This window comes from Triticum aestivum, chromosome 3B (genome assembly GCF_018294505.1).
Source record: "Triticum aestivum cultivar Chinese Spring chromosome 3B, IWGSC CS RefSeq v2.1, whole genome shotgun sequence".
Taxonomy (NCBI): Eukaryota; Viridiplantae; Streptophyta; class Magnoliopsida; order Poales; family Poaceae; genus Triticum; species Triticum aestivum.
This window is the reverse complement of record NC_057801.1, coordinates 17,031,817-17,103,452: the sequence shown is the minus strand read 5'-3', so window position 1 is coordinate 17,103,452 and position 71,636 is coordinate 17,031,817. Positions and strand designations below refer to the sequence as shown.

General features: G+C 45.8%; 5 protein-coding genes across 5 annotated transcripts; 2 read left to right on the top strand and 3 right to left on the bottom strand.

Moving 5' to 3' along the window:
* The first annotated feature begins 28,299 nt into the window (after nucleotides 1–28,299).
* LOC123067158 (putative E3 ubiquitin-protein ligase SINA-like 6) lies at nucleotides 28,300–29,488 on the top strand. The gene is made up of 2 exons (XM_044490078.1): nucleotides 28,300–28,527; nucleotides 28,594–29,488. The coding sequence occupies exons 1-2, from the start codon at nucleotides 28,300–28,302 to the stop codon at nucleotides 29,263–29,265; spliced, it is 900 nt and encodes a 299-aa protein (XP_044346013.1). The 3' UTR covers nucleotides 29,266–29,488.
* Nucleotides 29,489–33,639: 4,151 nt separating this feature from the next.
* Nucleotides 33,640–34,777, top strand: LOC123064382 (SKP1-like protein 1). The gene is made up of 2 exons (XM_044487868.1): nucleotides 33,640–33,963; nucleotides 34,604–34,777. The coding sequence occupies exons 1-2, from the start codon at nucleotides 33,640–33,642 to the stop codon at nucleotides 34,775–34,777; spliced, it is 498 nt and encodes a 165-aa protein (XP_044343803.1).
* A 13,915-nt stretch (nucleotides 34,778–48,692) lies between these two features.
* LOC123067157 (putative E3 ubiquitin-protein ligase SINA-like 6) lies at nucleotides 48,693–49,884 on the bottom strand. The gene is made up of 2 exons (XM_044490077.1): nucleotides 49,669–49,884; nucleotides 48,693–49,421 (listed from the first exon to the last, which is right to left on the bottom strand). Exons 1-2 carry the CDS (start codon nucleotides 49,882–49,884, stop codon nucleotides 48,693–48,695), a joined length of 945 nt encoding a protein of 314 aa, XP_044346012.1.
* A 2,106-nt stretch (nucleotides 49,885–51,990) lies between these two features.
* LOC123064380 (putative E3 ubiquitin-protein ligase SINA-like 6) lies at nucleotides 51,991–53,471 on the bottom strand. The gene is made up of 2 exons (XM_044487866.1): nucleotides 52,991–53,471; nucleotides 51,991–52,860 (listed from the first exon to the last, which is right to left on the bottom strand). The coding sequence occupies exons 1-2, from the start codon at nucleotides 53,225–53,227 to the stop codon at nucleotides 52,165–52,167; spliced, it is 933 nt and encodes a 310-aa protein (XP_044343801.1). The 5' UTR covers nucleotides 53,228–53,471; the 3' UTR covers nucleotides 51,991–52,164.
* Nucleotides 53,472–69,218: 15,747 nt separating this feature from the next.
* On the bottom strand, nucleotides 69,219–70,022 carry LOC123064381 (E3 ubiquitin-protein ligase SINA-like 5). The gene is made up of 2 exons (XM_044487867.1): nucleotides 69,726–70,022; nucleotides 69,219–69,604 (listed from the first exon to the last, which is right to left on the bottom strand). The coding sequence occupies exons 1-2, from the start codon at nucleotides 69,987–69,989 to the stop codon at nucleotides 69,338–69,340; spliced, it is 531 nt and encodes a 176-aa protein (XP_044343802.1). The 5' UTR covers nucleotides 69,990–70,022; the 3' UTR covers nucleotides 69,219–69,337.
* Nucleotides 70,023–71,636: the final 1,614 nt, after the last annotated feature.

Sequence of the window (71,636 nt, the reverse complement as noted above, 5' to 3'; positions counted from 1 at the left end):
GACAATGCTCTAATAATGATGATCATCACACTTTTATTTTTCTTACAACTGAACAATTACAACTCGATACTTAGAACAAGATATGACTATATGAATGCCTCCGGTGATGTACCGGGATATGCAATGAATCACAAGCGACATGTATGAAAATTATGAAGGTGGCCTTGCCACAAATACAATGTCAACTATATGTTCATGCAAAGAGCAATATGACATAAGTAATGTGTGTCATATGAACAGAACGGTGGAAAGTTGCATGGCAATATATCTCGGAATGGCTATGGAAATGCCATGATAGGTAGGTATGGTGGCTGTTTTGAGGAAGGTATATGGTGGGTACATGATACCGGCGAAAGGTGCGCGGTATTAGAGAGGCTAGCAATGGTGGAAGGGTGCGAGAGCGTATAATCCATGGACTCAACATTAATCAAAAGAACTCAAGCACTTATTGCAAAAATTTAGAAGTCATCAAAAACCAAAGCATTAAATGCATACTCCTAGGGGGGTAGATTGGTAGGAAAAGACCATCGCTCGTCCCCGACTGCCACTCATAAGGAAGACAATCAATAAATAAAATTGTGCTCCGACTTCATCACAAGCGGTTCACCATACGTGCATGATATGGGAATCACAAACTTCAACACAAGCATTATTTAAATTCATAATCACCCCAACTAGCATTGCTTCGATATTATCACCTCCATATCTCAAAACAATTATCAAGCATCAAACTTATCTTAGTATTAAACGCACTCAAAAGAAAGTTTCACATATCTTGAATACCAAGTATATTAACATTAAGCAAATTACCATGCTATCAATAGCTCTCAAAATAATCTAAGTGAAGCATGAGAGATCAATAGTTTCTTTAAAACAAATCCACCACCGTGCTCTAAAAGATCTAAGTGAAGCACTAGAGCAAAAATTATCACGCTCAAAAGATATAAGTGAAGCACTATGAGCAAAACTATCAAGCTCAAAAGATATAAGTGAAGCACATAGAGTATTCTAGCAAATTCCAAATCATATATGGATCTCTCAAAAGGTGTGTACAGCAAGGATGATTGTGGCAAACTAACAAGCAAAGACACAAATAATACAAGACGCTCCAAGCAAAACACATGACATGTAGTGAATAAAAATATAGCTCCAAGTAAATTACCGATGGAAGTAGACAAAAGAGGGGATGCCTTCCGAGGCATCCCCAAGCTTTGGCTTTTTGGTGTCCTTGGATTATCTTGGGGGTGCCATGGGTATCCCCAAGCTTAGGCTCTTGCCACTCTTTGTTCCATAATCCATCAAAAGAATTCACCCAAAACTTGAAAACTTCACAACACAAAACTCAATAGATATCTCGTGAGCTCCGTTAGTGAAAGAAAACAAAAGGCTACTTCAAGGTACTGTAATGAACTCATTCTTTATTTATATTGGTGTTAAAACTACTGTATTCCAACTTCCTTATGGCTTATAAACTAATTTATTAGCCATAGATGCATTGAAATAAGCAAACAACGCACAAAAAACAGAATCTGTCAAAAACAGAACAGTCTGTAGCAATCTGTAACTAACGCAAACTTATGGAACTCTACAAATTATACCAAAATAGGACGTACTGGAAATTTTTTTTATTGATCAGAATCAAAAAGAATCAATGCAAAAGAACGTTCCTGTGATTTATTGAATTTTTTTCTCGTGAGCGCAAAGTTTCTGTTTTTCAGCAGAATCAAATCAACTATTATCATAGCTTATCCTATAGGTTCTACTTGGCACAAACACTAATTAAAACATAAAACCACATCTAAACAGAAAGTAGAAACAAAATTTAACACTAAAAAGGAACAAAAACAAAGAACAAAAAATAAAATTGGGTTGCCTCCCAACAAGCGCTATTGTTTAACGCCTCTAGCTAGGCATGATAGCGAGGATAGATCTAAGTTTTGCCATCTTTGGTAGGCAATCCATAAGTGGCTCTCATGATAGATTCATATGGTAATTTTATTTCCTTTCTAGGGAAGTGTTCCATACCCGTTCTCAAGGGAAATTGGAATCTAATATTCCCTTCCTTCATATCAATGATCGCACCAATAGTTCTAAGGAAAGGTCTACCAAGAATAATAGGACATGAAGGATTGCAATCTATATCAAGAACGATAAAATCTACGGGCACATAATTCCTATTTGCAACAATAATAACATCATTAATTCTTCTCATAGGCTTTTTAATACAGGAATCCGCAAGATGCAAGTTTAGAGAGCAATCTTCAAAGTCACAGAAATCTAGCAAATCACATAAAGTTTTGGGAATAGTGGAGACACTAGCACCCAAATCACACAAGGCATGAAACTCATAATCTTTAATTCTAGTTTTTATAGTAGGTTCCCACTCATCATAGAGTTTTCTAGGGATAGAAACTTTCAACTCAAGTTTTTATTCATAAGATTGCATCAAGGCATCAACAATGTGTTCGGTAAAGGCCTTATTTTGACTATAAGCATGAGGAGAGTCTAGCACGGATTGCAACAAGGAAATACAACCAATCAAAGAGCAATTTTCATAATTAAATTCCTTGAGATCCAAAATAGTGGGTTTAGCGACATCAAGATTTTTATTTCTTTCAATCCCACTTTCATCAATTTCATCATCAAGATCTAGAAACTCAGAATTCTTAGGACGCCTTCTAGGTAAAGGAAGATCATATTCAGTTTCATCAAGATTCATGTTGCAAAACATAGATTTGATAGGGGACACATCAATAACTTTTAGATCTTCATCTTGATTTTCGTAGGAATCGGAAGAACACGCTTTAATAAAGGCATCTTTGGAAGCACGCATCCTAGCGGTTCTTTCCTTGCACTCATCAATGGAAATTCTCATAGATTTGAGAGACTCATTAATATCATGCTTAGGAGGAATAGATCTAAGCTTTAAAGAATCAATTTCAAGAGAAATTCTATCAACGTTCCTAGCCAAATCATCAACCTTAAGCAATTTTTCTTCAAGCAAAGCATTAAAATTCTTTTGTGAATTCATAAACTCTTTAACACTATTCTCAAATTCAGAGGGCATCTTACTAAAATTTCCATAAGAGTTGTTCTAGGAATTTCCATAATTATTAGAAGGATTACTAGGATAAGGCGTAGGATTAAAATTCCCTCTATACACGTTATTTCCAAAACTATTCCTTCCAACAAAATTCACATCCAGAGATTCATTATTAATCTCAATCAAAGTAGATAAAGGCAAATCATTAAGATCAAGAGAAGTATTTTTAGTAGCAAACATCTTCATAAGTTCATCCATCTTTTCACTCAAAACATTGATTTCTTCTATAGCATGTACCTTTTTACTAGAAGTTCTTTCGGTATGCCATTGAGAATAATTAGGCATAATATTGTCAAGCAATTTTGTAGCATCTCCTAACGTAATTTCATAAACGTGCCTCCTGCGGCTGAGTCTAAAAGATTTCTAGAAGCAAAATTTAATCCGGCATAAAAATTTTGTATGATCATCCATAAATTCAAACCATGAGTAGGGCAATTGCGAAGCATCAATTTCATTCTTTCCCAAGATTGCGCAACATGCTCATGATCAAGTTGTTTAAAATTCATAATATCATTCCTAAGAGTGATGATCTTAGCGGGAGAAAAATACTTAGAGATAAAAGCACCTTTGCACTTGTTCCAAGAATCAATACTATTTTTAGGCACAGACAAAAACCAAACTTTAGCACGATCTCTAAGTGAAAACGGAAATAAATTTAATTTGACAATATTGTTATCCGTATCTTTCTTTTTTTGCATATCACACAAATCAACAAAATTATTTAGATGAGTAGCGGCATCTTCACTAGGAAGGCCGGCGAATTGATCTTTCATAACAAGATTCAGCAAAGCAGTACTGATTTCACAAGACTCGTCATTATTAAGAGGGGCAATCGGAGTACTAAGGAAATCATTATTATTGGTATTCGAGAAATCACACAATTTGGTATCATCTTGCGCCGTGGCAACAAGTAATCCAACACACAAGCAAAGGCAAACGAGAAAAAGGCAAAAGAGAAAAAGAGGAGGAGATTGGGAAAGAGAGGGCGAATAAAACGGCAAGGGTGAAGTGGGGGAGAGGAAAACGAGAGGCAAATAATGTAATGCGGGAGATAGGGATTGTGATGGGTACTTGGTATAGTTGACTTTTGCGCAAACTCCCCGGCAACGGCGCCAGAAATTCTTCTTGCTACCTCTGGAGCACTGCGTTGGATTTCCCCGAAGAGAAGAGGATGATGCAGTAAATTAGCGTAAGTATTTCCCTCAGTTTTTGAGAACCAAGGTATCAATCCAGTAGGAGATCACACACAAGTCCCTTGTACCTTCACAAAACGATAGCTACTCGCAACCAACGCGATTAGGGGTTGTCAATCCCTTCTCGGTCACTTACAAGGGTGAGATCTGGTAGAGATGATAAATAATATTTTTGGTATTTTTGATATAGAGATGCAAAGTAAAAAGTAAAAGGTAAAGTAAAAACAAAGCAAGTAAATAAAGTAATGGAGATTGATATGATGAGAATAGACCCGGGGGCCATAGGTTTCACTAGTGGCTTCTCTCAAGAGCATAATTATTGTACGGTGGGTGAACAAATTACTGTTGAGCAATTGATAGAAAAGCGAATAATTATGAGATTATCTAGGTATGATCATGTATATAGGCATCACGTCCAAGACAAGTAGATCAAAATGATTCTGCATCTACTACTATTACTCCACTCATCGACCGCTATCCAGCATGCATCTAGAGTATTAAGTAAAACAGAGTAACGCCTTAAGGAAGATGACATGATGTAGAGGGATAAATTCATGCAATATGATAAAAAAAACCATCTTGTTATCCTCGATGGCAACAATAAATACGTGCCTTGCAACCCTCTCTGTCACTGGGTAAGGACAACGCAAGATTGAACCCAAAGCTAAACACTTCTCCCATTGCAAGAACTACCAATCTAGTTGGCCAAACCAAACAGATAATTCGAAGAGACTTGCAAAGATGACTCAATCATACATAAAAGAATTCAGAGAAGAATCAAATATTGTTCATAGATAAGCTGGATCATAAACCCACAATTCATCGATCTCAACAAACACACCGCAAAAAGAAGATTACATCGAATAGATCTCCACAAGAGAGGGGAGAACATTGTATTGAGATCCAAAAAGAGAGAAGAAGCCATCTAGCTAATAACTATGGACCCGAAGGTCTGAAATAAACTACTCACACTTCATCGGAGAGGCTATGGTGTTGATGTAGAATCCCTCCATGGTGATGGCCTCTCCGGCGGAGCTCCGGAACAGGCCCCAAGATGGGATCTCGCGGATACAGAAGGTTGCGGTGGTGGAATTAGGTTTTTGGCTCCGTTTCTGATCTGACGGGGGTACGTAGGTATATATAGGAGGAAGGAGTACGTCGGTGGAGCAACAGGGGGGCCACGAGGCAGGGGGCGCGCCCAGGGGGGCGCCCTCCACCCTCGTGACCGCCTCTGGCACTTCTTGGAGTAGGGTCCAAGTCTCCTAGATCACGTCAGTGAGGAAATCACGTTCCCGAAGGTTTTATTCCGTTTGGACTCCGTTTGATATTCTGTTTCTTTGAAATACTGAAATGGGCAAAAAACAACAATTCTGGGCTGGGCCTCCGGTTAATAGGTTAGTCCCAAAAATTATATAAAAGTGGAAAATAAAGCCCAATATAGTCCAAAATAGTAGACAAAGTAGCATGGAGTAATAAAAAATTATAGATACGTTGGAGACGTATCAATGATCACCGCCATTGTGCCTACCTTGATTGAGGGGTTGCAGGCGTGGATTGCGGGCGGCCAACAGGGGCCGCCCCCGATTCCCAGCTTCACGACCAGCAACTCGCACAACGCGCCGGCGGCACCATTGGTGTCTCCGGCGGAGGCGTTATTGGTGTCTCCGGCGCCGGCGCGGGCATTGGAGCTTAATGCACCCTGGTGTGGGAAGAATACGCCGTCCGACACCTCGATAGCAAGCGGCCCCTCCATCACTTGCATGCCCACCGATGGCGGTGCCTCGACATTAGCCGAGCTCGACGCCATCACGGTAACTAAGCCTCTCGGCCGATGACTTCATCTCCTTGCCTTTGACTGGGCATCCCTGACGCCCTACATGTTTTCGCAGGGTGCCGCCGACGTTCCATGCACTCTCTTGCACTCCGTGGGCGGCGAGTTGATCAATGTCGCCAAGGCCAGAATCGTTCAACCGGGAAAACCCGTGTTCCATGGTAATCCGATGCCACCCACCGTGTATAGGGTTCAACTGGTTTGGGTGCTGCCGAGCTGCGACGACTTGTTACCTCCGCTTCGACCCGCTGGGGCCGATGAAGATGATGTGATGACCCTCAGCGCCTGCTTAAGCTGGCCCCTGCTTTGGCCGAAGAGCCAGATTCGTTTGGGGGTGGGGGACACCACCCCACAGACAACACCGCCAGTCGTGCCGGCGCCAAGCCATGGCCAGACCGTCGCAACGCTACCGGACATGCCGGACATGCATATGGCACAGGATCCGGACATGCATATGGCACAGGATCCGGACGACGATGACGACGACGATGGTACATTTACCAACGTCGAGAAGTACTTGAATGAACATGGGTTGGGTGACGAATTCTTGGGGCCTCCTTCTCAAGAACCCAACCCTGCAAAAGACGATCGCGATCTAGCTGGTACCGCGGAGAAACCCAATTGCAACAGGCGTCATCTGGTGTTCAGTTCTCAGGAGACGCCTCCAGCTTCCGCCTTCACCGAGCCTCAGATAGCCGAGGTGCGAAATATTATCAGCCCCAACACACTCAAGAAGGTGGTCTCTGAGCAGAACTCGATCCCATTACAACATCAGAAGAAGAAGAGACAGAAAAGAAAGAATAACAAGGGTGTGAGCCAGCGGGCACCAAGTACGATCCGTGCTCGGGCCGGGCCACCTTCACCTAAGGATATCTCGAGGAGGGTGCATGTGGAGGGTAGGCCAATGCTACTGACTAATCTGCTCAATGCTGCAACCAGTGCTATGCGGAGTCTGCATGACAGTTTTCTTTTTTTGGAGAAGCGGCGTCTCTCTGAGAATGATGCGGCATACCCGGTTTTCGTGGCCAAGGTGCCAAAGGGCAAGGGCTTTTTCGATAGCACCATCGGGGGTATGATCGTCCTGCGGTTTGATGACATCGCACCATCGGGGGTATGATCGTCTTGCGATTTGATGACATCTTTGCTATGTTTAACCTTCATCCGCTGCACTACACCTTCATTCGGCTATTTTCGCTTAGTATGGAGATGCAGATCATTAGAGACAAGACCCCGGACATCGTGATAGTCGACCCCTTCTACATGCGTGCCAAGATCTTGGGCAGCGCTGGGGACCGGCAAGTCACGAGTTCATACCTCAAAGGCGTCATTCTGGCAAACCCAGATAAGGATAACTTCCTCGTGCCTTACTTTCCCGAGTAAGTCATCCCCTCACCGCCCCGTAACATATGATTTCTTAGATTTCGATCATTCTTTTTTTTCCTAACATTCCGTGTTTTGTGCAGTGACACACATTGCACACTCATCCTCTTAAGCTCGAAATATTCAATGGCCACGTATTTCGACTCGGACCGTCAGTCGAAGAAAGACTACACAAATATCAAGAAAGTTCTTGATGAATCTCTTCCCGGCTATGCCAGATCTTGAGGCACCTTTAGCAGGTCAATTCATAGGTACGGCAAGCACGTGTTCACCCACCATACAACGTTCCCCTGCATCAAGCAGCCGCTTGGCGGTCAGAAGGATGCCTACTACGCACTCCATCACATGCGGGCGATCGTACAGGACCATAATCACCTTCTGCTACCAAATAATCTCAAAGATTGGGCCGCACGCTTGTCGGCAATCCAGGACGCGGACATCAGACAAGAATTCTTTCGCATTCAAATCATCCATCAAGATTTCCTTCGTACCTCGGGGCAGTTCTACCTCAGATATCAACCGTCCAACAGTGAGATAGAAACAACGCTACAAATGCAGGCTGACAACGACCGCGATTTCATGACCATCACGATAGACGACGGCTTCATCCATGCTTCGGTCCATGTGTTGAGTCGAAAGAAGTGATGCTATGTAGTTCTGAAATATCGATTAGCTCATGTTGTAATTAAACTTTAATGAACTTGTATGTCTCTTTAGTTTGGACAATGGTTCAACTTATATGTAATTGATGCTATTTATTAGTAGGACCATGAATCGTGATATTAATGTGTTGCTTTTCTGTTCCGATCCTTTTGTTGCATACTTATATATTGCTTATGTATTGTCTGTGAATTGCTACTAACGTTTTTTTGTCTAGTGCATAGAGATGCCGTCATATGTCTTGTACAAGGGTAAGGTTCCCGGAGTCTACCACGACTGGGAGGAGTGTCGGAGACAGGTTCACCATTTCAGCGGTAACAGTTACAAATGGTACACCACTAGGGCGGAGGGGGAATCTAGATACGCGCGCTATCTAGCGGGAGAGAGGGGGGAGTGTTGGAGGAACCGGATGAAGACCAGTTTCATCGCGATGATGCTCATCGTGATGACCGCAGCTCTCTTCTATGTGATGGTAGTTTAGATGATAGATATCGACTTGTAATGTGAAGACAAACTCGCTACTCGCGGTCTCGAGACTTGTAATGTTCTAACATTGTTTGGTATTTTGAATTCGGAGACTAATATGATGAATTGTATTTGGAGACTAATCTTCTATTGTATTCGATAAATCTGTTGTTTATATGTTGTGCTATCTATATTCTGCAGTAATTAATTTTGTAACCTGTGCAAATATCAGAAAAGAAAAAAAAATTCTAATATTCATAGTAGTGGCGCACCATATTGCACTTTAGTGGTGCACTGCAATAAACACACCAGTGGCGCATTATCTAGAAGTGCGCCATTAGTAACCCAGAGCACAAGGTAAATATGGCCCCCTGGAAGGCATAGTAATGGCGCACTGGTGGACATAGTAATGGCGCACCAGAGGTGCGCCATTACTATTTGTTACTAATGACGTGTTAATAGTGGCGCACATGTAGTGCGCCATTAATAGCAAAAACAGGTGCGCCACTAACAACCCTTTTTCTAGTTGTGGATCTGCCGGAAGCATAAGAGCATCTCCAGCCGTTGAGCCCCCTAGGAAGCATTTTTGGGCCGGTTGGGGTTGCCCCGGTGTAATATTTGCTTGGGGGGACCTTTTTTTCAGTCGTGGCGCTCCCAGCAACTAGACCGGATGGACGATGGGCGACCGATGGTGGTCCATTTACATGCAGAAAATAGAGAAGAGAGAGAAAGGAGACAGACATGAGAGAGAGGAGACAGACAGGAGAGAATGAATGGGCGACTAATGGTGGGCCATTTGCATGCGGAGAATAGCGTCGGAGCCCCCCCTCCCCAAGTGCCCATCAGTGGGCTGGGTTTGGCCTGTGAGCGCCGGCTCTAATTTGCCCAAATCCGGCGAACAGTTTTGGATGAGGGGGATAGGCTCGTTGCGAGCAGAATTTCAGGCTTCCCAGATGTGCCACAACGTGACCGTGATGATGGAGATATCCCCGTCGGATTCCCGGCCAAGCAAATCGAACATCCATTTGCTTCGGAGAAGTGAAAGAGGAGCGAAACAGCTTGATCCCAAAAAAGTCCTTGATCTCCTCCCAGATTGATCTTGCATGGGCGCAGAAAAGCAAAGCATGTTCAATACCTTCAGACCGGCCACAGAAAACACATTCAGTCTTTGTTGGGACTTGGCGCCGCTGCAGTTGTTCTCCCGATGGCACATGATCATGAGCAAACCTCCACAGCAAAATTTTCATCTTGTTTGGAACCTTAATGTTCCAGAGCTTCTTCCACTGCTTTTCCTCCAAGGACCAACTGGAGTGCTGACCCCCACCATTTCCACTTCGAGCCGACAGAAACATGCTCGTCCTGGCCATGTTGTAGGCTGAGCGGACAGAGTATTGACCATATTTTGTGAATGGCCAGTGCACATAGTCCGGCCTCCCGCCAAATTAACAGGGATCTTGAGAATGTCGTTAGCCACCTCTCCAGAAAAGAAAGCTCTCACTGATTCCTCATTCCATCCCCCGTTGTCCTCATCAAGAAAGCAGTGGACCGTAGCTGAACTTGGAATGGGGGATAGAGGTCGAAGCATAGCAGGAGGAGTAGAGGGGATCTAATGATCATTGACAATGTGGGTACTTCTGCCATCCCCTATCCCCCATTGCACACCTTTCTTGAGCAGGTCCCGACCATGCAGAATAGCACGCCAAGTGGCCGAGGCAGAACGAGGAGCAGTAGCATTCCAGAAGTCACCAAAAGGAAAATACCTTCCCTTTAAAACCTATGCACACAAAGATTCGGGATCAGTCAGCAGCCTCCAACCTTGTTTTCCCAACATAGCACGATTGAAGAGCGCCATATCCCCAAAGCCCACGCCCCCAAGGGATTTCGGTGTAGAGAGCCACTCCCATGAGCACCAATGCATTTTCTTCTTGCCATCCTCGCGGCCCCACCATTGGTCAGACACGATTTGCCTGAACTTCTCGCAGATAGCCAGAGGCAAACGGAAACAGCTTGAGATGAAGGTGGGTATAGCTTGAGTCTTTGATTTCAGTAAAGTTTCAGTGCCAGCTCTAGACATTGGTCGATCAGACCAACCATGGATGTTCTGCCATGCCTTGTCTGCAAGAAATTTGAAGGTGCATGTAGGAGAGTTACCAACCTCCGTCGGCATACCCAGATATGAGCCATGAAAGGATTCGTTGCTGATGCCTAGCTGAGCTTTTACCCTATCCTTAACAATTGTAGGACATTGCCTCCCAAAGAACAGCGTCGACTTGTCTTTGTTGATAGCTTGTTCCAATCCCGAACAATAGGAATTGAGGGTAGACTGCAAAGATGCCACACTCTGAGGATCACTCTTCGCAAAGAAGATGCTATCGTCCGCGAACAGGAGGTGTGAGATAGATGGGCCATGACGGACGTTTCGAATACCATGTAGCTCGCCAGGAGCCTCCTTTTGAAATAACGGACTCCTGGGAGGACGCGGGCTTACGTGGATATGATCTTTCAACATTTCTTCAAGCCTGCTGCTGCCTCTAGGTGTGAGTCTTCTGCATCTGGCTTCTGTTGGTCTCCGCCGCCGCGAGGTACGCTGCTGGTGTCATCTAATGCTGCGGTCTCCTCGGAGTGTGCTTCTCGGTGGGGGTGGGGGTGCAGGACCATTCTGGCCAGTGTGTGGCGGCTGCTTCCGAGCCTTTGCCTGGTGTCTCGTCCCCAGAAGTTGCCGAGGCTCTAGCTCTCCGCCGGCGGTGCTGTTGGCGGGCCAGGAGAATTATGCCCGGGTGATCTTTCAGTCTGACTGCCTCTCGATGGTGCAAAGGTTACAGTCTTCGATCCGGGACCGATCCATGGTGGGCGCGATCATCGCTGATATCAAGATGGCTTGTCGATCTTTGTCTTCCGTCTTTTTTATGCATGTTCGTCGGCATTGTAATATTTTAGCACATGTTCTAGCTAGATCTAGTCTGACCTCTGTGGGTCCTTGTGTTTTTCATTCTACTCCGGATTGCATCCGGGAGACTCTGTGTAATTTGTTTGCTTAATTAATAAAGACCGGCGTTCTTTCAAAAAAAATCCAGCAAACAGTGAGGAGTTGGGGGTACGACTGGAATGTTTTCTTACCGCCGGAGCAAAAAAAGTGGTCCTGGGGGGCCTCTCGTGGGGACGAGTGGAGATGCTCTAAGTTGTGCTTCTGTGCTTCACCAAAAGTGAAGTACCGAGTGAAGTACAGTTGTGCTTTCTGAAAAGTGAAATACAAATTTGCTTTTGTGCTTTCCCAAAAGCGAAACACAGTTGGGCTGGGTCTTGCGAATGCATGAAGGCGGGTGAGAGTTAAGACTCGTCAATGGCAATATATAGCCTGGCAGTTTTCCTTGGCATATGAATACAAATATGACCCCTAATAAAGATGCAAGTTTCATAAAAAATCCATAGCCTTTTCCACGGATCAATCAAGATGAATACTGTTAGATAATCACACAAAAAGGAGACGAGTACTGGTCGTCAATCAAACGAAACAAATATGAGTACTTATTGTACACCTTCCTTCTGAAAGACAAAATATTACAGGTCCAGATAAAGAAATAAAATTGACCATAACTAAAATCATTTGGGAGGCACAAGAGAGGTACCCATAGAATAGAACTCAACAGTGTTGGCAGTGGCGGCCGGCGCCGAACACGAAGGCGGTGTCGGTGCCTGGAGCCCAATTTGATGGCTACCGAGGAAGGCACAAAGAGCAAACTTAGGTGCTGGTAGAGAACGGGTAGGGAGGAGTTGCATGCCACATTAGATGGTCAGCTACTCTCTCATCTAGTAGGAGCGATTTCGGATGTGGGTCTAGATGAACCCGGGCTTAGTTCTTTGTTTAAGCTTATAGCCTCCGGATAAAATCAAAGACCGCATGTTAAAAAAAGATAGTAAGTCCCATAAGAGGACAACAATTTCTAAATCTCCTATTGTTTCCCCATGAATAGAATGTTTTTTAATAGCAGAGGTCTTGCTGACTTGGCTAAACAGTTATACATTCCGGAGTGTAATATGGAATACAATTTAGATTTTTTGGCGATCTCTGAAACGGCGAGACTTGACTTCTCAGTAAGTCTGTTTAACCATCTTTCTGGTGGGATAGACTTCACTTGGGTTTCACGACCGCCTAGAGGTCGTTCTGGGGGCATCTTACTTGGCGTAAACATGGGGACTATGGATGTGTTGGCTAGTTCGGATGGTGAGTTTCACGAACTCCATATTCGCAACAAGGCTGACAACTTCACAAGGACCCTCGTCGCCGTGTATGGGGCAGCCCAAGATAAGTTCAAGGCTGTTTTTCTCCGTGAATTGGTTAACCTGGCAAAAGATAACCCCTACCCCAGTCTTATAGGAGGGGATTTTAATCCGCTTTGATTCCCAAATGAGAAATGCCGCGGTATGTTTGATAATCATTGGACTTTTCTTTTCAGCGCTGTCATCGACAATCTAGATCTACGAGAGGTTTCTATGGTTGGAAGACAATTCACTTGGGCGAACAGTCTCCGGACCCGACATATGAGAAACTAAATCACGTTTTAATGGATACCGACTGGGAATCTAAATTTCCTATGGTGTCTGTTCGTGCGCTACCTCGTATCGAGGCCATATCAGACCACACACCCATCCTCCTAACTACTGGTTTGCCACGACCACAACATAGACGCAAGTTCAAGTTTGAACTTGGTGGTTGCTTCGGGATGGCTTCCATGACATGGTCAAGGAGGTATGGTAGAAACCGGTGGCCGAGCATACTCCAATACACAAATGGAATAATAAAAAGCATGTATTACGTAAATTCGTTCGTGGTTAGGCTAGGCATACGGTGGTACGTATCCTGAAAAAAGGAGAAGCTTTGTCTTTCATCTATCATTGATGAATTAGAAGCTTTGAAAGACATTAGACCTCTATCTGAGCATGAAATCGAGATCAGGAGTCAATCGAATGCTCAGATAGCTATCATGTCGCATGAAGAGGAACTCAAATGGTACCAACTTTCTAACTCTCAATTAATCCTAAAAGGTGATTCAAATACTAGATATTTCCATGGAGTCGCCAATGGCAGACACCGGAAGAAAACAATTCATTCCTTACACAAGGATGAGGGCACGATTGAGGTGCATGAGCAACTTAAATCTTATATCACTAATTATTATTAAAAAACCCTGTTTGGAGGCCCAGAGAAACGAAACTTCTCGATGGATGAGTCCCGAACAGAAGACATTCGCCAGGTCTCTAAGGAGAAAAACAACTTCTAACAGCACCATACTCCGATGAGGAAGTTAGAAAGGTGGTTTTCTTCATGGAGCACAATGAAGCCCCTAGTCTGGATGATTTTCCCTCAGAGTTCTACTAGAACTTCTGGGAAGTCATCATACCAGATCTCCTCCTCTTGTTTAGCTACCTATACATGCTGGCCAACTAGATTTGTTTAGCTTAAACTTTGGTGAGATTATTTTATTACCTAAGGTTAACAAGGTTGACACGATACAACAATATAGACCTATTTGCCTCCTTAATGTTAGTTTTACAATATTCACGAAGGTAGACTTAATTCGGTTGCTGAACATGTGGTTTATCCTTCATAGACTGCTTTTATGCAAGGTAGACACATCCTAGACTGCATTGTTATCCTTCATGAAACGGTCAATGAATTACATCGAAAAAAGTTGAATGGGGTGGTACTCAAAATAGACTTTGAAAAAGCTTATGACAAAGTCAAATGGCCATTTCCTCAACAGACTCTCGGAATGAAAGGATTTTCTGCAGAGTGGCGCGCTATGATCCATATCTTTGTTTTCGGAGGCAGTGTTGCCATTAAGATCAATGATGATGTTGGCCACTATTTTCAAACGAAGAAGGGATTGCGACAAGGTGACTCGCCATCGCCCATGCTATTCAATATAGTGGCGGATATGCTTGCAGTCATGATTGAGCGTGCCAAGACTGATGGGCAAATTGATGGGGTAGTAAAGCATCTAGTTGATGGTGGTCTCTCTATACTTCAGTACGTCGACGATATGATTCTCTTCATGGATCATGACCTCAAGAAAGCGAGAAATATGAAATTAATTTTGTGAGCATTCGAGCGACTCTCAGGTCTTAAGATCAATTTCATAAAAGTGAATTGTTTTGCTTTGGCGAGGCTCAAGATGAGGCTCACCTGTATGTCGAACTATTCGGATGCGGGTTGGGCCAGTTTCCGGTCACATATTTGGGGATACCGATACATTATCGGAGGCTCACAAATGTTGAATGGAAACACGTCGAGAAGAGACTGCAAAGAAGACTTAGCAGTTGGAAATGTAAACTGCTATCTAAAGGCAGAAGATTGGTCCTCATGAATTCAGTACTAAGTAATATGGTACTATATATGATTTCCTTCTTCCAGTTGCCAAAAGGAGTTTTACATAGATTGGATTATTTCCGATCAAGATTCTTTTGGCAAGGAGATTGCGAGAGAAAGAAATATCGACTGGCTAAATGGGATGTGGTTTGTCACCCCAAAGACCAAGGCGGGTTGGGCATTCATGACCTTGAGGTTAAGAGTAGGGCCTACTCGGTAAATGGTTGTTTAAATTATTAACGGAAGACGGGGTATGGCAAACCCTCCTCAGGAGGAAATATGTGGGCTCCAAGGCGGTATCACAAGTATACTGGAAGCTTGGGGATTCTTACTTTTGGGCAGGTCTAATGGCTACAAAGAAATATTTCTCCTGCTATGGATGTTTCTCAATTAAGGACGGCTTGAAAATTAGATTCTGGGAGGATAAGTGGCTACGAAATGCCACTCTCCGGGAACAATATCCGGCTCTGTACAATATTGTGTGTCACAAGGGTGATACTAGCTATCGCCACGGTAATGGAATCATTTCCGCCAAATGTGATGTTCAGAAGGGATTTAATTGGACCCTGACTCCAATCATGGAACATCCTACTCGAGCGGTTTACCATGGTGCATTTGTCACATGGGTCTGATGTATTCGAATGGAACCTACATGGGAACATACAGTTCTCAGTGAAGTCTATGTATAGAGCATTAATCCAGTCTGATGTGCGAGTTCATAATAATAAGAAGATCTGGAAGATGAAGATGCCGCTTAAGAATAAAATTTTGCATGGTATCTTCGTCGCAGAGTAATTCTTACTAAAGATAACCTTATTAAGAGGAATTGGCATGGAATTCTGCAATGCATCTTTTGTCACCATGATGCGACAATAAAGCACTTATTCTTCGAATGCAAATTGGCTCGTTCTATATGATCAGTCATCCAAATAGCTTTTGACTTGTATCCTCATTGTAGTGTTGCTAATGTATTTGGCAATTGGCTACATGGGATTGATCACAGGTTTAGAACTCTTCTTAGGGTGGGAGCGCTTGCTGTTATTTGGTCGTTTTGTCTATGTAGAAATGATAAGGTTTTTATCGATAAAAGTACTTCTCTTATGCAGGTTATCTACAGATGTACCAGGACTCTTCATTTATGATCCTCTCTACAACGAGTGGAGAATCGATACCTATTTACAGAGGTCTGTACACGATTGGAGGCTGAGGCGAGGGATACTTTTGCCTAACATGAGTGGCAGCTTGATCTTAGGACTGCCCCCCTCCGCTTTAGGTGTTATACGAATTACGTTTCTTTGTATTTTGCCTTTTTATTTTCATTTGTATGAGAGAACGTTGTTTGGCCGCGTGCATCTTAGGTATGCAGAGGCCGGGTGTAATGCTTAAATCTTTTAAGTAATAAAGCGCCCCTTTTCAAAAAAAGAACGGGTAGGGATCTTGGAACCTGAGTTTTTTCTTTTCCTCAGTTTTCCACTAGTTCTTGTCTTTCTTCTTCCAGATTTTCCGCTGATTTTCTTTTTTATTTCTCTTATTAGTTTTATTTCGTTCATTTTTTTGTTCATCTTTTTCCATTCTATATTTTCTCTGCATGAACTATTTTCAAGCATGTGATGAATTAACAAATACTCCCTCTAGTCTATAATATAAGATGTTATTATATCTAATATGTGAGCATATTGAATGTAATAACGTATTATATTATGGGACATAGGGAGTACATGATGAATTGTTTTATATAAACACATGAGGATTATTTTACAAATACTCGATAATCATTGAGTTTGTAGACTACACTTTGCTACAACTAGACCAGGTTGTTATTGTTTTTTAGACCCTATGGCGGCAACATTGCATACTATTTTTTCTTTTTCCTGAAATGTGGCAAACTAATTCATCACATATTGAATAGAACAAGTCCTGGCTAGAAGCATCCAAAGCATGACTGTACACTAACCAAATAAACTAACAACAGTAACACTAAAGATGATCCGTGTGGAGGAATAGTAAAAATGATGTACCCTAAGGTGTGTCCCAATCTTTCAATGATAACACAGTGCTTCCAAGATGCGTAGTAGAAGGTCTTGCTTACACTCGCTCCTATAGTTAAAAGTAGGCACAAATGAAACTCAATCGAACAAAACCCCAAAAGCTACTCCCTCCGTCCCATAATGTAAGACGCTTTTTGACACTACACTAGTGTCAAAAAGCGTCTTACATTATGAGACGGAGGGAGTACAAGGTAATCCTGGGAGTAGTGGCCATGGACAGTTTTTAAGACCAGGTATCCTGTAAATATTCTACACGTGCTATTTTGGTAATCTCTATCTTCTTGGACGTTTTTTTTAGAGAAATGGGACTTTGATTTGCCTGAAGACGCTGTAAAGTTACAAAACATGGACCCAGTCTAGACTCATCCAATTCAACCTTAGTTACCACACCAACCAAACGGGATAGAATCAGGCCGTCCTATATGGCCTCTGCCTCGTCGGTGGCGAGGTGAGGCCGGGTACAAGTGCAAGAAAACAACCTACAGTGTTAAGATCTAGCACCGAAGCAGAGTACAAGTCCCTTAAGAATGCAACAACAGAAGTAATCTGGGTTCAGTCGTTGTTGCAAGAGCTTGGTATTATTGAACCCAAAGCAGCAACATTATGGTGATAATTTTGGTACCATTTATCTGTCAGCCAATCATGTGTTTCATGCAGGTACTGAGCATATTGAAGTGTATTACCACGTTGTCAATGAAAGAGTAGCAAACAAGTTGCTCAACATTCGTTGTATACCTACAAGAGATCAAGTTGTAGGTTTACAAAACCATTGACAGTACGACAGTAAGAAGCATTTAGGCGCAATCTCAACTTAGATAAGTTGTGATTGAGAGGGGATATTGAAATACTTTTTATAGTTTGTATTCCATAGCATGTGTGGTTGTTGTAATCCCGGTGATTGGCTTAACGATTGGTCCCAGCTGCAAACTCTTCAGCCTAGCTTTTACAGGCATGGGTACTAAATCTCTCCGTTGGTCCAAGCCTCCAACTAGGCCATTCCAAAATCCACCGCTGCTCTTCAGAGTGCTTAGTTAATGTCTCCTGCCTGCTTGCGTCGGCTTTGCCCATCCTGTGTATCACCGTGCCTAGGTAGTAGCCTAGTAGGTACACATGCTGAATCCTACTCCCTCCATTCCAATCAACAAGATGTGCACGCATACCAAATTCAACTTTGGCCATAGATTAGACCAACAAAATATGGATAATATATGATCAAATTATACTGTTGAATTTGTTTTAAAAAGAAGTTTTTAGTGGTATAATTTTAAAGTCGAAAGTATATATATATTTGACTTAATTTAAGATCAAAGTTGAATTTGGGAAAGCGTGCATGCCTTGCCTTATTCATTGGAATCGGGGGAGTATGACATAAGATCACCATAGTCTGAACGGCATGTCAATCTTGCCGCCACCACCGTTCAACTTGACCGAGTTCGACGAAATTAGATTAGTTGTGAGGTTTGGTGAATGATATGTTTGTGAACTATATTGTTCCGGCACGACAAGTTCTATGACTAAGAACACAATTTGTCAGGCCACATTACATCTGCTAAATTTAGGAAGATCATATCCCATATTGTGAGTTTTGTAAAGCAATAATTATATTTTAACTAGACCATCATACCCTCTCGTCCGAAGAGGCACATCTTAATCTCAAGCGTTGATTTTATTAGAGGGGGTGTACTGAAGTGGAACCCAAAGTTATATTATCCCAAATAAAAACTCCACCTACATAGCAATACTTTAAAGATCAGTTCTTTGAACAGTCAAAACGAACATTATCGGCATGCTAAAATTATTGGCAGCTATCTTTCCTTTTGGGGTATGCTCTGCTGGCTCCAACATTGCCGCAATGGCAGCCCCAGTTTTCCTCTTCGGTCTTCACACTCCCCTCTCTTCTATTATTTCACCCTCCCCTAGTTAATTTCCTATTAGCTAGGTGGGACCCTTGTGTGACCTAATTAACTTAGATTAATTACCTATTAACTTAACACTATCCCAATCAGCCTCTATCAGGTGGGCCACCCCTCCAAATAATTTGTTAAGCTAGTTACAAAAAAAATCAAAGCACCAAACATGGGCCCATGTGACTTTCAGGCCGGGTCCCACTTGTCATCCACTATGAGCTTGTCCCACATGTAGGTCACATATGGAGAGTCTTTTTTCCAACTATAGACCCACATGTCAGTGGCAATGCACACATGGGCAACTATGTCCAGAAAACATCTAGAAGATGGTCAAACCTGTTTGACCGGATGGAAATGGCGCGGCGGGGTATTTCCATAACGCCATCTAACGGAAGAGGGATATAGTTGAGCATCGTTTTTAATCAGGGGGTAAAAATGAGGTCGGGCCAAAGTTAGGGGGGAAATGGAATTGGCCTTCTGTTAAAACAAACTTGCAAGTGAGAAACGAGGCCTGGAAGCTGATGACTTGGGTGCTGTTGCGTTTAATGTGACAGTCCGATGCCGTAGGGCACGGGTGTGCTACTACTGTCGTGCCGGGCACCGCACCGTTTGCAGTCGTGCCAACACCCACTGCGGCCAGCTGGACAAGGTGGTTGGCGCCGCCAAGGTGCCATGCCCCTACAAAGGCGTTCGGCTGCAAGCGCTACGTGGTGTTCCATGAGGCCGCGGACCATCGGCGCGCGTGTGCCAGTGCGCACCCTGCACCTGCCCGGAGTCTGCATGTGCCTTCGTGGGCTCCCGTGCAATGCTGGTCGACCACTTCGCCGCCGATCACCAGCGCCCCGCCGTCACGGTCCGTTACGGCCGGTCTTGGAGACTGAGCTTCTCCCTGTCACACGGCTGGCACCTGCTCGTCGAGGAGGAGGACTGCAACGTGTTCCTCGTCTCCCTCCGCCCGCTCGGTGAGGGCACCACCGTGTCATTGATGTGCATCAGGCCGGACGGCGAGGCCGAGACAGGGCCCAGGTTCTGGTGCAAGCTCTCCATGGAGCGCCGTGGCGGCGACAAAGACTACAACCTAGTCCTCATGACCTCGCCAGTGAGCAGCAACGCGCTGTCCACGGGCGCATCGGGGTCGGGCCAGGTAATGTTCTTGGTGGCGCCCCAGGAGCTGCCCTCCGGCGACACGATCACACTCAGTGCCCGGATCGATTTGATCCCACCTGCCGCCGTCGGTCCCAAGTCAACTACACCACAGGCTAGGGCGCCGAGGAGGATGCATGAAGTATGTGTTTGATCTCGTTCATGTTATCCATATTTCTTTTGCGGAAATGTTATCCATATTTAATATATGATTAGTGCATGCTAAGCTAGATGATTAGTATGAATGTATGGTTAGAAACTAGCAAACCTACTAGACCATGGACACACGCTGCAAGTCCAAACCACACATGTACTAGCCAATCGACCTAACCAATCAAGATTATGGTATTCAGCAGTAAACTAGTAATGCAGCTAAGCAGGGAAGGATTGCTACATGGTATGGATGATTAATATGAATATACCTGGCATATGACTGTTAAGCTATTTAGGCAATATCAGTACTAGATCAGTTTGACTTGGTAGTAATGCAGGTAAGCAATGGTAGCAGTAATATGTAGTTAAGAAAGGGTAGGAATGCTTCACCCTTTGTTCTGAACAAATGGCCTAAATAGTAGTAATGCGGCTACTGGTTTGTATTCGATCCGAGTGAAGTGCAACCAATTGAAATCTGAAGATCCTGCACCAGGATTTATTCTTTTCTTTATAACCTACAGCCGAGTATGTATGGCAAATTATTCATTTTGTGAACCGTATTGTTCATGTTCAGATTGTTCACTGTTTTGTTCATATGAAAGGAGCTTCCGTAAATCATTTTTTTTAGAATTCCATGAGTAAGATGCATGTAAATGTATCCTTCTGAAAAACTAACATCATTTTTCATTTTTGTATCTGAGATCATTTTTTTTTCTGTGAGCAGGCTGGACCCGATGCTCAAAGAACCCTAAAATTCAAACCGAAGGTGATAATGTGGACAAAGTCACATTTCAAAGAGTCTTCAGAGACGGGCCAAGTTGTATGTTATTGTGTATCAAACTGGGGACAGAGGATCATCCTTCTTTCAAAGTTTGTATTCATGGTTCACATAAATCGTGGTACGTTTTGATGTAAACTTTTTGGTACTCGGTGACTTTAATTTGTTATGTTTAATAAAATGGTTGTGTGCATCACACGATGCAGAGACCAGGGTCATCCCCTTTTCGAAAAAGAAAATGATCAACAACATTTGTGTCCAGCATAGCGTAAGATATAAGCTTCGACTTTGGTTGTAAATTCATCTGTGAACACAAGTAAAACCTTAATACCATAACTTCACGAGATACCCAAGTTGTCCAGGACAAAAGGAAAAATATTCCTCAGATAGACGGTGCAGCGCTAGCAGCTTCACACATACAAATTTTGTTCACTAAAAATGCGACAACAGTGGTTTATAAGGACACAGGAGGCAAACTAGACCAACAACATCAAAATAGTTTCATGGGGGATCATATCCAGTGACCAGTTGACAACCTAGCTTAGTTTGCGACGCCAACCGATAGGCTTTTTTGAAGATTCGTTATTGCTTGTTGAGGCAGTTGATTCTTCTGCTGGCTCGATGCTACGGGGCCTCTTGCGCTCGACTGCAAGCTCTACAACAGCTTTTTACTACCTTTACGAGTCTGGTCGAGCCTAGGACTTCTCCTAGGTGTTTCAGTATGGTAGTTCTTCTTCTTCGTAGGACGTCTCCCGTACTTCCTTAGCGGCATTCCATTATCTCTTTTAAATGTGAGAGCCTTCGGAGTCATCAAAGTGGGACCTGTAGTGATATCAACTTATCTCTATCATGCTGTCTTTGTTAATTCACAATAGGGATTGATGATGCAATAATTGGTTGATATGCAACATTTTCATGATGATCACACAACTTAACAAAGAATGTGATAGAGAAGAGAGTAATTACTTGGGAATGGTAGTGTTGTTGTTGGGGAATTCTGTGTTGCAGTGATATCAACAGGACCCTTTTCCGCAACCGAGGATGGTGTTGCAGTGGTACCTGTCATAGTATTTCTGGACTGAGTAGAGGGCCCTTTTTCAATCTGGTCTGGCTGTAATGAAGGTGGATGAGCCGTCGAAGTGGGGCCTGCAGCAATGTATCAACTTCTTATCTCTATCATGGTGCCATTGTTAATTGAAAACAGTGATTGGTGTTGCAATGGTGGTTTAATATGTACTATTTTCAACACACAACTTAACAGAAAATGGGATAGAGAAGAATGTAATTACTTGGGAATGGTACTGCCATTGTAGTGCAATTCTGCATCGTAGTTGTATCAAGAGGCCCATTCTCCTTCAACGTGGACAATGTAGTAGCTTGCATAGTATTTCCATACTCGGCAGCTTCTTGCATTCCATCACCAGCACCTTCGACAATGCATAGGAGTACCAATCAGCACCCACTCAGCTGTCTCGGGCGGCAAAGCTTTCAATTAGTGAGACTCCCAAAAAACACAGCACAAATTTGACCGACCATTAATATCTTTTATACTAGTACTACTTTTTATGTTCCCAATACATCTACTACATGCAGCTATTTCAAAATTCAAGCTTGACAAAGAAGTTAACTTTTTTTTGGCGGTGAGACAAGCAGTTAAGTTAATTGTTAGTCAAACATTACTTTTAGAATATTTGTCATCTTTTAGCCCCAAATTCCGTCGCGGAGCAACGCGAGCATTACAAAGGGGTCTGCCCGATCATACTACCCTTCTTGTTGACTCCGGCGCGACTCACGTTGGCAACAAAAGCCGTTCAAACTATTGTGGTTTAAAAAAAACTATCAGACTGGTCATAGTGGGAAGTAACTTAGATTAATATCATAGTAACATAGATTAGTATCATAGATTAGTATCATAGTAGTATCATAGATTCTATGTTACTACCTCTATAGTGCATAGTAACATAGATTAGTATCATAGATGATCTCATTTATTGCCATGCATGACACATAGTAGCATCACATTTATTATTTTATGGTATCTACCTATGTTACTATAATCATCTCTCTCTTCTTTAATTGTTTGCCACATAAGCATGTTTGCGAGTCCCAAGTGCATGATACTACTTAGGCTGGTTGTAATGTTAGTATCATACCTAGTATCATGCACGTCAACTAGGAAATTTTGATGATGTGTCATAGAATTAAATGAAGAAAGAGAGAGTTGAGTATCATATCATTATACCGTATCATAATAAAGGTTGTGCTACTATGTGTCATGCATGACAATAAATAAAGTACTACATGATACTAATATATGATACTATGCATTAGGGAGGTAGTATCATATACTAGTATCATATGCATGATACTAGTATATGATACTCTCCATTACAACCAGCCTTATGTTATTCCCACTATGGCCAGCCTCATGGTTTGAAAAGGAGGACTTCCTAGAATTGGTAGCCAAGGAGTGGGGTAAAGAAAACCGAGGAGGAGTCTAATGTCGAAAAGTGGCAGTATAAGATCTGGCATTTAAGAAAAAATTTGCAGGGTTGGGCTAAAAATGCTAGTGGGATTTGTAAAGTGGAAAAGAAAAGACCTTTCAATCTCATCAACGAGTTTGATATAAAATATTAAACAAATCCTTAAAGAAAAGGAGATAGAAGCGGCACTAAGAGCTAAGGTACGATAAGTAGTACAAAGGGATAATAATACTTAGTTTCTCCATCCGATTGCCAATGAAAAACACAGGAAAAAATTGTCTAACTTGAACAAGATGAGGGTACAATAGTAGGTCCAAGAACCTTAAATTGTATATATTGAATTTCTATTATGAAAAGCTCTTTGGGGCTTCGGTAGAGAATTTTGTGTTTTTAGATGAGGGGCCAATGGAGGATATCCCACAGCTTTGTGCGAAGAAGAATGAGGTGCACAATACTCCTTTTATGAAAAAGGAGGTGTTTGAGGATATCGCACAAATGAAGAATAATAAGGCGCCATGTTGGAAGTGTTGGGGGATTATTAAGGGTGACTTGATGCCCATGATGCATGATCTTTTTAATGGCCAGCTTCAGCTTAACTTTTGGACTATTACATTGCTACCTAAGAAGGATGTAGCAGTTTGCATTGAGCATTTCAGACCGATTTGTTTGATCAAAGTTAGCTTTAAGATTTCTACCTAAGTGGGAACTAATGATCTCACACAGGTTGCACATTCTATGGTTTAGCCGACTCAGACTGCTTTCAAGCATGGGCAACACATTCTAAAGGGTGTTGTGGTTCAACATGAAACCTTACACCAAATTCATTTCAAAAAAACTGGATTGAGTTGTTTTCAGAATGGATTTTAAGAAGGCTTACTAATAAAGTTAAGTGGCCATTTCTACAACAGGATTTGTGTAGGAAGGGTTTCAACTCGGCCTAGAGGAAGCAGGTCGAGTCCTTCATACAAGAAGGCAGTGTCGGGGTCAAGGTAAATGAGAATGCAGGTCGTGATTTCCAGACATAAAAGGGATTGCATCAGGGTGATCCGATGTCTCTTACTCTGTTCAATATTGTTGCAAGGCAATCCTAATTGGTAGAGCCAAAGAGGACGATCTAGTAGGGGGGCTCATCCCACTTCTCGTGGACGGGAGTGTCTCCATCCTACACTATGATGATGATACTATAATTTTCATGGAGCATGATATGTCCAAAGCGAGAAATACGAAGCTATTTTTATGTCTCTTTGAACAACTGTCCGGGCTGAAAATAAAATTCCATAAATGTGAACTGTTTTGCTTTGGATGGGATAAGGAGGAACATGAAAACTACAGACAGTTGTTTGCCTGTGAGATTGGATCCCTCCATTTAATTATCTTGGGATTCCAATTCATGACATAAAGATAACAAATAAAGAATAAAAATGTATTGAAGATTGTTTTAAGAAAAAACTAAGTTGTTGGAAGGGAAAAGTTATATCTTATGGGGTATGCTCATACTTATCAGCTATATATGTTCTTATGAGCATATCGATGTTCATGTTATCTTTCTTTGAAATACCCTTAAGGTACGGAAAAGAATGGACTTCTATAGGTTGTGGTTCTTTTGACGAAGTGACGAGAATAAAGTAAAATACAGTCTAGTTAAGTGGGACATATTGTCTAGGCCAAAAGACCAAGGAGGTTTGGGGATTGAAAATGTAGAAGTGGAAGATAAGTGCCTACTTAGTAAATGGTTTTATCGGTTATCCTCTAGGGAGAAGGGGGTGTGGCTATAGTTATGGTTTAAAAGATATCGACACTCCAAAACTTTAGTGCAAGTAATGGCACAGCCGAATGATTCCCCCGTTTGGAAGGGTTTGATGACAACTAAGATAACAATCTTCAACAATGGTAAAATTATTACTAGGAATGGGCACACAACTAGATTTTTTTAAGGATACTTGATTTGGGGAGATGCCTCTAGATCTGCATTATCAAACGCTTTATAATATTGTGCAGTGTAAAGACGCATATTTGTGAGTACAATATTACATTCGATTCCCTTAAATATACAATTCAGGCGGGCACTGGTTGGGAAATGATGGATCGATGGTTGCAAGTTTGTAGGTTGATAGAGGGTCAACTTTTCTAATGAGCCAGATGTATCCCGATGGTCCCTTTCTGATACGGGCATGCTTTCTGTTAAATCTTTGTATGTGAACTTGCTTAATAATGGACCAATCCGGTCTATCCATATATGGAAAACAAAGGTTCCTTTAAAAAACAAGATTTTTATGTGGCTTGTGATACCAACGAAGTACAACTTGGTAAAACATACTCCCTCCGTCCGGATTTATTAGGCCTAAAGACAACTTCTCTTAGATCAAGACACATAGTAATTTGTTCACATTAATTCTTCTACTCCACTCCCAATGCACTCTCTCACCTGCATGCAACCAATGAAAAAGCATGCATGAAGTGTATTAATTTTTCAGTCATGGCACCAACAACAATGACTTTCAATGCAACCAATAAAATAGTTGCATGCATACACCTTTCCAAAGCGGGGCCTTATAAAAGGGGACATGCTTGTGATGCTGAGAGGCCTAATAAACCCGGATGGAGGGAGTAGGTGAGAGGGGAGTAGACGGTGTTGTGCTTATGACCACAAGGAAACGATTCAACATTTATTTCTCGCATGCCAACTAGCGAAGCTATTGTGGCAAAAAAATACATGTGTCCTTTAATGTACCTCCAACTAATAGTATTCCCAATCTGTTTGGTAACTGGTTAGGTGGGGTTGAGCCTAATATAGCGGCACAAATTCGCATGGAAGTTTGTGCATTACTTTGGGCTATCTAGAATTTTCCGAATGATTGTGTGTTTAACAAAATACATGTGTCCTTTGGGTCATCTATTTTGGAACGGAGGGAGTACTTTTTCCAGATTATCTACCAACATGTGGATGAATCCGTATGTGATCATTACTATACCATGCGAAAACGAAAGAGCTTATGGCCTTTGGGTGCAACCTATGGGAGACAGTAACACGGACTACATACAAACAGTGTGGATCGCGGTGTAACTATAGGGTAGGTGTTTATGCATGGTGTCCTATTTTCGCGGGTGTGGCTATCTGTTTACTTTCTTGATCTTGATTAGCTACTGGAGATATTAATTGTACTCCTACTTTGATACTCATTTCATTTTAATAAATGATCGTGTGCATTGCTGGATGCAGAGGCCGGGGTAATCTTTCAACATATGATGGGTTAACCAAAGTATGGATATACATACTACAAAACTAAGGGACTTTATGATTGGTAAGATACCCAATATACTGGAAGAAAAAAACATAGAAAGTTGGGCGATGACATTTTTTGCATTGAAATGATCTCTTCGAAGTGTATATCTTGTATATGCCTCCAGATTTCCATTCATATGTTCATATCAACAACAACTTGAAAAAATAAGAAGATTTACACTTACATATTTTACGTTTATTAGTGATTAGTATGAAGCTTGAATTTATTATTATAGAAAATGTCTGAGAATATTAAGTTTAAATTTAAGAAAATATTGGTGTGAAATAAATTCATCAGTGGTTTGGCAGTGATGAGCATAGTTAATTATTCAACAACTGATGGCCATATGATGTTGCAACGTCATCTATAGCAAAACCTATAGCCGGCAAGTATAATACTTAGATATAAATATGTAGTACTTATTTATATATATACATGACCCACCTCACTCTTTCACAAAATCTCTATGAGCACGTGTTGAAGCAGGCTGTTAATCTGTAGCCCGCTTCTCTTATCTCTTCTCCAACTCATCAATCCTTTTATTTTTATTCTGCATATAAATTTTGTTTGAAGTCAAACTACATAAAGTTTGACCAAATTTATGTTAAAAGATATTAACATTTAGTTATATAGTATGAAAAATAATTTCATGACACATCTCATGATATTGATCTCATATTGTTAATGTTGATATTTTTTTTCTTATATAGTTGGTCAAAATTTACAAACTTTAACTTCAAACAAATTTTATATGCAGACTAAAAAGAAAAGAAGGAAGTATATTGTTTGTAGTTTTGTAATCCACCTACTTCACCTTATTATATTTGCTCTTATGTCTAGGTGCACTAGACGCACCTGACCTCGAATTCTGCTATCTTGGACGGGTTGATGTGCCCTTCGCCGACTTCGTCTGGAATAGCTTTGTCTCCTTGAAGGTTTGATTCTTCGGCTATTCTTGCAATCCAGGCCCATTATGCCCCATTGAGAAAGATATTATATTTGACGAATTTGTGTTTGCTCACGGACCCAACACAACCTCCAAAAAATTATAAAGCATGCTCCATATGGCTTTTGGTGAGTCTGCTAGATTTGCTCTAATTTTGATCGCCTATTTCACCCAAAAATTATAAATTACATGACACATAAAATGTATATACTACAATGTTGAATATGAATCTAATGGTTTATTATTTTAGTATAAAACTCATATTTTGTTGATCACAAAGATGGACTCAGAGTACGAGGCAGCCTTGCATTTGAAGTCAATCCTCACAAAGTGTGCTGTGATCAGAAGAGTATGCATGCATGATAGTACTAGGCGAGTTAATGCCTATCACGCGGGAGGCTGATGGGCGCATAGTAGTAATTGTGTGGAGCAAGTCCCCACGAAGTGCTTTGTGCTGTTTTCACACGCCACATCGTTTACCCCTTTGGCTTCTACTAGTACTGCGTGCATAAGTTGAGCTGTGTTGCATTTTCTGCTTGGCCTTCCACCTTGCCAGCGATGGAGAACGGCGGCGAGCCGAGCAACAAGAAATCGAGGTTGCAGGAGGAGGAGCCCATGGCGGTGAAGCAGGAAGGGCTAGAGAGGAGGCAGAGCCAAGGCGGCGAAGGTGCGCTGTTGGCGGTGGAGGACGAAGCCATGCAGGTTCCATGGGTGGCCGCGGAGGTGAACCCGCTCTTCTATCTCTGCTTTGCATGCCAACTCCCACTCAGGCCTCCTGTGCACCAGGTAATTCTTCTCGATCACTATCACTGTCATGAAATAGTAGCTTAATTTGTGAGTGATTGCGTGCAGTGCGAGGGCGGCCACAGGGTGTGCGGCAGGTGCCATGGCGACCGCTGCACGTCGTGCGACCCGCCGACGGCCTACATTCCCTTCCCCTTCATGGACGACGCGCTGCGCGCCGTGCAGCTGCCGTGCTGCTACAAGGCGGACGGCTGCGGGAGGAAGCTGATGTACCACGAGGCCGCCGACCACGCGCTGCAGTGCGCCTTCGCGCCCTGCCACTGCCCGGGGCACGGCTGCAGCATGTGGGCCTCCCCGCCGGCCCTCCTCGACCACATCGCCGCCGCCCACTCCTGGCCCGTCACGGAGGTCAGCTACGGGACCCCGTTCAGGATCGCCGTGCCGCCTCCGTGGCGCGGCGGCGGCACGCACCTCCTCGTCGAGCGGAACGACCCGCGCCTGTTCCTCGTCACCCTGTCCGAGTTCGGCGAGGCCACCGCTGTGTCGGTGGTGTGCGTGCGGGAGGGCACGGCGGCGGCGGCGCCCCGCTTCAGGTCCACGGTCTGGGCTGAGGTTGCCAGCAACACGGAGGAGAATTTGTTTCGTCGTCTGTCCACGGTGCCGAGCAGCAGCAGCGGCAATCTTCCCGGTGAAAGGCCGCCGGTGTGCCTGCTGGTGCCACCGGACTTTGGGAGCGAGAGCGAAGACCTCTTCCTCGGTGTTCGCATTGACAAGCTCTGATCCATCGACGCCGCCAAGTCTCATTATAACCTTATTATATGATCCATGGTAATCGTAATCCATCCGCCTTTTACTCTAGTAGTTGGTACTGGTATGGTAGTACTAGCAGAAAATGTCAGGTCATGAACTGCTAGGCACGCGATGCATGTCTTTTGGGTTGCATTTTCGAATGGAAGCGGCGAGCAACAATTCTTATGTCGTGTCTGATCAAGATTAATTATAATGTTCCCTCGCAAAAAAGGATTGGTGTGTTGCTTTTGTGTCTGTGTTGAAGGTTGTGAGTGTTTTCTCAATCAATGTGTTTACACAGGTCCATCTTGGATGGGTAGAAATTATATGTTCTGCCTATGTATCTTTGTTGATAAACAAGATGATTAGTATTCCAGAAAAAAAATAAACAAGATGATTACAGTAGAGTAGATCTAATCTATGAAGAGCTAGCTTACAAGTTGATAGCTTCCGATGTCATGGCACACTCAGTCTATGTGTGGCACAGTGAACATGGGGTCATCGCCCCTAGGAGACACTATCTTTGGTTGAGGTGGTCCAAATACACCCACTCAACGACGACAAGTCCCCTCCCCCGACTAGGTATCCTTACTCAGAGAGAAGCCCCCCTCCCCAATGGGAAATGAGCTGTTGATGCTTCTAAGGAGACGGGTCTAAAAAGTATCATCCAACCATATTTCCTAAAAGTATATTTCCAATCATCCTAAGGAGAGTGTGGGCACTTGACCTTGCGAGGACATTTCATATAGTTTCATTATTTCAAACAAGACCAAGAATTCATCTTTTGGCCCTCAAAAAAAAAAGAATTCATCTTTTGGGCAGGTCTGGACCTTATGTGAGGAAATGACACCCAATAGCGGAAAAGCACCCCCACCCCCCCACCCGACCAAAGTCCGGTGAAGATTTTTCTAGGACTGACGCAAATTTCGAGTGGTGTTGTGATTGTAGTTGAATCAAAACAGTCAATAGTGTAGGGGTGGTTATAAGAACCCACCAGGTAGATGAATCGTGCACAGGGATATGAATAGGGCGAGTCCATCTCCGGTAACCATATTCAAATACTAGGAAAAAATTATTATGCAAATTTTAAAATATATTATGTAAATGAAAAAGTTCAATTCATATATAATATGTTTATCATGTATGTAGAGAAACATCTTCACATATCTGAAAACGATCATCACATATTTCAAAATTTTCATTGCATATTCATAAAAATGATTATCAAGCATTTGTAAAAAATTCCCCGCGTATTTAGATAAAACAATTCATCATTCATTTGCTAAAATGTTCACCACATGTTTGCAAATACGTCATGTATAAAAAACATAGGAAAGAAAAAAGATGAATAGAAAAAACGAAATGAAATAAAAGAGAAAAAAACTAATAAGAGAAGCAAAGAAGAAACCAGCGGAAAAACTAGAACAAGAAAGACAAGAACCAGTGGAAAACTGAATAAAAGAAAAAACTCACGCAGGTTCCAAGTTCCCTACCCGTTCATCCATCAGCCCATAAGTTTGCTCTTTGTGCCTTCCTCGATAGCCGTCAAATTGGACTCCATGCACGGGCACCGGCACCACCTTCGCATTTGTCACCGGCCACCGCTGCCAACACTGCCGAGTCATATTCCATGGGTACCTCCCTTGTGCCTCCCAAATGATTTTAGTTATGGTTAATTTTCTTTTCTTTATTTGAACCTGTAATATTGTTTCTTTCAGATGGAGTGTGTACAATTAGTACTCATATTTGTTTTGTTTTGTTTCGTTTGATTGACGACCAGTACTCATCTCGTTTTTGTTTCATTGTCTATCAGTACTCATCTTGATTGATCCGTCGAAAAGGCTATTGATTTCCAATTAAACCAAGCAGGCTATTTATCAACTAGGGCGAGTCTGAACTATCACTCGCCTTCACCTATTCGCCAGTGGGCCGCAGCTCACTATCCAGCAATCTTTTCTTTTCCATGTGTATGCTCACCTCGGGTGCAGTTGATATATTTATTTTACCATCCGTCACTTGCTCTAGTATCAGATCTTTCGTCGTTTTTCTGTTCTGTGGCTAGCCAACCACCGGTATGAGCGCGTGACGGGCTGATGTCAAACCAATGAACATTTGTGAAGGGGCCCCGATCGAATTTGAGGTGTTGCAACCCCGAAACCCTGTTCTTATACTCGAGATTTCTTGATGACCGAAGAGATAATAAGACAGTTTATTCATTCATCTTAAAGATACCTTTTTGCGGTGCCTCTTGTTTGCGAACTAACCAAGATTTGTGAGTAGTCCCCACAGCCCACATGTGTGCTCACAAAATATGTGGTGTGTTTATGCTATGAGTTGGTATCATGACTCCGAGCTTATCAAAAGTGAGCAGCATCCTGGCGTCAACGATCTGTGTGGGTCCGAGCCTTGTGATGGCGACGGGCATCGTGACATCGGGGATTTGAGTGACTTACGACTTGGCAAAGGCGTGCGGCGTCGGGGATCAGTGTAACTCCAAGCTAGTGAAGGCAAGGGGCGTCGTGACGTCGACGAGCCTTTCACCTTTTGCAGGAAACGCTCTTTACTTTACTTGTTTTTTTACTTCGGCCGAAAATTGTTTAGATCAAGCCATCTAGCTTCATCAATTCACGGCTTACACTTGGTGAGGATTTGGCACCGTAGATTGCCATGTTGTTGTAGCACTGAAAACTAAAGGTGATTAGTCACCCCTATAGGGTAGGTTGGCGTACGTTGATAATATTGACACACCAATGTTTTTTTTTACATGTTCAATCATCTTGATGGAGCACGACCTATTCGTAAGATATGAAGGCATCAAGGGAGGTCTGTTGTAGAGTGAAATAAAATTGTGGATCATTTATATGGACTATGATTTATACATATGCCCAAAAAATTGATTCCATTAGTTATGAAGAAGTTTGAATTCCAATTCATTTAAATTTAATTCAGATGGGTTTCAATTAAAGGTATGAGAAAATTGCGGTTTAAAATTACGGGAACTTTTTGGAGGCTAGGAATGTGACAAGAAGGCCATGTGCAAAGTTGTGGGGCAATTGGAAAAAAAATGAATTTGTAAATATTTGAATCATGTGCAAATTGGATACTTCAAAAATCTAAACGCACGATACTTCAAAATTCCATGTGTTACTCAGAAGATTAATGATATTGTTGATTACATGAAATGCAAACTATGAATTCGATAAAAAGAACAAGCATAAAATAGGGTTGCTACTGTTGGCATGTTACAATCTATGCTCTGAAACATGCACTTTTAGCATTGCTTTGAACTGTGCATTTCTGCTCCTTATGATACTCTTTTAGTTGTGGATTTGCTAATTATATTTATTTATTTTTGATCGGAGCTAATTATATGTTTGTACTCCCACCGCCCGGCTTTATTGGGCCCATTGAACAGACGTGTTTACTTTTCCCTGGTTCCTTCCGCTTCAACAGGCATGCAAAAATGGAATTGGCAATGGTCGCATGCAGGGCTGCAAGAAAAGCTCGAGGCTCGTGAGCTGCTCGAGATCGACTTGTTTTTTGACTCGACTCAAGATCAATTCAAAAATAAACAGTTGAGTTTAAACACTTTATGTAGCTTGACCGAGAAATGAGCCGATCTTGAGCTAATGTTGGCTCGCTCGAGTTTAGCTCGATAGCTCGACAGAATATCATTATGTTAAATGATCATGCCATATATTAAATGAAAGTAAGATAATTTATTACCATATATGTTGTCCATAATTTTTTTACATTTTATTTGCCAACGAACATGGAAACTTAATTAAGTGCAGAGAAGATTTAGGCCTAATTATGTCACGTGGTCGACTATGTGTTAAATATATTATATTTTTGGCAAAAGTTCTCAGCATATTCACCTTAATTTTTTTGTTTTTCATCCACAGATTTATAATTTTTACCATCTCATTTAGCTCAAAACTAGCTCGAGATCGACTCGAGATCGTTACAAACTGAGCACGAGTCATGTTCTACAGCTCGATCATGAGCTTCACTTAGTTTGAGCTCGCTCGAATTTTTATATGAGTTGGCTGAGACAACTCCAACTCGCTCGAGCTCGACTCGTTTGCAACCCTAGTCGCATGCTGTAATTGCTACTGGTCAGCATTGGACGTACGCTTGACTGAATGGAGGCAAATATGTGGTGTATGATCGGCTACATGCAATGACTGTAAATTAATTTGATTGACTATTCTCATAGACCCTTCCCTTTCGTGATCTGAAAAATAAAAGCACCTCCCCTTCCCTTCGATCCCCTCAAACACCACCGTTTCCCCTTCGCCTTCGCTCCTAAGGTTTCTGGCCTCGCACCACCAAGCCACCCCAATCTCCCCGGCCACCGGATCGATGGCGGACGCGGCTGGGACGGCGGAGAGGAAGCTCACGCTGAAGAGCGCCGACGGCAAGGAGTTCTTCGTGGAGGAGGCGGTGGCGATGGAGTCGCAGACCATCAAGCACATCGTGGAGGATGGTTGCGCCAACAACATCATCCCCCTCCCCAACGTCAACGCCAAAATCCTTGACATGGTCATCAAGTACTGCAGACAGCACATCCAGAAGCGCGGAGCCGACGCCGCCGACCCCACCGCGAAGGCCTCCGAGCCGGACCTCAAGACCTTCGATGATAAGTTCATAGACGTCGACCAGCAAATCCTCTTCGACCTCATCCTGGTGAGATTTCCATCCAACCCTACCCATACCCGTGGTGCTCTTTCTAGTTAGTAGTTTAGTACTCGTCAAGGGGCTCTTGCTCCTGTCTAGATGCGGTTTTGTTGTCCTTTTTAACGGTTGGTGCCCCAGATTCGTGTCTCGTTTGCTGACAACTATAGTTGTGTTTACTGTAGAGTGTAGACTGGTGGCAGGTACTCTGACAAAATATTTGAAGGGCTAAATAATTTTTTAAGCGTTTGTAATCTCTCCCTAGGATGCGTGTTATTTCTCACCATATTTACATGGTTGCATGTCATAAGTGTTTGTAATTTCCCTGGGATGGAACAACTATTATATGATGAGCTATTTGATGATATTACTGAAAGTGTATTGCCATACTAATATGTACTGTTTCTTATCATTTCTAAGATTTTTTTGTCTGATGTCTTTACTTAGAGCTATGCTTCTGTTTTCAGTTCTATGGCATATTTAACCAGTGTAAATTGCACTTGTATAACTTCAGTATTGTGCTCCCTCACCATGTGGGTGATGCAACAATATCTTGTTTATGTTGCTCCTGTTTCTTATCTGTTTATAGTCTCTTTTGTATAAGAATGATACCTGACCATCTTGCTTGTATTTTGCCCTGAGCCCCTGACAGGCTGCGAACTACTTGAACATCAAGGGGCTGCTGGACCTGACCTGCCAGAAGGTCGCTGACATGATGAAGGGGAGGACTGTAGAGGAGATCCGCAAGACCTTTGACATCAAGAACAACTTCACCAAAGAGGAAGAGGAGGAAGTTCGGAGGGAGAACCAATGGGCTTTCGAATGAAGGTCGAGTGACGAGACGGTCTTACCTCCTCAATGGCTCCTCCAGCTCCCCTCCCGCTCCTCCCTCCTGCTCCCCCGCCACCACCACTGCATCATCGCCGGCCACCTCTTCCACCTTCAAACCCGGCCACCAACCACTCCAGCCTTCCCGTGTCAACCTTCTGCCCTCCTCCGCTCCCCGCGGACCACTGGCTAGATGACTCTCCGGTGCTCGGAGCCATCCGTGCTGCACTTGGGGTGGGAAACGCCATGGGGGCTGACTTCGAACAACAGGTGTGGTCCGCCATTCTTCAGCCAGTCACTCCCTTCCGACACAAAGGCTCAGGCATCCACCTGCTGGTCAACGTCGAGCGCGCTGTCCTAGAAATTGACTCGCTCATGATTGCATGCTACCTCCAAGGCTGCCTTGGAGGACAATCCGACATGTTCATGGTACTCCAGCTCTCACCCTCTCTCTTCCGCTTCACCGTCTCCTCGGCTCCGGTCGCCCTGGCCATTCTTCGAGAGAAAGAAATTGTCTCTCGCCGCATCCATATTTCCTTCTGGCCGTGTTCGATCAATGATGCCATAAGAGACCCTTCCACTTCCATCACGCCGCGACTCCTCCCACCCACCCCCACAAGGCAGCCACCACTGCCCCAGTCGCCCTCCAACCTTGCTCCGCACTGCATCGACTTTGGCGATCGCCTGCAGCACGCTTTCCGCTTCATCGGCCAAACCCTACGCCTTGACCCATCGACCGGTCTTGCTTTCCAAGCGCATCTATGGCAGGCCAAGCGATCAATGGTCTCGCCTCCTCGCCATGCATCGTCCCACCCCAGAGACACTATCATCTTCTTCCACTCATGCAGCCTACCCCTGGACTGCTACCTCGTCGCAGCTCTTCTTCAAACCAGGTTTGGTGGGAGGGCAAAAAAATTCGACGTTCAACAGCTGACGTCCTCAGCCTACTCCTTCTGCGTGGCTTCGACTTCTGCGCACGAATGGATTTTGGCATGTTCACCCATCTCCACGCCCTTCTTCTTCGCCTCGATCGTCGCAGCAGCGTCAGTGGCCTACGCTCCAAACGCTGCGTTGCGTATGGCTGCGTCTCCTCGCCCTCGCTCCACCAACAAACAATCAACACCATCTGCGACGGCCTCCACCACGCCTGTGTTCATCCCCGACCCGGCAATTCTGCCGGAATCGGCAACGCCACCGCTTGGCAAGGTAATGGAGGTTAGGCCTTCCCGCCCTGGATTAAGATTCTTTAACCGTATTTTAAACATGTACCACTCCGAGCCTACACGTCCTATTGCTCCTTTCCGCTGCCTCGCTACAGTACCTTTCTGGATAGTTTGCAGTTCAGAGAATATTAATCCTAATGTTACGTTCATAGCACATGCTTTAGACTACCACTTTTCGGTCAAACCAGTTTTTCAGGCAACTAGACTGTCACGCCACGTATTTCGCTCCTCTGTAGTATCAAAAGAAGTTCGTTTTGAAATCCTGCGGAGCTCGCCGTTAGTTTTCAAATGCTTCTCCCTCCACTTCTTTGACCAACAAAACTCAGCCACTGCTCATGAACAGCCTCTACATGTCACCTGTTCGACGAACACGCTGGAACAATGCATGACCGAAAGTTTGCCGACGACTGCATCCTTACTTGGACCATGCCCACCCGCAACATGCATGCTCCGGACTACTTCGACCAAAAAATTCAAAACACAAACCACTCTAGTACCCAACGGGTCACTTGCTGCCTACGCAGCTCAACCACAATCGCCTCCAACAACTCCCTGCCACAACCCTACCCTGACTACTCACGCGCCCATGATCTCCATGCTTTTGACCACCACTGAAACCGAGGAACAAACCTGCATGCCTAACTCAGAATCGGCCAAAACAAGCCCATCCGGCGCACACCTGGAACCCGTGACACTCGATCCACCTGCCTGCCATCGATCTCCACACCCGTCCGCCCCCCTCTCGCTAGACACGGTCCATGGATCACCAGCCTATACACATGGGCCCAACGCAACCAACAATAACCCGCAGCCCCACCACCCAGCTCCACTAGCATGCATGCCACCGCCCACACTGATGCTCGAACCCGTCCAACGCTACAATCCAAACAAGCTGCCGTCATGCGAGTCTGTTCCATGCCCTGCAATCCCAGCACAGCTGCCCTCGCCAGCCAAAAATAGTAACCCTGCTGCTCACACAAGCACGTACATGACGCAAGACATGCCCGCGCATCCAACTGCCACGTCCTATCGGGACGCTCTACTCTCCCCACCCCCCCTGCATGCTCATTCGCCCCGCCTCGCTACTTCTATAAAACCCGCATGCAGCACTCACCTCCACTCTCCATCCCAACGCTCACTCACATCTCCCTTCTCCAAACGACGCTACTTCCGGTGTCTAGCCATAGATCATCAAGTTTACCAGTGCAGAGACCCGATCAGGTGCGCTCGGTGCTGGTGCTCCGGCCACAAAGCTAGCCGGTGCAAAGCCACTCGTCTCCTGCCGTTCTTCGCTGCCCTACCACAACATCCACATATAAACCCAGCCTTCTCCCTCCGCAACACTCCACAACCACCAGCCCCCAACATGGCCAACCTCCCTGTGCCTTCTGCTGCCGAACCCTCAGTTGCAGCCAACCTCTGGCCCCGCGCCGGCAACGGTCCGATGGCACCCCTCCTGGGCATCCCAGTCGCCAGAATCATCACTCACCCCGTCGCCCCGCTCGACCTCCACTCTCCAATCACCGTTCCTCCTTCACTCTCCACCCCTGATGGCCTTGCGGTGCTGCGTGCGCGGCTCAACGAAGCGCGTGCCGATGCTGCCTTTGCCCCATCACCGCCCATCACTCAGACTGCGCGCCATGCTCATCGCTCCAACATGCGCTCCGACCTCATCACTGCCATCGTTGCGCCGCCATGCCTGGTCAATGATGTCAGCCATATAGCCTTCGCCCACCTTCGCACTCCAATCCACAATCCGGCCACTCTCATTCACGACGCGATTCTCGCTCACGCCGGATACCCCAGCTTTAGCGTCGCGGGCTCTTGGCGTGGCGCTGGCTGCGTCACCTTTGAGTCCGCTTCCGTTCGGGAATACCTAGTCACCCTCGGTTCTCTCGACTACCGCGGTAACCAAATCTCCTTTGAGCCGGTGGAGCTGGCTGACCGTGCCTCGCCTGTCTTCGACCAACTCATTGAGGTCAAGGCCTCGGAGTTCCCCCATGAACTCTGGCCGACGACGGCATCAGGTGGGCTCTAAGCCACCTTGGTGACGTATGCTCCATCGACCACTACTGCGTCGAGGGACGCGACTTCACGGCTGTCGGCGCTCTCATCATGGTGGACCGGCGCAAACGGCTGCCGGACTCATTGCCCATCCAGCTCCCACCGTCAAATGACATCAAGGTGCTCAAGATTGCGAGGCTGGCCATAGTCCTCGACCGCATGGGCCCGCTTGACCCATCTCCGTACTCATCCGACTCCGACTCGGACGCGGACTCGCGCCCTGCGACTCACGGGCGTCGCCCCTTCAACGCCTTCTCCTCCAACAACGACCTGCCTCGTGCACCACCACCATCCCCCACCTTTGCCGCACCCAACATTGCTCCAAAACAGGCCGCCAACCACGCAGACATGCCTCTCCACATCTCATCCGGCGATGACGCCCCCGCCAACCTCCCCAACCCCGTCATCAACATCTCATCCGACAGCGACTCAGCGCCGCCATCGCAGAAGGCGTTCCCCCCTTGGGCGTTCTCTTCATCAACAATCATTGGCTCCTCCTCAACACCGGCCGCCACCAACCGCCCCACGCCACGCCTTGCCACGGCGATCGACTGCATCTCCTCGCCCACGCCTCTGACACTGGAACCAGACCACGACGACGACAACCCGGCCGACCAGCTGCCTCCTTCGGCCATGCAGCTGTCGTCGGCGTTCCGCCCGTATGACAGCTCCAACTCCTCGCCTCAAGGGCTCGACATGTCCTCCATCTCCTTCTCAGCAGGGGCATCCCCATCTGGTACAGCCGCAGCTTTACCTTGTCCTTCTACTGCTCCTTCAAGTCCTCCGACTCGCACTCTAATCACCACGCTTCCGGCAACGGACTGTGCAGACACCCCCCTCCATGACTGCATCCTCGGAAAACTGCGCCACAGCGCCAAGCGATCGGCGGATAAGGCTATGAGCCTTCGCCGGAGCTCTCGCCTCGCTGCCAAGGAGCCTCGCGTCTTCACTGACATGACCACGAAAGATGTCCGTGCCCGGGCTGCACGCCTCTCCGCCTCTGATGTAGCCAAGGCGCTCAAAGACGCCATCCACGATGCACGCCTCGACATCCCCGACACCCCTCCAGCCTCGGCTGCTGCCCTTGCCGAAATCGCATCGCTCTGCGGTGCCGGCGACGCGGCTGCTGCCTCCATCGCCCATGCCGACGACGACGACCATGCCGATGATGCTGACGTCGCGCCATGATGTACCAATGCTTCCGTACAAGCCCATGCGGCGTCCCGGCGACGATCGCCCGTCCCTATCGCGGCCCTACTCTATGGGTCTATCTATTCCTGCGTCCGTGTATCTGGAGCTGTTGTTCCTTTGCTCCACCTATCCACTACTATTTCACATGTACCCTCTACCTACTTTCACTTTGTTTAAGTCTAGATGTCCCCTCGGTTACTTATGAGTAACACAACTATATCTGTTTGTTCCTGGAATGTACGAGGACTAGGTGATGAATCCAAATGCGCCGATGTCCTTTCTGAACTGATCAGTATCAAACCCCACTGCGCCCTCATACAAGAATCAAAGCTCAATGAGATCACCGAACAAAAATTTAGGTCCTTCTTACCACGGTCTCTAGATCAAAAAATCGTCCAACCAGCAGACGGATCGGCCGGAGGAACCATCTCTGCTTTCAACAAAAACTACCTCTCCCCAATCTCTCACTCCAACCACCGTTTTGCCACATCCAGTACACTCAAATCACTCGCCCACCCCCTTCCCTTTGTTATCACAAACGTATATGCACCCTCAAACCGCAACCACAAGCAAGACTTCCTCGACGAACTCAGACGCATCCAAGAAAATGACCAAACCCCGTGGCTCATTGCAGGCGACTTTAACCAAATCCGCTTTCCTAGTGAAAAAAATAACCGTAATTTTCACCAACGCGAAGCTGATGCTTTTAACACTTTGATCAACGACCTCGCGTTAATCGAACTACCACTGCTTGATAGACTTTTCACTTGGTCTAACAAAAGAGCAAACCCAACCCTAGAAAGACTTGACAGAGCTTTTATCAACTTAGCTTGGAACAACTGCTTCCCTAACACAACTCTCTCATCGCGTCCACGTATCACATCCGATCACGTCCCCCTAATTATAAACATCCACACTACGGTCCCAAAACCACGCCACTTCCGATTCGAATCTGCGTGGACTCTAACCGCTGACTGCCACAACATAATACAAACATGCTGGGCTCCAAGTCAACACTCAAACACAACAACAAACTCCGGAACTGCCCTTGCAAAAAATCTCAAAAAAACCAGATGCGCCTTAAAACAATGGGCCTCAAAAAGATCACCTGCAATCCAGCGGGAACAAGCTGCAAAGCAAATCATAAACTTCATTGATCTCAAAGAAGAGGCTCGCCCCCTCTCGAAAGCCGAAAACTTGCTCCGCATTGTCATCTCCGATACACTTCACTCGGCCATTGCCGAAAAAGTAGCTTTCTGGAAGCAACGTGGCAAGGTCAGAGAGGCCATAGGCGGCGAAGAGAACTCCCAGTACTTTCATGCAGCAGCATCACAACGACTCCGAAAAAATACCATAACCTCCCTCCTTGCAGATGGAAATGAGTTCCATTCTCACGATCAAAAAGCAAATATTCTCAAAGACCACTTCATAACGATCATCGGAACCGCACACCCCACCTCCTGGCCGTTCCAATTGCAAAAATACTACCCCCAGGCCATACCGCAGCTTGCCTCTCTTGACTCTCCCTTTACTCCCGAAGAAATAAAAGATGCCTTCCTCCAGATGAACCCTCTCGCTAGCCCTGGACCGGATGGCTTCGGCCCGCTCTTCTATAAGAAATATTGGAATCTTCTTAAAGCTCCTATTTTCTTTTTCATGACGGACTTCCAAAACCTCAATACACAAACTGAATGCCTAAATAGAGCACACCTAATTCTGCTCCCCAAAACAGAACTGGCAAACACTCCCGACGCCTACCGCCCCATCTCGCTTCAAAACTGCCCTATAAAAGCCGTTGCAAAGGTGCTCACTAACAGGCTAAAACCATTGATCCCGCTGTTGGTTCATGCTAACCAAACTGGGTTCATCTCAGGCCGTAGCATCACAGAAAACTTTATTTACGCTGCCGACCTCGTCCGTGCCTGCCACTCCAGAAAGGCTCCAACAATGGTAATCAAGTTGGATTTTAGCAAAGCTTTCGACTCACTCTCCTGGGACTCCCTTATATCCATACTAAACTGCCGTGGTTTCCCGCAAAAATTCACCGCATGGATCCACGACCTTCTCTCCACCGGAAAAACTGCTGTTATGCTCAATGGGATCCTCGGTAACTAGATTAACTGCAAAAACGGCCTCCGACAGGGTGACCCCATCTCACCCTACATATTCATCATCGTTGCTGATCTTCTGCAGCAAATGATACAACAAGACTGCAATCTATCACACCTTAGCCACCCGCTTTTCTCACATCTCCCGCCAACTGTCCTACAATACGCTGATGACACCCTAATCATCGCTAAAGCATCAAATGACGGCGCCCAACAGTTAAAAAACATTCTACAGGACTTCGCTCGGGCAACCGGCCTCTCTATCAACTTCACCAAAACAATGTTAGTGCCTATGCATGTCGCACCTATACTGTCGGCATCCATTGCATCTACCATGCAATGCACAACCTCCTCCTTCCCGCAGATCTATTTAGGCCTACCCTTAGCACCCACTGGCCTGCCTTCAAACGCCTTCCTACCCATCATCGAACGATGTCGAAAATTCTTAACAGGTTGGCGGGCAAAGCTCCTCTCCAAAGGAGACAGGCTGATATTACTATCTGTAGTCCTAGATTCAATCTTGGTCTATTTTATGTCTGTCTTCCTCATTCCCAAAAGCGTTCTTAAAACCCTCGATTCCATTAGACGTGCTTTCTTCTGGGCTGCAGAAGAAACTTGTACTGGTGCTCAATGTCTAGTTGCCTGGAAAAATGTCTGTAAACCAAAAATGTGTGGTGGTCTAGGCCTAAAAAACCTGCATAAACAGAACAAATGCTTGCTCATGAAATTCGCTGTCAAAGCTCTTAATCCAGAACAATCTCCATGGCTTGACTGGATCACTTTGCAACACCCAAATGCCCTCCTCACCCCACAAAACCGTCACTCATTTATCTGCCAAACAATAAACCAGCAACTACCAGCCCTCCATGCCATCTCCTTTGTACTCACAAACTCTGGCACCAACACATATTTCTGGTTAGACAAATGGATCCACCAAACACCCCTCGCCACTTTATTCCCATGCCTATACTCTCATACCACTACACCCCTCGCTCGTGTGGCTACTGTTTTTAACTATGGTTTAGATTCAATCCTGCGGAACCGCCTAACCTCTAATGCCACTGCCGAGTTGTGCTCTGTGTTGTCTCTCCTGCAGGATTTCCAGCGGTCGCCTGGACCAGACGAACGCTACCTCTCCGGTGGCTTGTGCTTCTCTACCAAGGCCGCCTACTCACTGTCCATGGGTGACTCCACCGAGCATGATATGCACTCCATCCCCATCCGGTCCTCATGCGTCCCAACAAGAGTGAAGATTTTTGCATGGTTATTGTTCAGGGATCGATTAAACACCAAGTGCAACCTACTCCGCAAGCACATGGTCTCTGATGCGCTATGTCCCCGCTGTGGTTTTGATGGTGAAAACCGATTACACTTGTTCTTGGCCTGCCCGCTCGCTCAGAGGATCTGGCATAGGGTAGGCCTATCACCCTCGGCAAACATCAACGAACTCTGGGACTGCCGCCTACCTTTCCAACTGAATGCGCCGGCCTGGCACTCAATCCTCCTCATCATTTTATGGAGGATTTGGGACTCAAGAAATGCCATGACCTTCAAGCAGCAAGACCATCATAGCATCCTCACTCTTAGAAGAATCATTGATGATCTAGCGCTCTGGACTCACAGGATGAAGAAACCAGCGCAAAAGCAGGCCGCCTCCTTATGGCGTTCCTACCTCTTATCACGACTACACGTGCTTATGTAATTTCACCTTGTAATCGGTCGAACGATGGGTTACAAACTTGAGAAATATATTCAGGTGGGGAGCTCCCCCCCCCCCCCCGGTGATTTTTCAAAAAAAAGGTCGAGTGACGACAACTAAAGAAACAACTATCTCGTAATGCAAATGGCCAGCAAGGAAGGAAACCCGGCTTTGTTAATGCCTGGGAACAGTCGTTGTGGTTCGAAACTATGCTAGTAATAAGCTATAAGTACATTGTTCTGGTTCCGGTCAATCTGGGAGGTTTACCATTTGGTTGACTTCGTCATCTTTTGTTTGGTAGTATTTTGCTGCACTCTTGAACTTGGTTATGAGTTTGGTGCTGGTTGCTAGTTATTCTGCAACTAGTGCTAGTTCTAATCTATCGTTTTGCATGCCTCTGATGCGTTGAGATTTTTTCTCTCCATATGCTTTGAGTTTGACTGGTGAATTCCTGTTATGATGTTGTGGCGCTCCAGGTGAGCTGCCACCATGTGTTCACAAGCTTCTTGTTCGGCGGTGTGCAGTGCATTTGCATGTCACCCTATTCCATATGTCAACCCTAGCATCCTACGGCGACTCCAACAAGGATCACCAAATCGCCAGCAAATGTCCGACCAGGCACTTTAGGCTGCCTCTACTTCAAGCCTATATTTGTGATAAAAAATATGAGTCATATATTTAAGAAAAATAAACCATTAGATTCATATACAAAATTACATGGCACACAAAATATATACTTTTGAGGCATATACAAGATATACAGATTGAGGAGATCGTTTCCATGCATGTACAAAAGGCCGTTGACAACCTTTCCAAATGGCTAGCCAAGCACCGGTATGAGCGCATGACATGCCCACAACTGAGACCAAGGAACAATGGTGAAGGGGGCCCGGTCGAATTTGAGGTGTTGCAACCCGAAGCCCTATTCCATAGAGTTTGCACTATGAAAAGGAGAGGGAGGACTCCCATGACAAAGGATCCTGTTCTGCTTCGCTCCACCCGCCAAGTTCCTCCTATAGAGCCAACATTACCGCCACCACCATAGCAATATCTCCATATTTTTATTCTTGTACACGACATTCCTTAATGACCGAAGAGATAATAAGACGGTTTACTCATTCATCTTAAAGAAACCTTTTTGCAGTGCCTCTTGTTTGCGATCTAACCATGATGTGTGATCAAACTTGTGTGTGATTAGTCCTCACATCCCACATGTGTGCTTCATACGGAATCCATGGTATGTTTATGCTATGAGTTGGTATTTTTGTGTCTTCTTAATCCTATGATGCTGATACCCAATGCACCGAAGGTGCGCCAAAGAGGAGGCACATTGCAGGGCGCATGGAAGGCTACATCGAAGACTGGTGATAATAGGGATTAGTATGGTAGTCCGATAAAATTCATTTGGGGGGAGGGGGGATGATGCAGTCACAAATGCGCGTGACTCCAAGCTTTGGTGAAGGTGAGTGGCGGCATAGTCCCGAGGATCCACGCAACTCTGAGCTTGGAAAAGGTGAGCAATATCGAGGCGTCAAGGATCTGTGTGGGTCCGAGCTTGGTGATGGCGACGAGCATCGTGACATCGGGGATTTGAATGACTTCCGAGTTGGCAAAGGCGTGCGGCGTCGAGGATCAGTGTAACTCCAAGCTAGCGAAGGCAAAGGTCGCCATGACATCGATGAGCTTTTCACCTTTTGCAGGCAACGCTCTTTACATCACCTGTGTTTTACTTTGGCCGAAACTTGCTGAGGATTTAGCATCATTGATTCACGGCTTTTCACTTGGTGAGGAATTACCACTGTAGATTGCAATCTTGTTATAGTGAAAACAAAAGGTGATTAGTCGGCCTTATAGGGAAGGTTGGCGTACATCGATAATACTGACACACCAATGTTTTTATCTAATATGTTCAATCATCTTGACGGAGCACCGCCTATTCGTATGTTATGAAGGTGTCGAGGGAAGTCTGTCGTAGAGTCAAGCCTTTCTCATATTACTTCAACACCCTATCCGAACGTCTCTTCCTCGGCGCCGATCCAGGTCGTTCTCTACTATTTGGACTCAACTGTTCTAATCGTATGACGTCTATCCAAACATGGATAGTCAACAAAAGTTTGATCGTACGATTAATTATTCTCACAACACTTACTTTTCTGGTATGCATATCTCTATTTGGGTTAACCCGCCAGATGTTTATAATAATAGTAAAATGATTTTAATAGATAAAGATGACAACATATTTTAAAAATAAAGTTTGACTAACAAGTAACTTAACTGTGTTTCACGCTTGAATGTTGAAGTATGCAAGTGAATTGTGAGACTCTTGGGAGAAGAGAGGGCATCATGATGGCGTGGGGAAAAGGCAAATCAATCATCTGTCTCGGGTGGCAAAACACTTCTCTCGGGTGACCAACCATTAATACCTTTCATTTATACTTGTATATGTTCCCAAAACGTCTAGACTCCTCTTTCCTAGAGCACGGCCGCCTCCTCTTCTTCCCACATGACCTGACCGCATATATTCTCCCCCTCCTCTTCCCGTCTTCCACTAGACCGTACTGGCGGGACGGACGAAGCAGGCAAGCCAGATTTGAGTCCGGGAGGAGGTGAAGAGAGAGTAACCTTTCCTGCATCTCATCTGTTGCTGATTCGTTCTTGTTAGATAATTTCTTTGAGACTAAACCTGCATCCTTTATTTATTTAATTTAACCTTTCCTATGACTCAGATCAGATCTGAAACTCTCTGAATTTATTTTATTTGTGTATATGGAAATCACGTTCTTTTTTGCGTAAAGTGTATAGCAAAGAAGTTGACAGCCGCATTTACACAGTAAAATTGACCGGACATGTGGGAACCAAAGTAGGGCCTAGCATTCGTGGAATCAAACATTTTGGAATCTAGAGACTAAATTATGAGAATGTTTGTCATTAGCCGTATGAAAATCGTGTCACTAGATTTGTTGTCAATGGTTCATGCTGTGCTTATAGTATGTTGTTTTGCACTAAGAGACTTCACGGTAGAAGCTAAGTTAGATATATGTGCTTAGTTGCTTACCTTTAATATGCTATGCATTCATATCTTAATTCATTACTCACACTTTTTTTTACCTATTCAGCAGCACAATGACAATAATAGACTTCATAGACGTGATTGATGATATCATTGACTTGAGCAGTGGCGAGGAGAATGTTGAACAGGATGAAATCCCGACTCAGCCCCCCGCGGCGATGCTTGATAGGCAGGAGGTGTTTGTCGAAGCTGGTGATGGAAGGCAAGAGGCTGCCGAGTCCGGAAATATTATCCAAGCTACCACATGGTCCATGTTTAAGGAGAAAGGACCTCTTGGTACAACTGCAAACCAGAATTGCACTTCAATGACAGTACCACTCCCAAGTAATTACATTCTTCTCTATCCCATTTTATGTTCAAAAACCTTGTGTGCTTATCATGAAAATAGTACAAATATCAAACAACCATTGCAATGCCAATCCTTGTTTTCAGTTAACAATGGCACCATGATAGAGATAAAAAGTTGTTACATCGCTGCAGGCCCTGCTTCAGCTGCTCTGGAGGCTCATCCCTCATCACAGCCGGACGAGACTGAAGAAGGGTCCTCTACTCAGTCCAGAGATACTATGACAGGTACCACTGGAACACCGTCCTTGGTTGCAGAGGAAGGGTCTCTTGATACCACTGCAACACAGAATTTTCCTCCAACATCAGTGCCATTCCCAAGTAATTACACTCTTCCCTACCACACTATTTGTTAAGTTGTGTGCTGGTCATTAAAATGTTCCATATCAACCAATCATTGCAACATCGATCCCTCTTTTGAATTAACAAAGACAACCTGATAGAGATAAGTGGTTATCGCTGCAGGTCCCACTTTCACGACTCCGAATGGTCTGGCATATGAAGGAGATAATGGAAGGCTGTTGAGGATGTATGGGAGACGTCCTAGGAAGAACTACCATACCGAAACCCCTAGGAGAAGTCCTAGGTTCAAAGATAAGCATAAGGGTAATAAAAGGCTGTTGTAGAGCTGGGAGTCGATTGTAGAAGAATCAACTGCCTCAGCAAGCAATGCAGAATCATTAAAAACCCTCTCTGCCTACACCCCTGACTACCTGCATGTGTTCTCCCCGTGAAACCATTTTGATGTTGTTGGCCCAGTCTAGATCCAAACAATGTTTGCACTTGTCCTGGCCCACTTGGGTATCTCCTGCATTATGGTTTTACTATGTGTGTTGTTCCTCACTTGCCTTTCCCTTGAGGCTATGAAGTTCAGTTTACCATGTAAGAGTAGCAGGGCTTGTACATGCTTGATTTATTTTATTTTCCGATACTTTCTGATAATTTAACATCAATGAGCCCATTCCAAATTAAAACTTTGGAAACGCTAGTGCTTTTCCGCTGGAAAAGGCAATCTAGGTTTGTGATACATGCTCTACCATTCATGAAGTGGTAATTCACTAAAAAAGATCCGATGGAGTGATCATTCAATAACATGAGGCAGATAAGAAATATTTGCTAGACAGAATCTTTAAGCTTTTACAGATTGTTGAAAAATTGTGGAATCTTTTTATGTACTTGAGGAGAAATGTAGGTTTCATAATGTAGGAAGATGACAAGCATCTTTGTGTTGCATACAATGTGGGTGATTGTTTGCTTAAACTACTCTCGATTTGCATGTCCATTTCTGCAATAGAATCTCTCTCCAAGCTACTGCTTCCTGTTAAATGTCACAAAAAGATTGCGAACCTCTTTTGAATGCGCATTATCAGGTGATATTTTAAATAAACTTGGGAAATGCACATAGTTTATGCAGTTTGGGACTTGAGAAACTAAGTAGTAGCTGCAATGTAACCAACAGGTTGGAGGTTGGACTGAATTTGTCAGGTCCATTGCATTGTGAAAAAATTCAAAAAAAATCTTATGGTTTGGTGTGCGAAAGCTACATTTTACTTGTGTTCACAGATGAATTACAAAAAAAAAATCAAAGCTTATATTTGACGCTATGTTGGACAATGGACACAACTGTTGTTCATCTTTTTTTTCAGAAAGGGGTAACCCAGGCCTCTGCATCAGGCATCTACATCATGTGATGCGCACAATCAGTTTATTAAACATAGAAGTTCCAAGTCATCGAATACCAAAAGGTTTACATCAAAACACACCAGGATTTATGTGAACCATGAAGACAAACTTTGAAAGAAGCATGATCCTCACACAACTTGACCCGTCTCCGAGAGGGGGGAAAACTCTTTGAAATGCGACTCTGTCCACAATGGCATCTTCGGTTGAACTTTAAGGTTCTTTGAGCATCAGGTCAAGCTTGCTCGCAGCAAAAAAAAAAATCTTGTTAAACTGATCTAGTAATGATATTGCCTAAACAGCTTAACCATCAGATGCCAGAATAATCATAAATTTATACTAATCATCCATAGCCAGTAGTAATCCTTCACTGCTGCTTAGTTAAATTACTACTGAACTTGTTACCATAATCTTGATTGATTAGGTTAATTAGCTTGCACATGTGTGGTTTAGCCTCTAGTCATACATTCATACTAATCATCTAACTTAGCTGCACTAATCATCCATAACATGAAGGAGATCAAACACTTACTTCACTGCATCCTCCGCGGCACCCTGGCCTGCGGTGTAGTTGACTTGGGAGCGACGGCGGCAGGTGGGATCAGATCGATCCGGACGCTGAGGGTGAGCATGTCGCCGGAGAGCAGCTCCTGGGGCACCACCAAGAACATCCCCTGGCCCAACGCCGGCGCGCACGTGGACAGCGCGTTGCTGATCACCGGCGAGGTCATGAGAACTAGGTCGTAGTCCTTGTCGCCGCCACGACGCTCAATGGAGAGCTTGCACCAGAACCGGGGCCCCGTCTCAGCCTCGCCGTCCGGCCTGATGCACATCAGTGACACGGCGGTGCCCGCACCGAGCAGGCAGAGGGAGACGAGGAACACGCTGCGGTCCTCCTCCCCGACGAGCAGGTGCCAGCCGTGCGACAGGGAGAAGCTTAGGCTCCAAGACCGGCCATAGCGGACCGTGACGGCGGGGCGCTGGTGATCGGCGGCGAAGTGGTCGACCAGCATCGCGCGGGAGCCCATGAAAGCGCATGCGGACTCCGGGCAGGTGCAGGGCGCGGACAGGCACACGCGCTGGTGGTCCGCAGCCTCATGGAACACCACGTAGCGCTCGCAGCCGAACGCCTTGTAGGGGCATGGCACCTTGGCGGCGCCGACCACCTTGTCCAGCTGGCCGCAGTGGGTGTTGGCACGGCTGCAGACGGTGCGGTGCCCGGCACGGCAGTAGTAGCACACTACGTGCCCTACGGCATCGCACTGCCACAGTAAACGCAACCACACGCAAGTTTGTTTTAACAAAAGGAGTATAACATTTGGTCTCTGCATCATTGCGATGCACACAATATAGATGAAGAAGATAACAAATGTCTTGCATCCACGTGAAAATAAAATAAATGTGTCATCTTCCGAAGATCTCAAAGGAATCCTCTCAAAAAGATATAGAAAGAGGTTTTTTTTGTTCTTTCAAAAAAATTGGTCGCTTTGGTGTGAGAGGAGAGATAACCTTGAACACGGGGGGCTTGAGGGGGAGGAGGCAGCCCTGGCAATGGAGGAGTGTCACGTCCATCCTCACGTCGATCTGCGTCGGTGCCATGGATTCCACCGCCACCAACGCATCCCCTGCTTCGCCTTCGTCCTGCATCGTCACCTCCCCTTTCTCCGACTCCGACTTCACCTCCTTGGCACTCACCCTTGTTGCACGACTCTCCCCTTCCTTCATGGTTATTTCTGGTCACACCGTGTGTTTTAGTGGGGAAATAATGAAAGAGAGGGGAGGGTGAAGACCTAAGAGGAAAACTGGGGCGGCCATTGTGGCAAATGTTGGAGCCAGCAGAGCATACCCCAAAAGGAAAGATAGGTGCCAATAATTTTAGCATGCCGATAATGTTTGTTTTAACTTTTCAAAGAACTGATCTTTTTTTTTATCTTTAAAGTATTGCTATGTAGGTGGAGTTTTTATTTGGGATAATATAACTTTGGGTTCCACTTCACGTACAACCCCTCTAATAAAACCAACGCTTGAGATTAAGATGTGCCTCTTCGGATGAGAGGGTGTGATGGTCCAGTTGACAAGTAATTATTGCTTTACAAAACACACAATGTGGGATATGATCTTACTAAACTTAACAGATGTAAGGCCAAATCCACCGCGTGATCCCAAACGGACGTCCGTTTTGTCCGGATTCTGTCCGTTTGGGTAGGGCAATGGGGTCGTGTCCGTTCAATTTCCGGGATGCGGTGGCCGTGCGTCCAGCGCGTGGACGCATCCGGGCCGCATCTTGTCCGCGTGCACATTTCTTTGCAAGTCCTTAAACTTTTTTTCATCATTCATTTTTGATACATGACAATACATCATCACATTTTGACTAGTAAAGCAAGGTCAAAGAAAACAAGAACGACAAGAATACATTTGAGAAGATATCCAACTTCTATAACTGCTCCCTTGAGTTGGGTTAGGGCCTTCTCGATGCACTCATTATTGATCTGTGGAGGAGGCTCGACGTTGCACCCTCCTTTCTTCTTCAAGCCAGAAGTCGATGTTTGCTTCCTCATACGTAGTATCGTGCCTAGCCTCTAATCTAGCAACAAGTGCACTTGTCTCATCTACATCCTCTAGGCTAGCTAAAAGTGCACGAACATGTACTAAATTTGGCTCTATCAATATATCGATGTACTCTTCTCCCCAATACCAAAACTTGCATCCATTCTACATAATAAAACTTAAAGTTAGCACAACTAGTCTAATCCGAAAGCACAAACCGAAGCTAAAAAGAGCACATACCCCATCGTTTAGGCACTTGATGAACACCCATCCGGGATGTTCCGGCGTTGTAGACACGCGGCGCACGATCATCCTTGGGCAGTGGTCGCACTTGATGAGGGGCAACGGTGTGCCTACGAGCTTTTGGGCAAGCACCGAGCCCGGCCGACCGCCATTCGTGTATCTGCCGGCGGACCACCGACGGTGCAGATCCGAGCGGCTAGAGGACGAGCCACTGCCTGCATGTGGCCTTGCGGCCCTGCCAGGGCCTTCCGGCGAGGTGCCCGGTCAGTCCATGGCGCGGCCCGGCCTCCCACAGCCGGGCGAGCTCAAGACCGACCGGATCCGCCCCAAATCCGGCCGGCAGGTGCGCAAACCAGGTGGCCGTGGTTGGGTAGCTCGGCGGTGACGAGGAGAAGGGGCTGGGTGAGCGCGCGTCCGAGTTGCACGGCTGCAATGGTAGCGGTGGCGGCGAGGGGAAGAGTGGGGAAGAGTGGAGAAGAGTGGAGTGGGATGCGGCCGGAGGGAGGGAGGGGGCGGATAGAAAAAGGCCCGTCCTTTGCCACCGACGGGCGGGCCAGGGGAAGACACGCGCAGACGGCCGTCGCGTCCGCGTGGTGTCCGTTTCACCCCAAAAGCGGCGCAAACTTGGGCCGCGGATGGATCGAAAACAGACACAAAACGGATAAAAATTCGTTTGCTCCCGCGCGCTGGGCCGCCCAGTTTGTTCGTTTTACCACAAACGAAGGGCCCCGGACAGGACGGGGTCGCGCGGTGAGTTGGCCTAACGTGTCCTGACAAACTGCATTCTTAGTCATATAGTTCACAAACATATAATTCACCAAACCACACAACTAATCTAATTTAGTCGAACTCGGTCAAGTTGAACGGTGGTGGCGGCGAGATTGACATGCCGGTCAGACTATGGTGATCTTGTCAATGCGAACGTGGAGGGACAATTTCTTAACAAACATATAGTCAGCATATATTTGGTTTACATGCTACCCAAAGATCTTACATCCAACAGCCACAAGATACTAACGTCAAATAAAAAAAAACAGCCACAAGATACCTCTTCCTTGTACTAATCATGTGGGAACTAACAAGTACTCATCTGATGTTGAACGAATCGATGCATGCTACCAAAATCCATCATCGGTTAAGCTAAATTAAACCAAACTAGACTAAGCCTTATTAGTATCAAGAAGATCAGTAGAACCCTAGGCATAGCAGAATCATTTAGGAGGTGATCTTGTCAATGCGAAGGTGGAGGGACACCGCCCTGGACGGGCCAGCCCCGGCCAGCAGCTTGTGCGGCACCGTCAAGAAGGTCAGCTCCTCCACGGCGACGGCGCCGGGCTCCTTGCTGCTCGTCACCTGGATGTCCGCCCGGACCGTGTCGGTCCTGTCGTTGGCGGCCGCCGGCGGCCCGTTCGCCCACACCTTGGCCACGTAGTGCGGCGGCGGGGACGCCCCCGCCCTGATGCACACCACCGACAAGGCGATGGGCACGCCCAGGCCGAGCGAGCCGCCGACCACGAGGAACGCACGGCCGTCCTCCTCCGCGAACAGCAGGCGGCGCGGCTCCGACACGGGCACCTCGAGCTGGAGCACCTTGCCGTACTGAACCGCGTGCACCGGCATGGAATGGACGGCGCTGAGGTGGTGGCGGAGCGCCGGCGGCGGGCCTTCGAAGCCGCAGCCGGACACCGGGCACTTGCAGGGCGCGAGCGGGCACGCGCTCTTGTGGTCGTCGAGCTTGTGGTAGGTGACCTGGCGGCCGCATCCGTGGTGGTCGCACTTCATCCTGGCCGAGGAGACGAAGGCGTCCACAAAGGGGCAGCCGTGGAAGTCGCCGCCGTGGTCGCACCTCTGGCACTGCTTCCAGGGGAGCTTGGCGACGCAGCTGCCGCAAGCCAGGTGCCCGCCTTTGCACTAGACAGATCGAGGGAGGGAAGTAAGAAAATACTACTAAAATCGGTGCGTGCAGCTGCTGCTAAATTCGATTCAGTTCATGGGATGTTGAGTAGCCAAACCTCAGAAATTGCTCTACTACTACACCAACCTGGAAGACGGGAGGCTTGAAGGGGGAGGAGCAGATGGGGCAGTCAAGCATGTTGGCTTCAATCCTCACGGTGGGCTCCGTCCTCCTCGTGCCGTGTTCCGACGCCTCCGCGATGGCGCCGCCACCACCTCCTCTTCCTTGGGCTCCTGCAGTATGCACAACGATTTCTTGCTTCACCGGGACATTGAGATTGGGCAGCTCCATCTCCATGGCCGAACTAGCAGCCTGCGTTCGCATGGAACAAACCTCTCTCTCTCTCTCTCCCTCTGCTGTCTCTGGTGAACGGCTGGAGAAGAGAAGACGAGAGGAGGAAGGGTGAGACTCTGAGAGAGACAGCAAGCGCACGGCACAGTAAAGGAGCAAGCGGCTGAGTTAATGTGACACCCAAAGTTGCAACAGTCAAAGAGCAAAACGAGCCACCATAAATTTGGTGTAGCCTGCTTGGTCCTTGGCAGGTGGGGAAGATACTACAGTGAACAAACTAAAGTGTTTTGAAGCCGAAGCTCTATACTCCCTCTGTGTAATAATGTACTAGTACGCGTAGATTTTTATTAACAATCAAACTTTGTAAATTTAGTTGTCAGAGATAATTATTTATATCTGCAATACCAAGTATAAAGTATAAAACTGCATCTTATAATAAATCTAATCATATAATCTTGGCATTGTAGATGTAGATGTTTTTTCTCCGTAAATTTGGACAAAGTTTATGAGATTTGACATTTCAAAAAAGCAAACACAACATTAAGTAATAGAGGGTATTATAGTTTCTCTGCTTGTCGTATTAATTAGGTGATGCCCTGCACGATAGTTTCTCTGTTTGTCGTATTAATTAGGAGTAGTTTGCAACACATTTCGATGAGATTCCTTGTACGAAATATGAATATTTTGAGTAATAATATAAGAGGCAGGACTGAAAATATGTTTGATTTTTGTATATAGTTGCATAACATTTATTAAATATAAATATCACAACAAAAAGGAAATTCCCATGCATATTTGCATGTGGAGGTGAGTCTTTTTCATGCATGTTGCATGATGTGGCATGCTTGCATTTTAGAGAAATAGGTTAGTGTGTGTGGGTCTTTTTTCATGCATGTTACATGATGAGGTGGCATGTTTGCATGTTGAGAGAAATAATTTAATGGAGATAGTTAGCTATTTAGATATAGAAGATAAACAGTAGAGGAACAAAAGACACGGTAGATTGATGAGCAGTGTTGGGCATACGACGATTTTCTGCAGAACGGATGTCCAACACTGGCAAACCACCGTGAGATGAAATCACCACTTGAACCATGAACCTAGAATCCTAGTTTCGTATGCCGGTCGGACACATATCATACCCAAAGCAATTTCCTTGATCGAAATGTAAACACTATTAGTCTTTGAAAAGAATATACAAAATGAAAAAGAAGGTTTGAACTAATTCAATAGGAATTTTGATCATCCAATATAACCTTAGGTTCTCACTACTTCATATAGTACTCCCTTTTAAAGATAAAGACACATACATACAAAGTGGTGAGGATACCTTCCAACAAGCAGGTCGAAAGAAATATAATGACGACGGGCGTGTGGCACAAGTACCACAAACCCCAACACCCAACAATAAAAATAAGAGAGTCCACCCATTACAAACTACAACCAAGACTATTAAAGAGGATCGAAGCTGAGTCCCCATGAGAACCCACCGAACACCTAGGGATTCGAACACACCGAGCCACCTCCAGAAGGGGTCGTCTCACCGTGGACAAAATCACTGTTTTGACCCTTTGTGCTAACAAATTCCCGAATTGACCTCGGTTGCAAAAAAATTCCTAATCTGACCTTTTTTGGTGACGCCAACATCCCTGGCGTCTGGGTTGCATTGGAGACGCCAGGGACCATGGCGTCTGGTCCCTGGCCCGCACGACCCACGACCATGTTGACCAGCTGACGTGGCAAAGGGGCCAGACGCCAGGGTCCCTGGCGTCTGGTCCTGGTAAGGGTCCAGACGCCAGGGTCCTTGACGTCTGGCCCTGGTAAGGGACAGTAATGCATGTTTGTATGATTACTGCATGCATGGAACAGTTGGCGGTTGAAGAATCATCCCGTGATGTGCAGTCCTGGCGTCTATTGATTGATATAGCAGGTCAGGTCCATCTTGGGGCGCATTCTTGCACTCCGATAATTGAGAGGGTGCGAGCTCAGCTCAGCTCAGCGTGTTAATGCACAAGTCTTCTCTGTCAGAGCAATGGGTCCTAGATAGAGTGATACTGTAGTGATAACCTAGCAGTAAAATCACTGGTGAGCTCTTAGACCAAGGTGCCTAAAATAATCGAGGCAATTGTCACATCCTCCTCTCAACAGACGCATGCATATTCTAGTACTTGGGAGCGCAGAGATTGTTTGACAGCCATAGGTAAAGGGCCTTGCAATAGTACTCCTAGTACCACTGGTAAGATAAAGATCATTGCTGAAATTCCAACATATTACTATTTACCTTCGTCTTGGTTTATTAGTATTTTTGTATTATGTGTCAAATTTTAATCTTAAATTTAACTAACAAAATATTAATGCATGTACAAAAATTTAATTGAAAACAATGTTCAACTATAATGCAAGGATATAATTTTTTATGACATACATTAATATTTTGTTAGTTAAATATCTAGTAAAATATTGACACAAAATACAGAGAAGACTTATAACCCAGGATGGAGGCAGGTCAGTTCTTTTGGGAGAATCGCCCCCCCTCCCCAGCTTCTCACAGAAGCGTCACTCCATATATATTTTTTACAATCTTATCTAGCACTGGACAAACGAAAGTGATACTTGTTGGTCTATCGTTGAACCATGGATATATTTTTAGACGGGGAATATATTAAAATCAAGCATATATAAATTTCATGCAGTCTCTACATCAACAAGATGTCCAAAACATCTAGGATGCACCACAAAAAGAAAAAAGATAGAAAAAAGAAAATAAGATAGCATCCGAACTATAAAGAAGGTTTTCCAAAAACAACGTCTTCAGGAAAAAAAATGCACACACGTTGTCATTGCCGGATCAAACGTCATAGGTTTTCATCCCTGGAAAAAGACCACGTTCCCAAAAGCAAAGCCTTGAACAAGGTCATCGTTATGCATAACCATGGATACACTAATATAATTACCTCATGAGTAAGGGCTCTCTACTTGCAGTAGGAGCACTACTAGTATTATTACTAATTAAGTGAAGCAAGATGAAGTGAGCAATTCTATTCCGACTTCAATTTGAGGCAAGAATGTTCGTCCCTTGAGGAAGAAGGGATGCTGATTCCACGCCCAACTCTCGCAGCCATTGACCCATTATTTCTACACGCCAAGTCATTAACCCGTCCTCCTACAAATACAGATAGGAGTATTCCCGATTCTCGAATCTAGGCCACTCCAACTCCAAAGATCATAGTGCGCAGCGTAGCTTTGTCCATCAAGCATCGCCGGGGCCATTCAGAAAAAGAACAAAAGAAAAAGAAAAGCGCGGATCCAGTGCCAATCGATAGCCATGTATACGCTTTTAAGCGAAGCAGATGATCTTATCCTCGCAGATGATCCATGTATACGCTTTACAAGGGCCAGACGCCAAGGATCCTGGCGTCTGGACCCTTACCAGGGCCAGACGCCAAGTACCCTGGCGTCTGGCCCCTTTGCCACGTCAGCCGGTCAACGTGGTCGCGGGTCGTGCGGGCCAGGGACCAGACGCCAGGGTCCCTGGCGTCTCCAATGCAACCCAGACGCCAGAGATGTTGGCGTCACCAAAAAAGGTCAGATTAGGAATTTTTTTGCAACCGAGGTCAATTCGGGAATTTGTTAGCACAAAAGGTCAAAACAGTGATTTTGTCCTCTCCCCCTCACATCGGTTCATGGGCAACCGCTCCTGCCAAGGGACAACAAGGACTGAGAGCAAGGACCACGGGGACCCATCTACAAGATAGAAGATAAACGGGTGCAACCCACTCCACGGACTTGGATGTGATACTCTAGGGGGAGGCAAACCCGACGTCGTAGGCCATATGCCACCGAGAGGGACCGAGATTCCGCGACAATGCAATCAAAAGGGTGAAGGCTCCAGGCGCCACCGCCATCGAGCCCAAGACTTAGGGTGTCTCCAAGGTTGTCTCGCAAACCAGACACCGCATCTGTCAACAGACCGGGGGGGGGGGGGGGACTAGTCAACAAACACTGATGCGGAAGCCAACCATCCAAAGTTAGCTGCATACATAAAACCTTATGATTTCTGGCATATTTGACCTAGACCGGACTCTAAACCTAGAAAAATAACCGACAACACTCCTTCCCCATGTCCGGCAAGGCATGGGCCCTAGGAACTGAAGCTCCACCTCTGCAGCCTGCAACAGCTACTTAGCCGACGATAATGAGCCTGCCAAGCTTGGCTTCAACGGGGGGGGGGGGGGGGAGCGATGGCCTTCCTGGGACCCAAGCGTCGGCGACCTCCCACGCTCTACTCTTCCTCGCTATCGCCGATGCCTGCAGATGTGCCAGCTTCGTTGTCGTGGCGGCAAGGCATAGGCATGGCGGAGTTGGTGACGTTGTCCTCGTCCTTGCTCTTGTCGTAGATTTCATCCGCCGCCTCGTCGATCACCTTTAAGGCGACTTCTAGCTCTGCCTGATGGCGGCGGTACCACCAGCGGTAGTGGCGGATTTTGTGGGCGATCCGATAGGAGTCGACCAGGTCCACGTCCAGCGCGATGGTCATTCTAGCAGCAAGTTGCTCCTCCGCGTGCCGGTGCTCATCGAGGAGGCAAAGGTTGTACTCCTGGTCGGCATGTGTCTGCCGGAACATGGCCTCCCGCTCAGCTAACGTCTTGTCGTTGTAGTGAGCACGCGCCTCGTCCATGGTATTGCCAGCATGGACCGGCGAGGAGGACGGTGCCGACACGTCATCGGCCGCGTCTTTCATTGGGACGTCCGCCTTCGGCTACCTATCGGCCTACCAACCGACAGCAATGGCGTCGATCTCCATCTTTTACTTGGACGAGAGACTGTCCTAAATAGCTTTGGAGCTCAAGAAAGCCATGACAGGTGTAGTGTGGAGAGATGGAACCGAGAAGGATGAATGCAGGTATGTGCGCTCGAGTTAAAATAGCCGGCGGATAGTGCGCTGGAGAATTCAAGAACGAGTGTAATTTTCTCACCGCCACCTCTTCCTTGGGCTTTGGGCTGCTGCATTAGGCCAACTCTACCGCGCGACCCCATTCTGTCTGGCCCCATCCATTTGGGGTAAAAGGGACAAATCGGTCGGCCCAGCACGCGACGGCCCGTACCCATCCTATTCGTTTTGTGTCCGGGCCGACCCATTTCGAGCGCAAACATGCGCCGCGTTTGGGTCGCGGCGGACAACAAACGAACGCGCGCTCGTTCGCGTTGGGGCCGCGTGGCAGGCGGCCACCTACCTTCCACCCGCCCACATCAATGCGCACGCGCGTCCGGTCCCGCCTGTCATCCGCCCAGGGAAACGTTGCGCTCGTACTTAAATATGGAACCCGTGGACCGGTCGTCGTCCACACTCCCCACTCCACCCCGCGGCCTCCTCGAAACCCGACACCTCCAAACCCTAGGCCTCGAACTCGCCGGCCGGCCGCCTCGCAGCCATGGGCCTGTGGAACTACGGCCGCAAGGGGAAGCACAACCGCGAGGCCGGCTCCTCCTCGGGCCGCCGCCGCAGCTCCGTGAAGGAAGAGGAGCCCGCGTCACCGCCGTGCTCCTCCCGTCGAGGCCCTGCGCCGGCCCCCTTCACCATCTCCCCTAGGCCCGCCTGCGAGCGCGACCGACAGTACCTCAGCGCCAACATGTGCCGGCGCTACTGGGAGACGAGGACGCTGGTCCCGTGGAGCGACGTCCACCTCCCCAACAACTGGCACCTCGACGCCGACCGAGTCCCGATCCTGTCTGTGCCGTTGAGCGACCGTGCGCGCCACGATGAGATCGAGAGCTGCCGCCACCTCCTCCCCGACGACCTCTACTACAACGACCGGTATGCCCCTGATTCCGTGCTCTGGGACACGTGGCTCCAGGACGAGCACGACACGCGTCGCGCGTCCTACTTTGCCGGCACGGTGTCGGGGCCACGGCGGCCACGTTGAGAGGTGCGCGGGCGTACGCGGGTGCGCAGCCTCACACCCACGCCGTCGCCTTCCCCGTCTCCATCACCACCTCCACCTCCTCGCATGACAACGGAGGAGGAGGCCCGGCTCATGCAGCGTATCATGGAGGACTCCATGAACACGCACGACGAGCATCAGTGGGACGGCTTGGAGGAGGCGCTGGCACTCTCTGCCGCTGGAGACGTCGCCTTCCACGAGTTGGAGATGGTGGCCGTCAAGGAGGAGGAGAGAAGGGTGGAGGTGCTAGAGAAGGAGCCCGTCGCCGCGTTTCACTCGGCCCTGGTAGGCCAGCGGTGGAGCTGTTCGTGGACGGCTCCGGACATGGCCGACGCCGCGGGGGGCGTGAACTGGTGCCCCACGCCGCCGCGGTCACCGGAGCGTGAGGCCTCGCCACGGGAGGAGGTGGTGCAGGCACCTCCGGCCTTCCAGGCCGCCCCTGTATACCATGCGCCGCCGTCCCACCTCTGAACGCCACCGGCCTACGCCGACCTCGTCAGCGACGACGACGACACCGGCGGCCACTGAAGACGGTGAGGGCCATGGCATCGACGGGCGTGGCAGGAGCACGCGTCGGCGTTTTTTATTTCCTTTTTATGTTAATTATGGCACTGGGCCGTTAAGTGAACTGCTAAACCGGGCCGTTTTGTGGCCGTGACCCCTAGCTAAGTTTTATGTTTTTTTTAACTGCGTTTATTTATTTTTTAGTCATTTTATTTATATTTTGCTGTTTTTTAATTCATATCCAACGCGGACGTGATTTGAAATGCGGCCGCGGTGAGCGCATGCACGACCCAATGGACATGACCAGACACGGGCGAATCCATCGCAGCAGCCTTCGCTCCCCCCCCCCCCCACACACACACACACACCATATCGTAGTAGTATTTGGTGTACTTTTTTGAACATTAGTATTTGGTGTACTAGTATGGTTGTTTCGGCCTGGCTTAGCGTGTCTCTAAATCTTCTGCTGTTTGTTTTTACCGGCAGGGAGACCTAAAAAGGAGTGGATTGTGGTTGACCGGAGCTAAAATATAGACCTTTTGTTCAAATCGTAAATTATGCAGCAAATTTAGGTTGCGGCTGATATCCTTGGCCTGAACAGTCAAATCACAATTTTTACGTACTGTACCCTGTAAGACGTTTACTGCAGGGCGTGCGTCGCCAGCCGTGCCTGCCACCGGCCGACGGTTCCCGACGCGCGATGGGACATGGCATGGCCATAGCTGCACCGCCTAGCCATAGTCTCATAGGGGAAGGAGTACGGTACAGTAGAATACAATTGTTTGTTCAACAATTACGGAGTAGTAGAACCAGCTGGAATATCGGAAAATGGTTGCAGCGCTAAACGGAGTGGATAAATCAGCTCTATCAGTACGCCCTGGATAGTTAAAGAAAAAGTGTACCATGCTCTAAAAATAGTTAAGACTACGATCAATTTGCTTCGACGATCAGGATAGTTACGCCGCTAATTTCAGTACTCCTTCGATCAACACAACTTACTTTTTGTTTATCTAGCACTAAAATATGTTTAAATATATTTATTGAGACGACAAGCGATATGGATTAAAGAGAGGTACTCCGTACGTCAAATGGTATCTATAGCTATGTTTCGCACACTTAAATGAAGTAATCCTCCAATCTTGAATTGTTGTAATTCGTCCCTAATTTTTTTAATCATGTAGCCATGTCACATGCAAATGTCAATCATAAGTTATGTTTGTTTCATGCAATTTATTACTCTCTATCCGTTACAAAATATAACGCGGGTGTCATTACTTACCTCATGTTGCAGTTTGTACACTGGATTTTTTGTAGTTTTTTCCTCACTCTCTATTTCTTAAGTCTTCGGATTCTCTTTCAGTTCATTATTGTTTCGGTTTAGATGTTTGTTTCATTCTTCATTCATTCCATCAGTTGGTTACTTATTCCTTCTGTCTTCAGTGTTTTTTTTGTGTTAAAATGTTCTCTTATTTAGACAATCTTTGTGTATTGTCATTGTTTTAATATTTATTTTAAGATATTTTTTTGTGCGTGTCCTTCAATGTTTACTTATTTTGTTTGAAGGTTTTTTCTTACACGGGGTGTTTCAAGATTTTTATTCAGTTTTCAGTAATCTCTGTGCATTATTATTGTTCCTATTGCAGTATCTTCGATTTTGTTTAGTATTCTCATTTATCATTTTATAAGCATGCGGTCCCTCAGTCTGTATCCATCAGTTAGCTACTATATACATTATGTGTTTAGTCTCTCGCTCATTGAGTGTCCTTCCTCATTCCCAGGTTCTTTGTATGTCTGTCTTACTAAGCCACATTATCTTGCACGAACTAATCTTGTATTATTATTAATTAAGACGTATCAGTCTTCAATGCATTTGTTTCTAGTCGATCAGTTCAGTCATGTTTCTAAGAACACAGAAATATGCTATGGCCCATGGAGATCATGCACAGTTGATCTAGTTGTAGACTTGTAGTTGTTTGTAAGTCATATTTGTCTTCCTTTTTGTTTTCTTTGTCTAACATCAGTTTAAACTCTTTAGTTCTTCACCTTTTTCTTTCATTTTTCATTTTTTTTCCTTAAGCTTGTCATGGTGAACTTTGATAATACATCTGGATTATTTTTTTAAAGAAGACCGTCACATAATAGAATAGATAGATAATGCATAATTTGACCGTGACATGAAGCCATCTTCATGGATTATATCAGTACAGAGATCACGGATGCAAATGAAATGATTTGGAGCTACTATGTAACTATCACATGATGCATATAACTTTTTATTTGATAAGACATAATGCATAAGTTGGTGGGAGAAGTATGCAACCCTTTGTTAATAAGCATATAAGCAGCATATATTTCGATTCATTTGTTGCGCGAAGGATCTTATATCCCATGGTCACAAAATACATCTTCCACGGTTGGAAATTACTTCAACTGCTAATCTAACGTCGAATTAACCGCTGCATCGCCACCAAAATCCATCTTCTCTTGAGCTAGAGCGAACTAAATTAAACCCTGCATTACCATATAAGTACTAGAAGACCACTAGAAGACTAAGCTTGGTGGAAACATTCAGGATGTGATCTTGTTCTTGTCAAGAGTGAATTGCAAGAAACCATCACATTTGGGGCTTATCTTGCAGAAAACAACCTGGTCGCTAATCATTTGCAAAATCCACCGCGGATTCAGTAACAGTGTTGCAGATTGCACTGAACAAGTGATTTCGCGCGGTTGAGGGCGTTTCCGACAGGTGGGGCCCAATATGCGTGACGTGGCGTAACGGACGTGGTGACGGCGCCGTTTGCGCATACATCTGGTCGAGCCGGACCGACCGACCGACGGCGCCCGACCAGATCAGATCTGCTCCGTCCTCTCCCTCCAGCTCCAATCCATGGCGACGACGAAACCTGGCGGTGTGGACGGCGGCGGGGGAGTTGCTGCCGGTGGGGATGCTCCGGGCGGCGGTGCTGGAGATCCACCGGAGTTCTGCGGGAGCTCCAATCCCTCGAGCTCGCTGCCTCTTCCCCAACCGCCGTCGCCGCCAAAGTTGTTGGAATATGCGGCGGCTACTGCGTTCGCCCAGGCGGTGAAGGCCAATCCGACGGGCAGCCACCATTTTGCCTCCTCCTTCGGCGGAGTGGAGTAAGTCATCCTCCTCCTCCCTTGTCATTTCCGCGATTTGTATTCTAGGGTTAGGGTTGTAGTGTTAGGGTTCTATGGTTGGTGTTCTTGGGTAGTTGTAGTACGGTTAAGGTTGTAGTGTTAGGGTTCTAGCATTAGGGTTAGTGTTAGTTGTTAACTGAATTTTCAGTAAACTGTCAACTGTGTACTGAATTTATTGAACATTGTTAATTGGATTTTAACACTGTTAACTGAATTTCTGTTGCCAACAATCTTAACTCTGTTAACTGAATATTGTGAACACTGTTAACTGTTAACTGAATTTATTGATAAGTGTATGCTGTTAACTAAATTTTGTTTACACTGTTAACTGGATTTTAACACTGTAAACTGAAATTCTGTTGGCACCAATAAGACCTCTTAACAATAGTTGTGAACACTGTTAAATGCATTTTATCACTATTTGTAGCTTGGATGATGAAGAATGGGAAGTGAGGTTCCATTTCCTAGACAAAGATAACTTGGAAAGAATAATCTGTTTATCACACATAACCTTCTGGAATCTCATTGCCCTAATAGAGGTAGAAGGCTATAGTTCAAGGGATTTTATGTATTATATTAGAGATCCAGGAGTTGGTGTGTCAGGAATGGAAGAATTAACTGATGATGACAAGGTGGAAGAAATGTTGGATGACATAGCTAGGAAAGGAAAGAATGTTGTTAACATTACAGTTATGAGAAGTGATGCACCTAGACCAGTTGATTTGAACATTGGTCATGCTTATGAAGAGCAGGTTCCTTTGTCATAAATAGGTGTACCAGTTGTCTATGAGGTAGACAATTCAGGAGTTCTTTTCCCCAGTCCAGTGAAACCCCAACCACTGCCAGTCCAAGTAGTGAACACACAGGACAACTCTTGTTTGTTGAAGCAAAAGGGCCCAAGTGAACCTGAGTTTGCTTTGGACAATGGTAATGAGAGGCATGAGTATTTCATGGAGACAGACCAAGAGCAAGAGCACATTGAGCAGATGATGGAGCAGAAAGGAAATGAATAAATTCAGAGGTACAGGAGTAACATGATACAAAGAGAGAAGTACAAGGCAGCAAAAAGAAAACTCCCACAGCTGCTTGCTGAGGAGTTCACTGATAGTGAAAGTGAGGATGAAGATCTTGAAGATGAGGACATATTGGCAAGGTTGGAGGCAATGAAGAGGCATAGGGATGATCCACTACATCACTTTGAAGGAGACACTGATGTAGAAGAGCTATATGGACAAGATGAGGAGGAGGAGGAGGAGAATGAAGGAAGAGATGAAGAGGAAGGACAAGAGGAGAAACTAGATGCTTGCTTGATAGGAGGAAGCAGTGTAGGAGGAAGCAGTGCAGGAGGTAGCAGCAGCACAGGAGGAAGTAAGAGGAGGGGGAAGGGGCCAACAACAAGATCCCATGCAAGTTTGGATCAAATCATAGAGCAAGACTGGGCACCTTCATCTGATGAGGAGAGCAACCCAGGTGACTTAAGTCAGGAAGAGAATGATTGTGCTCAGCTTCCACCATTTAAGCTACCAAATGGTAGGAAGAGCAGGTCCAAAAAGAATAAAGTTAGGGTTTGGTATAATGAGGAGAGGGAAAACCCACAAGAACAATTTGTGAAGCAACTTTGTTTCCTAGATGTCCAGCAGTTCAGGAGGGCACTCCTTACATTTCACATCTCACAAAACAGGAACTACTCATTTCATAGAAATTGCTCAGATAGAGTTATTGTAGTTTGCAGTACAGATGACTGTCCTTTTTTCATTGCTGCATCCCAAATTGCACATGAGAAGACATTTTGCTTTAAAAAAATGAACTTGTATCACAGTTGTCCTGCTGTTGGAGAGAGCACCAAAGTCACTGCAAAATGGTTGGCACATGAGTGTGAGCAACAGTTAAGGTCTGACATAAACACACCAGTCCAGGCAATAATTGACAATTTGAAGAAAAAACATGGAATTGAAGTGTCCATTCACATGGCCTACAGGGCAAGGAAAGCAGCTAAGGAAGTTGTCCAAGGTGATCATAGGGCACAATACACTAGGATAAGGGATTACCTCCAAGCTGTGCTGGATACCAATCCTGGAAGTAGATGCATTGTGACAACAAAGTATTTAAAGCTTCATCCTAGCAAAAACCCTAGATTTCATGGCTTTTTCATGTGCCTCAATGCTTGCAAAGAGGGCTTCCTAAATGGTTGCAGACCCTTCATAGGTACTTGCATAATTATTTTCCCAACATATTTTCCATTGCTTTTGTTTAAGTTTGGTGCTAATGTGTTATGTTTGGTTGTAGGTGTTGATGGTTGCTTTGTTAAGTTGACAATAGGGCAACAAATATTGGCTGCAACTGGAAGAGATGGTAATAACAACATCTTTCCCATTGCATTTGCTATTGTTGACAAGGAGGACACTGCCAGCTGGTCCTGGTTTCTAACCCAGCTCAAGTATGCTTTTGGTGGTGAGTCAGGGAAGTATGGCAAGTACACTATCATATCTGATAGACAAAAGGTACCTCATACAATCCAATTGTGTATCCTGTGCCTGGGCCTGATCTATGGCCAAATACTGGGACCCCTGACATAGAGCCACCAGTTTTCAAAGACAAGCCAGGAAAGAAGCAGACTAAGAGGAGAAAGAATCAGTTTGAGAAGCCAGCTCCCAAAGATACTTCAAGGATGGCAACAATAACCTGAAGCAATTGCAACTTGACAGGGCATAGGTACACTAGCTGCCACCAAAATCTGAAGCCATCCCTAGCAATGAGAAGGAACCAACACCAGGTTAAATGATGTTTATATATGTTGTCACTGCAGGTTAAATCTTTGTATATTTAATACTATGTTCTAATCTATCTATATGTTGTCACTGCAGGAAAACAGGAAAGTTGATGCACCAAGGGCAAGAGCTCCTTCTGCAACCAGTGCAACAGCAAGGACAGCTCCACCAGCAGCAAGGGCAAGAGCAACTAGGGCTGTACCTAGGGCAGCTCCTTCTGCTCCTGCTCCAACAGCAAGGACAGCTCCAACAGCAACTAGGGCTGTACCTAGGACAGCTCCTGCTCCAACAAGGCCAAGTTCATCTTCTGCTGCTGCTGATAGGCCTAGTTCATCTTCTGCTACTGTTGCTAGGTCAAGGGCAAAGAAAACATTCATACCACCAAGACTGTCAGGTACTGGAAGAGTGAGAAAGCCATCATACAAGATGTCTGAATGGTTCAATTGTTCTCAAGGCAGCAAGAAGTGATGTAATGTTGAAACATGTTTAATTCAGCCTTTTTTGGCTAGTTTGTGATGAAGAATATTAAGAATTTCATGTTGAAACTAGTTAAATCAAGTCCAAGTGGTGGACTATGTAATGTACCTAATGGTTGTCATGCACTATGATACTCTGGTTTTGATGATGTGATGATGAACTTATTAGTTATGATGTTTAGCAAGAAGTTTTCATTCTGTTGTTGTGATGATGAGCATAGTTTCATTCTTAATTTTTTACAAGAAATCCAAAAAAATTGCACACAAATAAAAACCCTATTGGTGCATAGTTACTCACATATTAATTATTTAAATTCAAAAAAAATTGCACAAAAATAGTTTGGCCTGGGGATCGAACCCAGGACCAGTGGGTAGTAACCAAGGGTTCAATACCAATAGGATAGTGCTAGTGATGTTGTTTTAGTAGCATCCGCAATTTTACTTATATTTATTTAGGTACATTGAGGCCGGCAGCGTGCGTTGAGGCCGACAGCGTGGTGAACGTCCGTTTTGTATAACTAGTCGTTTCGGTTTCTGCCCTTAATACGTGTCCACCTACCGCTCGCCGCCCACTCCTCTTCCCCTCTCTCCCGTCGAAACCACCGCCGACTGCCACCCCCACCACCGTCGCCATGGAGTGGCAGCTAGCCATCGAAGAGCTCGCCGGCAACAACCACGAGATGCGCGCGCAGTACAGGGAGATCGCGCGCTGGTTCCCCAGCCTGGCGATGCTGAGGAACCATGCCCGCGGCCTGGTGAAGGTGATGACACCTGCCGAAAGGCAACGTGCATTCCCTGCCGGCCGCACAGTCCCGCCGCCGACCATTCTCCTATGGGCGATGCGCGAGGTGCAGCGCTCCCCCGACCCCAGGCAGCGCGCCCGTTGGTGAATGTACCGCTCATCCACCACGCCGCCGGCCGCCGCGGATGACATCACCGACGCCGTCCTCGCTATCCCGGCCCCCATCAACAACGCCTACTGGGAGAGGCGCAATCCACGGGTGCTCCGGCCAGACGACGACTCTGACGCCGAGTCCGAGTCCTCTGGCGACTATGACTCTGACGAATCTGACGACTACTCCTCCTACTCCTCTGACGACGAGGTGGACGAGGTCGTCGTACTCTCCTCCGACTCCTCCTCCGACGAGCCTGATGTGCATCTCCTGGCGCCCGTCCTCCACGCCGTCGAGTGGCAGAAGAACAGCCCAATTGATGTGGAAAAGCTGCCGGAGGTCATCGACAACCAAGAGCTCGTCGTGGTCAAGCAAGAAGAGGAGGGCGGTGGTGAAGAGGTGGTGGAGCCACCGCCGGCCAAGAAGAAGAGGGCGGCGGTGAACAACAATGAAGTGCAGCGCTTCCAACGCCTGAAGATGCTGAAGAAGGAGGAGTGACATGTTGTCTTCAGTTTCGTCAGAAGAAGAAAAAGTTCAGTTTCGTTAGTATGTTAGCATGCCAGTTCTATCTAGGTTAGTATGAACTTGCTATCTATGTTAGGCTATATATGCATGTACTATCTATGTCAGTTCTATCTATGTTAGTATGAACTTGCTATCTATGTCAGGCTATCTATGCAGGTACTATATATGTATGCCAGCAGTATTATGTTAGTATGCCAGGTACAAACTGAACTTAATCCAACCTGATAATTAATGACAAACATAGTACTCTCACAAATCCGATAGACAATCCAAGGTTCACCACAATAAAGCTTAACACATTCCAAGTTTCCTCCATAGCTAGTACAAAAGACATCATTGACACACATGGTCAGCCAACAACACAACTTAGTCCTCATCACAAATAGACTTGATCTGGTGAAGCTTCCTCTTGTTGCTATCACCTGCTGTCTTCAGCTCAACAATGCAGGAAGCAAGAGTGCTCTTCTCCATGGTCAACTTCTCCTTCACTTTCATCAGCTCAGCAATGCAACAATCCAGCTTATCCTTCTCTTTCTTCAGGTCATCCTTCTCTTTCTTCAGGTCAGCATAGCAAATCTCCAACATCCTCTTATCAGAGCTCAACTTTTCCTTCTCTTTAAGATGCTTGAACTTCAAATTCCTAATGACAGTGGCTTGAGCTACATGAATTTGCTTTAACTGGACAACAACAGCCTTCAATTTCTTGATCTCAGCATCCTTTGTCATGCTGCTTTCCACACACACTGAAATGTTCTCAGCATCATTCTTCTGGTTTACCTCAGGCTGTCTATCCTTATAATCCAATAGGTTATTCACATCTTCAACAAGCTTCTCATATGTCTCATGCAACTCTTTTTTCTGCTGTGTGAGATTGTGTACAGTGCTTGAATGCTCCAGGCATGCCATCTTGTTATCATGCTGGCTATGCTCATACATAAGCCACAGCTTATGAATAGCATTGTGCAGATGCTCTGGCAAATGCTCATCTACCCACTGTACTAATCCACAATTTCCAACACCCTGCAATACAAAAATCCAGTACATGAATAGTACCTATGAACCCTAGAACATGAACAGTACCTATGAACCCTAGAACATGAACAGTACCTATGAACCCTAGAACATGAACAAGAACTGGAATGCTGCAAACAAAATTTGAAACTTACTTCAGTGGCACATGCAATGAACCTCCTACCAGTGCTTATCCCCTCAAATGCAACATATTTCCTCCCTGGATTCCCATGCTCACAAAACACATTCAAGTCATCAGCAAGACCCTCGAATGACGGATCATCAATTGTAGCTGGGATCTGAGAAATCCAACAAAAACTTGTTCAAATCGAGCAATGTTGAACCCTAGAAACCCTAGAACACAAATGAGCAACAAGGTTCTGACCTTGAGAGGGGAGTCATCGGAGGAGATGTACTGCGCGGCGGAGCCCTCAGTGCTCTCACTATTGCTCCAGGACACCATGGCGGACGGCGGACGGTGGCGACCGGAGAGGGGAGTGAGCGAGCGTGGGAGCAGAGAGAGCGAGCATGGGAGCAGAGAGGAGAGCAAGCGAGATCTGGTCGGGCGCGGGCGGTCTGTCTCTGCCGACCCGACCGCGTCTATCTTAAGCACAAACGGCGCCGTCACCGCGTCCGTTACGCCACGTCACGCATATTGGGCCCCACCTGTCGGAAACGCCCTCAACCGCGCGAAATCACTTGTTCAGTGCAATCTGCAACACTGTTACTGAATCCGCGGTGGATTTTGCAAATGATTAGCGACCAGGTTGTTTTCTGCAAGATAAGCCCCAAATGTGGTGGTTTCTTGCAATTCACTCTCTTATCAATGCGAATGCGGAGCGAAACCGTCCTGGACGGTGCATCCTCAACAAGCATCTCGTGCGGCACCGTCAACAAGGTCAGCTTCTCCACGGTGACGGCATGCGCCCTGTTGGTCTTCAAGCTCATGGAAAGTGGCGAAGAGCCCGCAGCCGTGGTGCGCGCACTCGACCCTGGCCGCGGAGACAACGACGTCAATCGCCGTGTTATGGATGTAGAAGCCGCCGCCACGCTCGCACTTCTGGCACTGCCGCTCATTACCGAGGCGCTCGCCGCCGCGGCAGTCGCCGCAGGCCACGTGCCCGTTGTTGCACTGCACAAATTCACCGAACGACACCGCGTCAACTCAAGAAACCCGCGCCTCCCTTTCCCGGTGAGGTGAAGGGAACAAATAGAGGAAAGAATCGATGGGGACGGGATATATATGGTCGAACCTGGTGGACGGGCGGCTTCAAGGGGCGGGAGTAGAAGTGGCACTGCAGGAGGGTGAGGTCCATAAGGACCTCCATCGTCGGAGGCTGTATCGCGAGCACGATTTCGCCCGCCTCGTGCCCGAGCACGACCATCTCTTGCTTCACCGAGGCCGGGGCCGGGCCATTGGCCATCCTCGGCTTCTTGGCGCTCTGGTCGCCGCCCTTCTCCATGGCGGACGGCGAGCCCCTGATCTTTTCCGCCGAACTACCACTAGCAGCCTGCATCCTCAACCTCTCTGCCTGTCAAGTGTGAAATGCTCTCTCTACTCGCAAGGTGGAAGAGGAGAAGACCGAGGTAAAAGCAGCAAGCGCGGCGGGTGAATTAATATTGCCTCGGTCGGTTCACCGGCCGATTGATTTCGGAGCGCTAGGTAATAAATGGGAAAAAATTATATGAGACCAAATCTCATATAAAGCAGGTGAGACCCGCCCTGATGAATGACACATGGCATTTACAAATCATAAAGCATCTAATCTCTCTCCCCTGATTTCAAGTAGGGGTGGGGTAGATACTTTATGATTTGTAAATGCCACGTATCATCCATCGGAATGGGTCTCACCTGCTAACCCATGAGACTTGGTCTTATAGAATTCTTTTCCGTAATAAATACAGGAAAGATAAGGCGTGCGTGGCTACCCAGAGGCCCACTGCGTGACGTTGCAGCAGGCCATTGCCGTAGCTGTGCAGTCATCGTGCAATCATAGCCTCGTAGGCGACGACTTTGACGCCGTACGTTTAACTTGCCATGTATTCCCTCCGTTTTTATTTAGTTTGCATATTAGCTTTAATCAAAGTCAAGCTTTACAAATTTTGATCAAGTTTATAAACAAAAATATTAAGATATACAATAACAAATCAACAACATTAGATTTATTATTAAATTTATTTTCACATCGTATAGATTTATTATGATAAATGTCTATATTGTTTTCTATAAACTTGGTCAAACTTTATAAAATTTGACTTCAGTCAACTTTAATATGCAGAGTAAATAAAAACGAAAAGAGTACTAATGGACTGTGCAACTATGGAGTAGTACTAGCTGATGAGAGCCGCTCAGGCAAGCTCTATCAGTAGTAGAACTTAAATCGTCAACACCTTGGCAAGAATAGAACCAGCTGGATCATGATACGGATAGGGTTGTTGTTGTATTTTGTCCATTGCAGATTTGTTTTATTTTTTTCTCTCGTTTAGGCATAGTTTTGGTCTTATATTATTTTGCTATTTGTCATCAGGTTTTTCCTGTGTGCGTTGGTATTGCCCGTGTGCATCTTAGCTATGCATAGACTGGGTGTGTATTCACTCTGTTTGTATCTACTTGATGCTTCATTTTGAATCAACAAAATTCATCCTTTATAGAAAAAATTGAAAATGAACATAGTATTTATCAGTGGACGCGTCTGCCGCCACTAATATCGAGCCGATCATTCAACACTTGCTCAAACCTTCATCTGCAATTAAATACATGGACAAAGAACATGCAAACATGACGGAATTCATGCAAATGAACATAATTTGATATAATTTACATAAATGAAATGATATTTTGTTCATTCAAATAAAAAATAAAAAGTACAATAATTTGTGGCGGACGGTGACCTTGTATGCCTGATCAGACTGGCCGGCGGCACCTCCAACGCCGTCCGCCTCACCGGCGGCGGAGTAATCCTCGTAGCGGGGGGAAGGGAGCGGGGGCGCAACAACCCTAATAGGCCGCCACCTGGCGCTAGCGGGGGAGCCCTGACCTTGCCCTTGTCGGGCACGATAGTGTTGTCGCTCGGCGACCACTCCTCCTCGATCATAGCGAGCTCCCCTGTCGAGGCGAAGCGATCGTCGCGAACGTCTCCACGGTGGTCATGGACCTGTCCCAT

Bases quoted from the DNA above. Each gene is read 5' to 3' on its own strand.
- LOC123067158 (XM_044490078.1), top strand. From the start codon at position 28,300: ATGGAGAACGGCGGCGAGCCGAGCAACAAGAAATCGAGGTTGCAGGAG. The intron at 28,528-28,593 runs GTAATTCTTCTC...GATTGCGTGCAG, and splicing joins TCAGGCCTCCTGTGCACCAG to TGCGAGGGCGGCCACAGGGT.
- LOC123064382 (XM_044487868.1), top strand. From the start codon at position 33,640: ATGGCGGACGCGGCTGGGACGGCGGAGAGGAAGCTCACGCTGAAGAGC. The intron at 33,964-34,603 runs GTGAGATTTCCA...AGCCCCTGACAG, and splicing joins TCCTCTTCGACCTCATCCTG to GCTGCGAACTACTTGAACAT.
- LOC123064380 (XM_044487866.1), bottom strand. From the start codon at position 53,227: ATGCGAACGCAGGCTGCTAGTTCGGCCATGGAGATGGAGCTGCCCAAT. The intron at 52,861-52,990 runs GTTGGTGTAGTA...CGATCTGTCTAG, and splicing joins TCAAGCCTCCCGTCTTCCAG to TGCAAAGGCGGGCACCTGGC.
- LOC123064381 (XM_044487867.1), bottom strand. From the start codon at position 69,989: ATGCAGGCTGCTAGTGGTAGTTCGGCGGAAAAGATCAGGGGCTCGCCG. The intron at 69,605-69,725 runs GTTCGACCATAT...GAATTTGTGCAG, and splicing joins TGAAGCCGCCCGTCCACCAG to TGCAACAACGGGCACGTGGC.
- LOC123067157 (XM_044490077.1), bottom strand. From the start codon at position 49,884: ATGAAGGAAGGGGAGAGTCGTGCAACAAGGGTGAGTGCCAAGGAGGTG. The intron at 49,422-49,668 runs GTTATCTCTCCT...TTACTGTGGCAG, and splicing joins TCAAGCCCCCCGTGTTCAAG to TGCGATGCCGTAGGGCACGT.